Source organism: Vanacampus margaritifer, chromosome 2, assembly GCF_051991255.1.
Source record: "Vanacampus margaritifer isolate UIUO_Vmar chromosome 2, RoL_Vmar_1.0, whole genome shotgun sequence".
NCBI classification, from domain to species: Eukaryota; Metazoa; Chordata; class Actinopteri; order Syngnathiformes; family Syngnathidae; genus Vanacampus; species Vanacampus margaritifer.
Genome location: NC_135433.1, coordinates 55,443,689 through 55,504,636, shown reverse-complemented (window position 1 = coordinate 55,504,636; position 60,948 = coordinate 55,443,689). Strand labels below are relative to the sequence as shown.

The 60,948-nt window shown below is 40.1% G+C and overlaps 4 protein-coding genes across 6 annotated transcripts in view; 3 read left to right on the top strand and 1 right to left on the bottom strand.

Moving 5' to 3' along the window:
• Positions 1–6,726: 6,726 nt before the first annotated feature.
• Positions 6,727–29,132, top strand: wipi1 (WD repeat domain, phosphoinositide interacting 1). 2 transcript variants are annotated; one of them, XR_013291092.1, is made up of 14 exons: positions 6,727–7,109; positions 10,355–10,437; positions 11,370–11,536; positions 12,308–12,404; positions 13,309–13,406; positions 14,042–14,134; positions 16,125–16,195; positions 16,359–16,466; positions 20,552–20,713; positions 21,234–21,341; positions 22,673–22,776; positions 24,896–25,011; positions 26,125–26,225; positions 28,405–28,423. XR_013291092.1 is itself a non-coding variant. In XM_077556877.1 (13 exons), exons 1-13 carry the CDS (start codon positions 7,021–7,023, stop codon positions 28,453–28,455), a joined length of 1,332 nt encoding a protein of 443 aa, XP_077413003.1. In that variant the 5' UTR covers positions 6,728–7,020; the 3' UTR covers positions 28,456–29,132. The 2 variants fall into 2 exon arrangements, 1 of the variants encoding a protein (XP_077413003.1); XM_077556877.1 differs by lacking the exon at positions 24,896–25,011 and having other exon boundaries at positions 6,728–7,109; positions 28,405–29,132.
• A 4,163-nt stretch (positions 29,133–33,295) lies between these two features.
• Positions 33,296–45,485, top strand: slc16a6b (solute carrier family 16 member 6b). Of its 2 annotated transcripts, none has more exons than XM_077559051.1 (6): positions 33,296–33,440; positions 37,803–38,036; positions 39,029–39,172; positions 40,742–40,870; positions 42,839–43,720; positions 43,805–45,485. In XM_077559051.1, exons 1-6 carry the CDS (start codon positions 33,335–33,337, stop codon positions 44,074–44,076), a joined length of 1,767 nt encoding a protein of 588 aa, XP_077415177.1. In that variant the 5' UTR covers positions 33,296–33,334; the 3' UTR covers positions 44,077–45,485. The 2 variants fall into 2 exon arrangements, with proteins under 2 accessions (XP_077415177.1, XP_077415176.1); XM_077559050.1 differs by lacking the exon at positions 33,296–33,440 and adding an exon at positions 35,609–35,943.
• A 3,662-nt stretch (positions 45,486–49,147) lies between these two features.
• On the top strand, positions 49,148–53,386 carry LOC144044163 (uncharacterized protein C7orf57 homolog). Its single transcript, XM_077558396.1, has 7 exons — positions 49,148–49,453; positions 49,672–49,718; positions 49,927–50,091; positions 51,545–51,644; positions 51,754–51,874; positions 52,816–52,895; positions 53,091–53,386. Exons 1-7 carry the CDS (start codon positions 49,329–49,331, stop codon positions 53,197–53,199), a joined length of 747 nt encoding a protein of 248 aa, XP_077414522.1. The 5' UTR covers positions 49,148–49,328; the 3' UTR covers positions 53,200–53,386.
• Positions 53,387–58,964: 5,578 nt separating this feature from the next.
• gna13b (guanine nucleotide binding protein (G protein), alpha 13b) overlaps positions 58,965–60,948 on the bottom strand; it is an 18,772-nt gene continuing 16,788 nt past the window's right edge. Inside the window, exon 5 of the mRNA XM_077559677.1 lies at positions 58,965–60,948. This exon is cut by the window's right edge and continues 934 nt beyond it. The gene's annotated coding sequence lies outside the window, so the exon portion shown is untranslated.

The following is a 60,948-nucleotide window of genomic DNA, read 5'->3' as shown; positions in this document are numbered from 1 at the left end:
AATTCCGAATCTGACTCCGAATTGGACTTTTTCACCAGCTTAGTTCCCCACATGTTTTCTTCACAGTTTTCATTTAGGGATTATTTTGACACCGGGTCATGTCACCCCTCCTCACCTGGGTCTCCGCCGTGTTCACCACACCGGTCCCCATCGCGTGCACCTCATAGCCCACCGTTACCGCCACGTCATGACATAGTTTCCCCTTTACCTGGTTCCTTACCCACTCCCGTTAGTTTACGTCACGATCCTTCACTCTCGGTATCCTCGGGTTATAGTCTCCCTATTGCTCCTCACTCCCCATGGTGGCAGGCTGATGAGGCTCCGGCTCCGCAGCCTCAAGTCCCTATCGTGCCACGTCAGCCAATGTCCAAAGTCCCCGAACCACGTCAGCCGAAGTCCAAAGTCCCCGAACCACGTCAGCCGAAGTCCAAAGTCCCCGAACCACGTCAGCCGAAGTCCAAAGTCCCCGAGCCACGTCAGCCGAAGTCCAAAGTCCCCGAGCCACGTCAGCCGAAGTCCAAAGTCCCCGAGCCACGTCGGCCGTCGGAGCCCCAGGTCCCCGAGCCACGTCGGCCGTCGGAGCCCCAGTTCCCCGAGCCACGTCGGCCGTCGGAGCCCCAGGTCCCCGAGCCACGTCGGCCGTCGGAGCCCCAGGTCCCCGAGCCACGTCGGCCGTCGGAGCCCCAGGTCCCCGAGCCACGTCGGCCGTCGGAGCCCCAGGTCCCCGAGCCACGTCGGCCGTCGGAGCCCCAGGTCCCCGAGCCACGTCGGCCGTCGGAGCCCCAGGTCCCCGAGCCACGTCGGCCGTCGGAGCCCCAGGTCCCCGAGCCACGTCGGCCGTCGGAGCCCCAGGTCCCCGAGCCACGTCGGCCGTCGGAGCCCCAGGTCCCCGAGCCACGTCGGCCGTCGGAGCCCCAGGTCCCCGAGCCACGTCGGCCGTCGGAGCCCCAGGTCCCCGAGCCACGTCGGCCGTCGGAGCCCCAGGTCCCCGAGCCACGTCGGCCGTCGGAGCCCCAGGTCCCCGAGCCACGTCGGCCGTCGGAGCCCCAGGTCCCCGAGCCACGTCGGCCGTCGGAGCCCCAGGTCCCCGAGCCACGTCGGCCGTCGGAGCCCCAGGTCCCCGAGCCACGTCGGCCGTCGGAGCCCCAGGTCCCCGAGCCACGTCGGCCGTCGGAGCCCCAGGTCTCCGAGCCACGTCGGCCGTCGGAGCCCCAGGTCTCCGAGCCACGTCGGCCGACGCAGCCCCAGGTCTCCGAGCCACGACGGCCGACGCAGCCCCAGGTCCCCGTCCCGGCTCCGACGCAGCCCCAGGTCCCCGTCCCGGCTCCGACGCAGCCCCAGGTCCCCGTCCCGGCTCCGACGCAGCCCCAGGTTCCCGTCCCGGCTCCGACGCAGCCCCAGGTTCCCGTCCCGGCTCCGACGCAGCCCCAGGTTCCCGTCCCGGCTCCGACGCAGCCCCAGGTTCCCGTCCCGGCTCCGCCGGCTCCGCGGCAGCTCCCGGTCCCCGTGCCGGCTCCGCCGGCTCCGCGGCAGCTCCCGGTCCCCGTGCCGGTTCCGCGTCAGCCCCAGGATCCCGTGCCGGTTCCGCGTCAGCCCCAGGATCCCGTGCCGGTTCCGCGTCAGCCCCAGGATCCCGTGCCGGTTCCGCGTCAGCTCCAGGTTCCCGTGCCGTTTTCGCGTCAGCTCCAGGTTCCCGTGCCGTTTTCGCGTCAGCTCCAGGTTCCCGTGCCGTTTTCACGTCAGCCCCAAGATCCCGTATCAGCTCCGCGTCAGGCCCAGGTTTCCGTGTCGGGGTCTCTTCGCTTCTTCCATGGCGGCGTCAGGCCCATGGGGGTGGACAGGAGATGTTCATCCCACGGCCGTCCTATTCCGGTGTGGCGTCCGGGGCGCCCTCCACATCGGCGCCGCCGGGCTCCCCTCGTTTGGCGTCCGGGACGTCCCCCGGACTAGACTGGAGTGATGTGTCAGGTTCCCGCCTCCGCGCCCCCTCCGCCCGCCCTGTTTTTGAACTTTTTAAGGGACGTCTGGAAGCCGTCCCTCGACGGAGGGGTTCTGTCATGTTTATTTTCAGTCTTGTTTACTCCGTCATGTTTTCCCCTTGTCTTGTCATTTTCTGTTTTATTGTGAAAAGTCTGACTCCTCTCATTTCTGGTCACTTGCCCTTCCTCGTGTGGTGTCTGTGTCAACCCTGATTGTGTCCACCTTTCCCCATTACCCTCATGTGTCATCCAATCAGTGCCCTCAGCCAGGTGTGTCTTGTCATGTCATTAGTGTTGGTGTATTTAGTCGGTTGTCTCCCCCCTGTCTGTGTCAGTTCATTTTTGCTGTTGCAACTGTCGTAAGTCTTTCGCCACGTCACGCTGACCTCTTCGCCTGATCAGGATCCATGTCATGTTGTTGGTCTCGCCTTAGTTGTTTTGTCATGTTTAGCTTCATGTTTTGTTAGTTCAGTGTATTTTGAAGTTAGGTTTTTTTTGATTAGATATTAAAACGTCTTTTTGGACTGCACCTCTGCCTTCCCGCATCTGGGTCCTAAAGCCCCCACCTTACTGACAAGGACCCACACTACTCATTTCCTATAGGTAATTTAAAATACTTAGGCATAAAAATCTCACCTAAATTAACTGATTTAATTCATTTAAACTTTACTCCACTTCTGGATAGCATTTATAGTGACTTGGAGCGCTGGAATAATCTTCCTATTTCTCTAATAGGACGAATAGCCACCATTAAAATGAAAGTTTTACCCAAAATAAACTATTTTTTTCTCAATGATTCCATTTAAACCTACAGCTAACTGGTTCCAGTTGTTGGACTCGGCCGTTACAAAATTTTACTGGAATAAAAAAAAAGCAAAGATTAGTCTATATACTCTTCAGAAAAGTAAATCCAAAGGTGGTCTAGAGGCACCAAATTTTATGTACTACTATATAGCTAACCAGCTACAATATATCGTTCTATGGGCACAACCCAACAGAGACACTAACTGTTGGCTGGAACTAGAACAGAAGGATTGTAATAACCTCAGACTTAACGATTTACTCTTTATTACAACATCGATTAAGTGACATAATTGTTTTAAAAACCCAATGATTTCCGCCACCCTGACTGCCTGGTGGAAGGCACTAGAAATTACAAAAGCCCAAGTGGAGCCCTGTGGGCTTTCTCCCCTATGGCATAACCCCGACTTTCAACTTAACAACCAACCGTTTTATTTAGGTGTGTGGGAGCAGAAAGGAATTACACATCTCCACCATCTCTTCTCAGATAATATGTTTATATCATATACATCCTTGCTCCAAAAATACAAAATAAAAAACGGAAATTTTTTACATTATCTACAAGTTAAAAATATGATAAAGAAAAAAATTCCAACACTTCGGGGTACGCTCCAACCGCCTGTTTTAGCTAAAGAAATTACCAAGCTTTCTCCGACAACAACAAAAAAACTTTCAAAAATATATATAAGTTACTTTCATATACTGATAAAATGTCTTGTCTATAGCACCGGAATCTGACTTTTGGATTCAAGTTTGTGAAAACGCATTTAAAATGACAAAACACACAAATTTACAACTTATCCAATATAGAATTATTCACAGAACATACATTACTCAATATATGATGAAGAAAATGGGACTCTCAGACTCCGACATTTGTCTCCAATGTTTACAAAACACTACAGACACTTATGTTCATGGTTATGTACTCCGGTTATGTATTTCTGGACTAAAGTCTTAGAAAAACTTTCCGCTATTTTGGACTGTAGGATACCTTTATCTCCAAACTTGTGTATGCTAGGTGACCTAACAACAATTGACTTACCACATAAACAATTTCAATCTACACTTGTCGCCCTTACTATCGCAAAAAAAACAATTCTTGTTAACTGGAAAAATAAAAAAACTCTGAATATCGACCAATGGACTAACCTCCTCATAAATCACATTTTAATGGAAAAAATATCTGCCTCAAATAAAAACCAAATATCAAAATTTATAGAAACATGGTCTACGTATACAGAATTTTTTAACCTAATTCTGGTTACTTAATTCTGTCTGTTAGCGAGAGCCACCACATCGTGATAACTTACATTGATGTTTCTGCATTTGGCAATTTATTATTATATTATATTATTAGTATGGTATTTTTTTTTAATAGGCTCTAGGTGAACTGATGAATACACACACGCTCGCACGCACATACACATACTCACCCACATACAAAAAAATATATATATACTGTGTATATATATATATATATATATATATATATATATATATATATATATATATTTTTTTTTTAATAAAAAAAAAAAAAAAAGGATGACGATGTCAAATTGAATGAACAATACTGAGCTTTCAGAAAAAAAAAAAGAACTTTAAAGATCACTTGAATGAGGCCTATGCACGGTTCTATGTCTTCAGCACTCTCCCGAGCCAGAAAGAAGGCCTTAAATTTGATTGCTTTCTGTTCTTTAAAGTAAGCAATCAAATGTACAGTGTGCCAAAATTGCACCCAAAGGTTAGCCACTCAGAAAAGTCAGTGATGTCTTAAATAAAGGGGTGTTTGCAGTTTTTAGCTTCACCTCCATAACATGTCAGCACAGTGACATACAGCACTGCGGCTGTGTGTCAAACACCAAATCCTGCCCAAGAGTAAATTTTTTTTACATATTGTCGGCCACATCTTCTGTTGCTATGTTGATCATGAGGTATGGACCCTAGGGGGAGCAAATTTAAATTGTGGGAGTTAGCCTATACTGTCAAACAGTGCTGGACTGACACAAAAAAATTGGCCCTGGCATATTGCCTTAAGCCTGCTGACCTAACCCGGCCCAGCACGGCTCTTGCCTAACATGTAGTTCTGCCACTGGTGCTTATTGTTAATGTTTCAGTTTTCTATCTATGTTTAAAATTGATAAATGGACGGTTCCTTCTAAATTATGGACCAGTCTCTTGTGGTAAATAAGAAAATAATAAGTAAAAATAAATAAATACAGCATCGGCCCCTAAAGAGGCCGGCCCACCGGGCATTTGCCCGGTATACCAGATGGCCAGTCCAGCACTGCTGTCAAATGTAGCGCTCCAGAGACAGTCGTGTAGTAAGTGCAACATAACATCATATTGCATGTTTCGATTCAGTTAACTGCCCTGCGACATCTTGGTGACAGCTGACTTGAGCTGACGGCATCTAATGTGTCTCTACTGGACTATGCTAAGCATCAAAATATTGTATCATATTGATAAAGAATATTGGTAACAGCCGCCAGGGAACTTTTTTTAAATTATCTCTGGGAGCGCGAGGATCCACTTCATGCCAACAGATAATATGTGTGTGTATGTATATATATATATATATATATATATATATATATATATATATATATGAAATATGCATAACTCAAGAGTTGAGTTGGTTTCGGTCTGAAAAAAATGGTATCGAACAAGTTATTGTAATGGTATTAGATATTGAAACTTTTCTTTTTTTTATTGATGGACATCCAAACATGCATTCAGTCATAAGCACAGCATTTTGATAAAATTATTTTACTGGCTTCGTTTAATACAGATTAAAAAACACATGCTCTCTTTCAAAGTGCATAAGACAAAGCGGTGCACATCTCTCACTGACGACACATCCGCTACAGAAGGTATTCTCAAATTCAAAGTATGCTATAATTTCCGGTGACATTCTAAAGTCTCAGGAAAACTATATGCTCCCTGATTTACAGTCAGCCTCAGAATTCAGTGAGTCACGCCACTTTGGTGGCTGCACACAAATTTCCAGGTTACACATGGTTGGTGTGTCAGAAGTCTGGATGGAAGAATGGCATAGTTGAAAGGTATGCAAGCCCAGTGCATAAAAAACAACTACTTATACTCGAATGGGAGGATAAGACCAACTCACACCAGCCTATTTGTGTGTAAGTAAGAAATTGTTACAGTATATTCAGTGTTTTAAGTGGAAAACAAATAGGACCAAGTGTGCTCCCCTAGTTTGACTGTAGCGCATCAAACATATATGTATATACAATTTTATACAATACTAATGATACTTTTCCATATTAGACTCCAGTGCTGCACAAAAATATGTGGTCCTTCAGAATTTGTGACCCTATAGTGACACCATCAAGCGCCAATATTCTCTGCTAATAATTTATAAATAAATCACCCAAAAAAAGTCAAGTGATACAGTACATGTAACAGTTACAAAACAAGCAATGTGCACATATAAGAGCAATTCACATCTGAAAAATCTGGACATATTGTAATGCCCTCAAGTCACTTTTACACTTAAGTTGCTTTGTTGCAATAAGCCGTAACAGAATACACATTCAATCAACTGCTGCTATCGGCATTAATATATATATATATATATATATATATATATAAAGTTCCTTCCTTTAATCATGCATCTTTACTGACGTCACAAACACTAATCACAAAGCCCGCCCACACTCAACACTGCGACGAATGAGAAGGCGTGTGTACAAACTTTTGAAGGACACTGCATTTTTAATTGTATTCTAGTTAATTTCATTTGTTATTTGTTTTTACTCTAAGCTTGTGCTGGAGAAATGCAGCCGTATCTCATGAATGGGCAGACAAAAACCCTCATACTCCAACTAGCCAATGAAAAGACACCACTGCACGTCAGTCCAATCATAATCCAATGCAGTGACAACATGTTCCACTACATACCAATCCCATGAGGCTGGTGTGAGACGTCACAAGACGTCACGTTGTCAGCTGTTCTTGTTTTGCTTCTTTTCCTCCCTTCTTTTTTATCGAAGGTCCGAAAACCGTCCTCCCAAAATATCCGGACTGAAGCAGAATTTCAGCATTTTTCAAACGGAGAAACCCTCCGACTCTGCCACGAGGATTTACGCGTAGACCTCCTGGTCCACTTTTCTGCCACATTGGAGTCGTCTTCCGCCGACATCGAGCGACGAGGTGCTGCCGATCCCAGGCCTCCAATCCACGGCGGAGGGAGGGAAGGAGGTCGCTGGGATTCGGGATGGAGTCAGCGGTGGGTGTCAGTGGGCCCGGTGGACCGGACGGACCGGGAGTCCGGTTTGGATGCGCCTCGTTCAACCAAGACGCCACGTAAGGAATCAGACAGGAGTGGATGACTTTGTTCGGTTCTTCCCGTCTTAAATTTGTCCTCCATGTAGTCCAATGCTTACACAGTCGCTTTACGAAGTGTATTCAGAAATGCCAACATTCCACCTAATTAGGGGACTTGTATTTTTTGTTCTGTTTTTTTTTCTGCCTAAGGCAAACCTGCAGTGTCAGTGCATTCCTGTGTTTACATCATACGTACTGCGCAGCGGGCCGATCTTTATAAAACAGCTTCACGATGCTGGTCATGTAGGCCTATAAGAAAGTAACCGATGTCTTGTATTAGCCTACTGTTTGTCATTATGTTCTGCATGTATATTAAGCCAAGCCTATATTAGTCATCACAAAGGATACTTACTGTGCCACTTTCAAGTATGCTTAGTTTAAAGCTAAAAGCTAATAACTAGTAGCCTGTAATAATTTGTAGCTGAAATAGAATCACACACATACTGCATGTCTTATTTGCTTGCTCACTGGTGGCAGTCTACCCCGCTACTGGGTGTAACTTGTGTATCTATAACTGGTAATGGAGGGAAACAACTTAAGACATTTTAATTGTGTAAACAGTTGCCCTCATTGCATATTGTACAAGAGGACACACAATTGGTTTGTTCCCTCTTAAGTTCTGAGTAGGGATGAGAAACTAATATTTTCTCACAACTACCCTTGGTAAAAAGCCTTTTTTTATGTGTATCCTGACAACTTTACGACTAGCGGGATTTTGAAGTATTTGGTTTAGGTGAACGTTATGGGATTTTTAATAGGTTTTAGGTGAATTAATGAGTACACGCTCACACGCATGCACATATGCACACACACACACACACATCCACACACACGCACATCCGCACACGCAAATTTTCACGCACATACGAAGAAAAGAATAAAAAGAGAGAGCAATGATGATGACATGTCGAATCGGTAAGAATGAACAATACTTAGCTCTCTCTCTCAAAAAAAAAATACTTTTTATGATCCAAACGGAGTGGCATATTTTGCCATTAAATTAGCTCCCTGCCATTAAAAAGCTGTAAAGTGATATCGTCTGACCTCTTTGAAGCCAATATTAAATCTGTGATGTTGGTCTTCCTTTGTAATCAGATCCAATTTTAGAGTGGTATAGTCCAGTTTTGATACATTTTTAAAGTTTGATATACTGTAGCATGTTCCATGTTTGGCTTTGACTTGGTGCAAAATATTAGAATGCACAGACTGCAGCTGCCACTTCGTTCTCTCACAACCGAGCTAACAAGTTTGTTAAGCCTTCCATGACTGTTTCTGTCCCTATTTTGGAATTATCAGGTAATAAGGCCATTTTGACAAGACATGGGCAAAATATGCACTGCTTATTACAGAGGTCTAAAAAAAAAAAAAAAAAGGCAGTGAGCTTAAATTATATTGCCTGGACTTTGTGCATAGAAATGCTGTCCATCTGGTCAAGCATACTCATATTCAATTCGTATGGTCATAGACAAAAACAACAACCTGTTCTTAAACAGCACTCCAAAGGTGTTTGTTAAATTAGTTAAGGGCTCGGAATTGCCTCATAGTTACGTGTGAATGATTATAAGCAGTCAACAGCCATCTTCATATTTTATGAAGGCAGCTTTCATGAAACAAACAGCACTCTTTACATTATGCCTTCTACTTTCTGCCTACTCTTTTCTGCATTTCTGCTGAGTCTTGCTGTAAACAGGATGAGGCAGAGCAGGAATGTACAGATCTTGCACTGATCAGGAATGACACCACTAAGAAAATGCTTAAAAAGGAACGAATATCAAATACAGTATATTTATTTGTTCAGTCCATAGATTTTGTATGTACTAAACATGAATATGAGCAGCCAGGATTGGTAACATAAGGCTGGTCAACAAGGTGGTTTGGCAGAACACGGACTGTCGCTGAAGGCAGTGCTAATAAGAGCCTACAGTGGGTATCAAAAGTATATGTTCCAAGGTCAGGTTTCTGTAATATAGAAATAAGACTATGTAACGTAATTAATTATAGAATTTTCACCACCATTAATATGATTTTTAACCTGTGCAATTCAGCTGAACTAAAATCTTCTGTAGAGCGGAAGTCAAGGTAAACAACTGAAATAATGGGGTTGGATAAGTGTGCACACCCTCTTATAACTGGGGATGTGACTATGTTCAAAATAAACTTGCTCAGTGGGAATCAGCACATACCTGCCACCATTTAAAATGCCTCAGGTTTTTATTTATTTTTTGTTTTGTCGGAGAAGCCTGAATGTGTTGTGCTAACACTGACTGACTGGTATTGTGAATTGTTGGTAATTCACGCCACCTTATCTAAGGCCTCAGTCGCTGCTGCAGGAAAACATCCCCAAAGCATGATGCTTCCACCACCAAGTCTCACCCCAAGTATGGTGTTCTTTTAGTGATGTGTTTGTGCCAAACATATCTTTGGAATTATGCCTAAAAAAATTCAACAAAATCTCCCAAATACGTTGTGCTCCAATAAAACCCAGGTTGACCTTTTTCACCAATCTGTTCCCCCTGTATTCGGAGAGATACACAGACTAATGTCAAAACGTGTTAATTCCAGGACTGCCTTTTATTCATAGGGCAGTAACAGTTCTACACAGGAGTCATCATTACTCCACAATGAGCTTAATGATCAGTCATGACAATTTTTATTTCAGTCCCCACCCAACCTTGAAAATAAACAAGGTAGTCAGTAAACAGAATAATAACCTTCCTCAAAATTAGGGTTGGGGAATCCAGGTCCAGAGAGAACAAACCCTGAAACAGTTTGACTATAGACAAAGGTGCGTCTACTCAACAGGTGCTTCTATGAGTTTGTTTACCTACCATTTAAGTAGAAGCATCTGTGGCTAAAGCCAATCTTTTTACTTTCTGGACCTAGATTCCCCAACCCTGCTCACAATACAAACCAAAATGACAGCATAACACATAGCACATATAGCCCATTTGGACACCGGCGTACAGTCGAGTCACACCGGAAGGTATGTCACATGGCCACCATATTTCTTGTTTGGAGGATGCAGCCTGTTCATTTGTATACAGCTCTTAGGCTAACCATATTCGCAACAGTTTATGTGATCCACGGAGGCGACATGAGGAGGAGCCTTCAAAGGATTTGAAGAACTCTGCCTGCAAAATGGCCTTTGTTTGCACACAGCCACTGAGTGAGACATTTAAAGGGGTCTACAGTTTACTAATTGCTTGTGTGTACATGTTTTGCAGGTCATTGGCACTGGGAACAAAGACTGGGTACAAGCTGTTTTCTCTGACCACAGTGGATAAACTGGACTGCATTCATGAGAGTGGTTGGTATAGGTCTTATTAGACCTCCTTACTGTCGTGGCTTGACATGGATGACGATCCAAATAGAGAGAAGCTCGAGAAGCAAGGCTAGAGTGTACATAGGGTGTACTGAATAAAACTATTTATTACCAAAAACAAAAGTGCTAGCAAAGATACAGGTGAAAAATCTAAATACAAACACAACAAAGTCCTAAAAAAAGTCTCAACTCAAGTAACCAAGAAACAAAACACTCATCGCTACAAGTATCAATGGCAAGACAAGGGCATTCATTAGACTTGGGACAGTGACAATGATCCGGCGAAGGCTGGAAGGAAGCATGGAACTAGATACAAACAAACACCTGGACAAGACGCGGCATCTGACTGGTTACTGGGGGAGGGGGGCTTCCTCAAAAAGTGGAATTCCTACACTTCTATTCATTTAATGTATGCAGGTGATGTTACATCTAAAGGAAATTCCAATACACCAAACTTGTCTTTGAGTATTAAATACAACAAATAAGAAGTAAAAACACTATGGTTGAATACAAACATTAATGCACGGTCATGCCTCTGTTAAGGTATGCACTTTCATTGTTTTTTTTTTGCGGAAGATGTTGCTGATCTAAATGAGGAAGAGGAAGGCTCCGTCACAGAGCCCTGGGGCACACCTCTGGTGACTGGGGATTGCTGGATGGATTGAATGAACTGAATGTAGTAGAAGTAGGGGGGCTTTCACTTTGAATATGTAATGAAAGAAAAGTAACGAGTCCTGATGTCATCTGCACAAATAAACAGGATTGTGTAGCTCACTGAGCATTTCATTCTTATCCTAAGAGAGCGAGAGGTATTATTCTGGATATTATTTGCTTGTGTAGTTGTAGTAAGTAGTTCTGTGTAAAGTTGGGCATTGTCCTTACTGTTGCCGTATGTCTGCTCCCTTCTGTCCTACCAGATGCTTCCAATGTCTACATTGTGGAGCGTCTCTTCTCTAGCAGTCTGGTTGTTGTTGTAAGCACCACCACGCCGCAGCGCATGAATATCTACCACTTCAAGAAGGGCACGGAGATTTGCAACTATAGCTACCCCAACAACATCCTGGCTGTCAAGCTCAATAGACATGTAAGATGGTGGTGATCTCAAAATTTTGTTTGAAGCCATATGAAATGGGTTTGTCTTGCTGTGAGTTAGTTAAATCACATCCTGACGCCGTAATCTAGCATTTTTGTTTCCTGGCCATTCCACTCTTAGATTACATTGAATACTGGCAATTCAATTCCACAGACAGACAGCGGCATGTATTGTTCCACTCTACATAAGCAAGTGTGTGTCTTTAAGCATGTCGGTGACGCTTTGAGATATTTGCTTTGTCCTGTTTTAAATTTGAAAAGTTCTCCACTTCTTTTATCGTATTGTATGGATAGATGGATACTTTGTCGTCTAGAATTTATTTATTTATTTTTACTGAATAACTACTTAGTGTTACCATTACAGTATTTGGATAATGGGATGGGTGGATGGATAAACATGTATGGTTCAATTATTTATAATTAAGCTATTCTAGTCTAGAGTCATGTCCAGGTGTCACCTTTACGTATTTAAAAGAATGTGTTTAGTGCCTGTCTAGCGTCTAGAAGGTAGCTGCCTTGATTTCCAGTTCCCTCTTGATTCTGGGGGAGGAGACCTACTAACATTTCATTTAACAATGCTATCAGTGTGAATGAGCTAAACATGCTGCTTTACTCACCATCATTAATAGAGCCTACCAATACTAGTGTCAAAATACAAATTGTGTTTCTATAGCATAACCGCAGAGTGACAGCTATGGCTGTTTGAAAGCACTGTAAATAAAGATGACTTTTATCAGAGTATTGCCTTGTTTTTCTCATGCAGAGGCTTGTTGTGTGCCTTGAGGAATCCATTTATATCCACAACATCAAAGACATGAAGCTGCTTAAGACACTGCTCAACATTCCGTCCAACCCTTCAGGTAAGTCTTACCAAATGTCAAATTGTGAAAAGTTTTCTTTTCAGGTATCATTACTTAGGTTACCTCTGATCCCATTTTCCAAATTGTTATTTTAGTTTGGCGTTAAAACAACATCGGACAGTGAAGACTGCCATAAGTCAAATAGAGTAAAACCACATAGTGAATTTGGATTTCAGTTTTGCCCTCGCCTCACCATCCCCCCAACACACACACGCTTTATTTCGGATATCTATCAACTGTTGACCATTGAATGGCGGAACACTTACTAGTTTGACACTGTTAATTTGAAAGAATGACAACAGGAAGTAGTTGTTGCTGAATTTTACTAAATGTCATTCCACTTCCATCCTTCTTCTTAGGCCCACAATAAGTGACAGATGTAGGTTCTTTTTATAATGTACATCTTTCTTTGGCCACGATTATTGATGTTTATTGTGAAATTGTGTTATCATTGTTCTTTCTCTCCCTCAATATGTTTATCATGTTTAAATGTGTTGTTATTTTTTACAGGTTGACGTTTACAGTAAAAAAACTTAAGTGTCGTAAGTACTATTAAAGCATGCCTAGGGAAGATTTAAATGAGATAGTTCTACAGTTATTTAGGTATACCAGAAACATGTTCAACCCTGAACAGTGTTTTTATTTTTTTATTCAGAGGACATACAAAACATGGTGCGGTTGTTGTTTGCTACTCAGGAGAATACTTGTAAGTTCTCAATTTGCGATGACCACTGAAGACGCATTACTCCTGAAACTAAAAATAATGCATATGCAAATTAGGATTATTGTATGAACAATTGTTGTTTTGACAATGTTGTGTGAAATGCAAAGTTACAAGATACTATTTGATTGGTCTTATGTACCCTTATTTGTTCCCATTTGCACTAAAATCCCCTATTTTCAGGCCTCTGTGCTTTATCTACCAATCACTCCAACTCCTACCTGGCATACCCTGGCAGCACGACAGTGGGAGAGATAATAGTTTATGATGCTGAAAATATGGTAAGAAAAAAGTCTGAATGGGGAAAGCAAATATACTACCTCCTGAAAGCACATGAACAGGATGTGTGTGTGTGTGTGGAGGGGGGGGGGGGGTGTTGCAACATACTGTATCTATTGCTATAACGCCAGTGTTGGAATTTGTTCTGACTATTGGTTATGATGGTCTTGAGCAGATGATGAGAGTTCACGAAGGAAAGGTTGAGAAAAGTTTTTCATTTAGCCAAGTAGTAGTGTCATGGCAAAGTTGTCATCCTTTCACTATAGTTGGCATTTTATATACATTGGCCCACAATACCATTTCAGTGAATTTGATCCATTGGCCCCACAATGCCATATCAATCAGTCAATTGCGCACTCTGTATTGTCATTTTCATTCAAAACTTAGCTCAACGTGCTCTCTGGAAAGAAATTAAAGGCAAATAAATACACTTTTGTGCTACACTACACATTATACTTACAAACACGAACAAATGTATCTTTAAGTCATTTGCCATTTTTTTCCTCTTCCACAGTCAACTACTCTGTTTCTATCATGGTTGAAAATGCTTATTGATATAAATAAATACAAAATTAAATACACATGCCAATGTGATTTGTCATTTTTATCTGAAGTAAAATCTTTCTGGTCATTTCAGAGCACAGTTACAATGGTCCCGGCACATGACAGTCCTCTGGCAGCTCTTTGCTTCAATGCCTCAGCCACCAAACTTGCCAGCGCCTCCGAGCGGGTAATCCAGACCAAAAGATGCATCATCTTTACAAGTCAAATCTGGCATGTGTTGTTTTAATATTGATTTGTCTTAATTACTCTCTTTTTTAAAGAGGGGATTTTAAAGGTCTATATGCAAATGAGTGCAAACATACTACTAACCACAAAAAAGTAGACTTTTTTTATTTGAAATGTCATACACTGGACACACACGCACACACACATTTTATATATATATATATATATATATATATATATATTAGGGGTGTGAATTGCCTAGTACCTGGCAATTCGTATCACGATTCATAGGTCACGATTCGATTCGATACCGATTAATCCCGATATGAATCTGTAAATTGATTATTGCAATTTTTTATTTATTTTTACTCAAATTTAGAAAATACAAATCAGTAAACTTATACACTATAAGATTTGTAAGAAAATGTATTTATTTATCTGAAAATTCAGGCTTATAACTAATAAGCCACTGCATTTAACAAACAGGTTGCAGTCTGTTTCATGTTTGAACAGCACTGAAATAAAATATTATGGCTTAATGTTCCATTAATATAACATTCTTCCATGCTTAATGTGTGAATCCTAACCCTAAGTAAGACGTTTTGTTGAATATTCCCATAAAAAAAATTATGTTTAAAAATCAATTCGGCCACATATCGACTCGATTCGAGAATTGTGGCCTGTAATATCACGATATATTGCTGAATCGATTTTTTCTAACACCCCTAATATATATATATATATATATATATATATATATATATATATATATATATATATATATATATATTTATATATATATATATATATATATATATATACACACACATCCATCCATCCATCCATCCATCCATCCATTTTCTTAACCGCTTGTCCTTACAAGGGTCGCGGGGGGCGCTGGAGCCTATTCCACCTGGCTTAGGGGCAGTAGGCAAGGTACACCCTGAACTGGTTGCCAGCCAACCGCAGGGCATATATATATATATATAAAATGAGCTGATACAAAAACAAAACACAATATTGTGTTTTTGTACATAACAGCAATGCATTAAAACAACCTACAATCTCTCACAACACTTAATACTGAGGCGCTTACTTGCTAATGCACGCATACATCGAGTTCCTCCGCATATTGACTCGATTCACAAGCATATTACGTTCCCCTTCATCTTAACGATTAGCGTGGATTTTAAACATAGAAGGGGCAAAGCATACCTTGTGAAAATGAAACTGCACTAGAACTGCACAAATGAAAATCAACCTGACTTTTTGAACAGATGTGCTGCTTTTAATATCGTGACATGACGTAGAGGCTATTGTGGCAGTTTTAATATTGCGATATTTCTACTCATTAACTAATAATGATGGGAAAATGAAGGTTCATAAATCACTTGTGACCTTTTTTTACTACTCTAGATTAAAAAAAAGGTTAGTGCAATGGAAATTAATCACATTTCCACTGCATCTTTAAACCAAGAGCACTATTAGAGCAGTAAAAAAAAAAGTGGTTCATGAATCTTCATTTTCCCATAACTACTAACTATTCTCATACACACGTATCCATTTATGGATGAAGGAACCTCCGTGTTAACAGTGTGATTGGCGATCCCGCTTGCCACCACACATAACTCCATCACAAACATGGAGCTCTCTTAAATGGAGGTCCTCTTAGGCACCTGTATCGTATGTTTTGGATGTTTCCTCTTCCAGCACACCAAATTGATATTATCAACTCATCAGCAGGCTCTGCAGAAGCCTGATAACGATCCCGATCGTGTGAATCAGGTGCGTTGGAGGACGGAAACATCCAAAACATGCTGTTGCCCTCCAGGCCCATAGTTGGTGACCCATGGCACATACATAAATGCATACAGTACTGCTGTTGTAATATAAACCCTGACAGCACTCACTGTGTAGCTTTCCTCAGCATCTGTTAAACATCTGTATTGTTCTTGCTAAGGATGCTAAAGATCACCCTGACTGTCCCTTAGGGCACTGTAATCCGAGTGTTTTCCATTCCTGAGGGCTTCCGTCTATTTGAGTTCCGCCGTGGCATGAAGAGGTCAGATATCTATCAAATTATTATTATCTACATACTGCAAAATCATTTATAAAATCACTGCATGACCTGCATAAATGTTTGTGTTTTTTAATGCCATCACTCTGATTAAGACAGATATAAAGATTCAAATTACCGTTACCATGTGTTTATGTCTTGTCTGCAGGTACGTCAACATAAGCTCTTTGTCCTTCAGCCCAGACGCCCAGTTCCTCTGTGCTTCCAGCAACACCGAAACAGTACATATCTTTAAACTGGAGCAAGTGGGACCAAGGTACACACACACACACACACACGCACACGCACACACACACACACACACACACACTGAAATTAAAATGACAGGCAAACTGTAATTAAAATTAATCTAACCTCATCAAATCTGACTCCCTCATCAAATGTTGCGAACTATCGTGACATAACATTTGACGTAAGATGCTCGTGACATAACAGTGATAGGTGTGGTGAGGTACATGGATATTGAGGCATTAATATTACAGATTAAAAAAATTATAAAATAAAGAGAGTGGCATATTTGCCTTAAAATGAGCAGGCAGACATTTAAAAAAAAAAGTGCAGTCTTTGCACAGTATTTGGCAGCCATAAAGAAAAGTTACTTCCAGGGGTTTCGAGAGGGATTATTGGCCATTGCAATTTCTTACTAATCCTAAAAGGCTACTCATTAAATTAGATTTTTCATTTTATTTTTACCTTAACTCATTTGCTCCCAAAAACGTATAAAAATGTTCTATTTTTAAAGTTTTAAGTGTCCCAAGGACGTATTTATACGTGTTTTATGTGTTTTTTATGCTACAGCATACAGAAATTGTGGAATTTTCAGCAGTTTGGTGAGATGAATGAAACAGTCTGAAAAAAACAACTTGTCTTTTGGGTTTCTTTATATTTGAAGCTTCAAATGTACACAAGTCTTACAGTGCAGTCTACATAGTTGTGGTCTGTAAGAGAGTGCGGGAATATTCTTTATGCTGCCGAGTTAGGAATTTGGGAGGAAAAAGGGAGGCAGGAAGGCAAGCAGTCTGTTTTGAGCAAGCTTATCAGTTCAAGGTTACTTTGGTATTGCTTCCTGACCCAGGTACAAAAAGCCCTTTGTTAATGAAAATACAGGTGTCCACAATACAGTAGGTTATAAACTTATGTTAATATGTGCTGAATAATTATTTTCCATAACATTAGTTATTACAAAAACGGCCAGCAGGTGGCAGCAGAGCAAAAGAGATCAACCAGGGCCGTGTTGAATAAAGCTCATTTACCCACAGCTCTATACAGATTTGTGAATAATGATGAAACTTAGCTATACTCTAATGCTAATTTCTGCGAAACGGAAACAGATAGAAATATATATTTTTTTCCTGATGAAAGAAGAGACTCTAATCTTTCTTTTTGGTAGGTTCCATATTTTTATAGAAATGGAACACAATATTCTGTAGGCCTTGCAAAAACAGTCAAAATCCAGTAAAACAGTCGGGAGCAAAGGGGATTGCGTCTTTGAAAATGGCTCAGAGTGAATGAGTTAATCTGTTTCTTCTAAATTCCAGTAAATAAAGTCTTTCTTGATCAGTCCTATTCCGAATGAATGCTAATTAAATAACAAAATTAATATTAATTAATTGAAGTAGACCAGAGAACTAATATGGATTTTATGTAACCATTGCTTTTACTTTATGCATGTATGCATCCCTGCAACACACAGTAAATACATTGAATACTGAAAGAGAATAAAACTTGATATAATAATGTACTTACATATTCAATGCATTGATTTCTGCAATGATTCAGAGGGATTATTCCACACAGTTGTCAAATGTATGAATTAGGGCTTAATTTAAATTCATTAAAGTGGTTTAAAAAAATAAATAACTCAGTTAACTCCCATGTGCAGCCAAACTTGGAGTAGTCACTGGTGGGAAGATGAATAAACATGGACGATAGGTAGTTTTACTTTCTGATTTACTTGCTTAATGCTTGTTGGAGAAGTAATTTGTAGACTTTGCCGAGCCAAATTGAAATAGCATATTAGTTGTACGTAATGTAGGGGAGTTATACTAATGGTTCACTGATTCATGTGAACGAGCTATCTTCACACCGGTGTGTTGGCCAAACACCACTCAGAGCAAGGTTCCAAATGATACCCTAAACAAGAGTTTGCCTTTCTTTGCTTTACTCCAAGTTTCTTCATTCAATTCACTTCCATATCCGTACAACATTGATATAGGATCTCTTCCATCTTCATACAATATTTGTTCAGTATTTGTGGGCTATTGGTGTAAGGTGTGACTGTAGGTGTGTGTGGTTTGTGTGTCTGTATGTGGTTGTCTAAAGAAAGACAGAAACTAGACCAATAAGCAAATGTATGCAACTTAGGTAAAGGCACTCACATTAAACAAGCGCAGTTAAGCTAGCGACATTTAAACAGCACTTCAGGTATGCGCTCTTATTTTGAAACTGAAATGGTGACACTTCCGGTGTTAGATTAGCAGTGCAACATCGATTTAAAATTACTATGCGATAACGTGTGCATGAGGAACGTCGTCTAAACACTCTTAACAAGCAATTTGGGTGAACAAGCTATAGCTGGTTCTGACAACATGCTTACAGACAAGTAAATTAGAATAATATAATTTGACTAGTCATTGACGCACACTGCTGGACAAATCACAACACCGCGCACACTCTAGCGCCAGTCTTTCTACAGTCGCTGCTGGTGAAGACTGATTCTGTTTTAACGGCCACACGCACAAGCACGATGGTAAGTCATGTCAAGTGAACTCACTTTCCAATGAAAAGAGGATACAAATTATGCAAATTAGTAATTGTCTTAGTTACGTAAATAACCAAGTTGAACATATTAGACTTAGGAAATAAACAACTTAGTAGCCTTTTCTACAGCTGCCCCCAAATGTATGCATACATTTGCACATCAATAAAAGGCACAAAGTCTATGGTTGAACAGCGGCAGTAGCGTTGTCTTCCTCATTCTCTGAAGGAAGCGCAGAAAGGACCACCAGCCTAGCAACAGGCCGGGTATAAACTCTCCCGTCTCACATCAGCAGACCGGATATGTGTCAGGACAAGGATGAGTCTTAGTTACTGTTCCTTTTCTCCTCCCTTAAAATTCATCCCCTTATCAGACAACAGCTCTGCGGGTGTTCCCCGGCGGGCACTGAACCGACGAAGGGCCATCAAGTATGAGTCTGTTTGCATGGCAGTCAGCAGGTCCAGGTGGACTGCGCGGGTGGTGAGACATTTGAAGATGATTCCCCATCTTTTTTCTTGACGGCGGCCCACCTTTACTTCAAAGGGTCCAAAACAATCCATCCCTGTCCAATAGAATAAACGAAGACGAGCTGCAGGTAGATCTGCCATTTGTGGGACAACGGGTCTAGCTCTCAATCTTCTGCAATTAAAGCAACTATACTGGTGGTTCCTGACAGCTTCACGCCCACGAAGAACCCAGAAAGAGTGTCGCAGCTCAAATAAACTACTTTGTAGCCTTTTCTACCTTTCTTTGGCATACCATCTCGGAGCAAAATTCCCTGTTCAAGTTACAGACAAGGGGCCTCGCAAAATAATGCTGTTGGAGTGTTGTGCTGGAGAGATGTTTCTAAACCTGTAAGCGGGAAGTTTGAAGAAGTCTGTTTTGATCGTTTTGTTCAACAGTTGTATTTTACAGGAGAACAATTGTATTCAAGGACCAAAGAAAGCTATTAGAACATTCTTTCAATCTAAATATACTTTCTATTTAATGATTTTACATTAATTTTAAAATTTCACTCAAGCAAATATGTTACAAGCTTAGTAGAAAATGTGATTAATTGTGATTAATTACAGAATATTGGGCAATTAATTAGTTAAATTGTTTAGTCATTTGGCAGCACTTGTGAAATACAATGACAACCACCACAGATGTCTGGGTGAGGCAAATCTTTCGGCCTGCGCCACAATCAAATCCACCAAAATTGCTTGACACCACCTGCACCACTAGATAGACGTGCTTTTTGAGAGTCTAAAATCGAGTCTACTTTTGTCACCAAATTCCGAGATAAGCCTGAGGACGCAGCAGTCCGGCCCAGGAAGGCCCAACAAGTTCCCATGCACAGTAGATTAGACTGGGGCGACAGCACCAAAATGAAGATGCACCCGTGTTTACACAATGCGTACGAGCACCTGTGTATGTAAATAGAGCCCTTAATATAAGAACTGGTGCATTTTGCCAACTGTCACTCTGTGGTGAAAATATATTTGGTCTTTGTGGCACTGAGACACCCAGAATTCACATTAAGGCCAGTTCTAAACAGAGGCAAACTCCCTCAAACCAACTTTTTTGTTCCCTTGGTACAGTGGAGATGAGACGGCCACTTGGTCAGCCTATGTGGGGAAGATGTTCACAGCAGCCAGCAGCTACCTACCTGCTCAGGTATCTGGTATGATGAGCCAGGACCGCGCCTTTGCCACAGTTCATCTCGTCACGTCGGGCCAGAAGAACGTGTGTGCACTGGCCATGTAAGCTTCTTTTGTTGTTGTTGAAACTTAAGACATTCATACCGGCCTTTCGTAGTTCACATAACTTCATATTATTTGTCTGCAACTTTAAGGTGATGATAATGGAGTCTTTAAGCAAATGCTGCTAATTTGGTCTCCCCATGGGTGCGCTTATGTCACAAGGGATGCGCTGCTTACGCATATCTGCACGCATTGTGCATATTCCATCCCCTGCGCATTCCCCTCGTGCAAAATGTGGCTCCCCATGGAGGATGAGGCCCTTTGCACAATGTGTGTTCTGCATTTGGAGAGTGGTGGTGCTGTTCAAGCAAAGCCATGTTAGAAACATTTTAGTAGCATACAGCATGCTATTATGTCCATCCTAATGTGTGTGCTGCAAAGATGTATTATGTGGCAAGCTAATCGATTTCAAGCAATAATCACAAACGTGCGATGATAAAATGGAGGCGTTAAATAGTCGATGAATTGGTTGAACACCAAGTTGGCAAGAATTGTTTGAAATGACAATCCGATTTTTCAGGATCCAGAAGCATCCACGTTTGCTGGTGGCAACAGCTGATGGCCAGCTTTTCATCTACAATGTCAACCCACAGGATGGAGGCGAGTGCATGTTGGCACACAATCACAGGTCAGGCCACGGTGCTGGGTCCAGGGTTACAATAGTTTTGTATTAAAAAAATATATATATTTTTTATTTCCTTTTGACTTATTTTTTTTCAAGGTAGTTTTAGTTTTATAGTGAGTTTATTAGTGTTTATTAGTTTGTATTTTTTTCCAAAATAGTTTTAGTATTAGTGTTAGTTTTTTTCTTCCTTTTTTGTGTTCTTTTAATGCACTTTCATTAATGTTTTTTTCCCTCTCAAATTTAGTTTTACTTATTTTATGTATTTATTTATTTATTTATTTAACTATAGTAACCATGGCTGGTCATATGATAATATCCATCCATCCATTTTTTTTGTTTTGCTCATCCTCAATAGGGTCTGAGTATTCACTTTCACTCATCCATGATGATTATAATTATAGTAACTAATGGATTGGATGTAAATTTAAAATGTACAGTGGCCCAAATGACAATCACTTTGCAACAGTACGATCAAATATTTGTTGGAAGTTTGACGTTGTCTGTCATATACGACATCAGAATACTGTTATTATTTTTTTACATTTTGTTAGCTACTTAGCTAGCTATTTTTTCTGTCGTTTCCTTCTACTTATTGTGACACTTGTTCTGAAAGGATGGCAGTGGTATTGTATGTTATTGTGAAATGAGGCAGACTGACAGGCTAAGCAGAAAAGGCGCCATTTGGAGAGTATCGCCCATTAAACCATGTTTAGCGGTTCTGTTGCTACGTTGTTGTTGCATTACTGTAGCATGGTAAGCTCAGCTGGCTTACCAAGCAACTTTTTGTTAAGAAAGGACTTTGATTTCAAACTTCTTATGAGAGCCACTCGCTAATTAATGTACATGGCCGCCAACTGGTTGGCTGCCACATGCTTATTATTATTAGGTCACTCTACATGGTACACGCATATTACATTCTAAAGAGTGTAATACACGTGTGCAGTGTTTTAACGTTTGCATTACATTTGTAGTTAATCACATTTAATACTTAACAGTTGATGACAGATTAAGAACATTATCAACACAATGTTTATTACCCCACTCTACTTTTATTCTACAATGAGTCAAGTTGAAATTTTAGCTTAAACAATGCCAGAACAGCAAATAAAAACATGAAATTAATCTCAGTAGGAAATGTTGTTGTGAAAGAAGACCAAATTGAATTTTGACCAGCGTCGGAGAATGAATTGTGGTCACACTCTATATTTAAGAACATTCATTGTGACACCTTAAACTCATGTAAACAGGAAAAAAAACAGCACTTGATGGAAATACTCTTGTTCTACATCAAGAAAATGATAAGCTGTGCAAAAATAAATGTGCTCTTCTTTTAGGCTTTTTGGTGTTGATGATGATCTGATGCCAGCACAGGCGTGTCCCTCATATGCTGCAACTGTTGCCTTACCAGCTTCTAGTCCCATCACAGCGACTCTTACTGGTTAGTAGACATACGATGTCGATCAATTAGTTTGTCTATGAAACAAAGGGTTCACTTTTTCTGTCCAATGACATTATTTCTCTCTCATATGGCACCCATTACAATTACAGTATATGCCGATTGCCAGTTGTGTAAATGGGGTATATGCCACGGAGGAGGCGGGACTTCCGACTTCCTGGTTTTCACACATCAGCTTTGTTTTCATTTCCTGTTTGCGACGTGTGGGCCGCGTCCCAGTGCTTGCGCTTCCACCTTCGTTCCCCTCGGGTGCGAGTGTGTAGTGTTGTCTGTCTTGTCCGAAACATTATAGAGTGTTGAGACACCCTGGCAGTTGGGGGGCGCAGGGGTGGGGGTGTGAGTGTTGGCCGGAAACGACGCTGATGTGTGAAACCCGGATGTCCGTGGCATCTACCCCCATTAGGTGGTGACAGCCAATAGCTACTTTCCTTACTTGGGAGTTGGCAACACTTCTCTAATCTATTGTTTGAATGTGATATTTTACAATTGGCCACCAGATGTCGCTGTGGGGAGATGTTTCAAACGTCCCAAAAGATCTATTCTTTTTCTGAATCAATTTTTACAAATGATTCGATCGTTTCAATGTTCCATTTCTGTCATGGCAGGGTTGCACTCACCAAAAAATATTTTAATCTAAAAAATTTAATAATTTAAAGGAAACCGGAACATGGAATAAAAAATACAAAAATCAACAAAGTCCAAAAAACAAAATCAAAGTTACAAACACATGGTACAAGACTGACCTGGGAACGTGACAACTGATAGCAATACACAAGCAGACGCAAATGATCCAACAAAGACTGAACAGAAACAGGGAACTAAATACAAGCAAATTTACGAGACAATAATCACCTGGACAAGACACAAATGGCTGAGGGAGCTTATTGGTAGACACGAGGGACAGGGGGGGAGAACAGGTGGAAACTAAACCATAATGAGACAGACATTAACCACAAGACAATACACAACAGGAAACAAAACCAAATAGAAATCTAAAACTCGGATCTCGGATCTCCCATTGGAACTTATTCCAAGTACTTTGGTCTGCCAATTCTGCTTCTGGAATAAGGTCCATCCATCTATCATCTACTGCTTATCCGGGTGAGCGGGGAGCAGCAGCTTTAGCAGGGAGGCTTAGGCCCCGTCCACACGAAAGCCAGTTTCAATGTATCCTCACATGTTTCTTACCATTTAAGCCGTTCATCCACATGACAGCGCGGTTTCAGACCTTGAAACCGCTCACTTTTATAACCGGGCTCCATAGTGGAAAGATTTCAAACCGTGCCCCGTACGCAGCCGTCTGGACACCTTATGCAGGATACTCCTCCAGCGATGACGCATGGCCGCTGCTCGATGACGACGCATTGTCGCAGATTCATGACGTATGCGCCAATTCTCGCGTGTCTGCGCACAAATCGTCGTCTGTCAACAACAATGGCAGATAGCCATGTCGTAGTCTTTTTGCGCAGCCTCCTTATCTTATGCTTATGCTTATGCTTTTTCAGCAAAATATTTTGCTTCTTCATTCCCACGTTCAACAAGTGGTGTTGTACTTGAATCACCCGTCATTGTCACTTCTCCTGTGTTCGTCTTTTTCATGTTGTTTTGATACATGCAAAGCCATGTTTGTTCTCTAAATTACAAAAAAGTGTCCGTCGTCTTCGCTGATTCTTCTTCTACGCTTTCCGATAACTCCCTGTGGCTGCGCTACAGCGCCACTCCAGACTTGGCATATGCATTACAGCCGTTAAACGTCCTCAGCGTCTTCTTTTGGACACACGCAAATCTTGAAATGCGTCTGTGTGTAAAGATTTGTTTGAGGAACGAAGCCGGCTTTGCTTCCGTCTAAACGGGGCCTTAGGGTGCACTCACACTAAGGCCATTTCTTCCATACCGTACTAAAGCCCGGTTGCCCCCATGCCTTGTGAAAATTAAACTGCACTAAAAAACTAGCCACCAGAGGGTGCTAGAACTGCACAAATAGAAATCAACCCAACTTTTTAAACAGATGTGCTGCTTTTAATAATCGTGACATGACGATAAATTGTGGCAGTTTTAATATTGCAATATCACAATATTGCTGTTATCGTGACATCCCTAGATTACTCTAACCAAACCGTGCCTGGGCCCAGTTGCCTCCGAAATATACGTCATCACATTGATTCACGCAAGAAGAAGACGTCATCATGAGGGACTGCACTTCATCATCAAACCAACGTGAGCCCTTTGCTGCTGCCATCTCTTTGCTTTTGCTTTTTTTCTGAGAGAGCTCAGTATTGTTCTTTCAGTAATTTTACCGATTCGACATGTCATCATCATTGCTTTTTCTTTTTTCTTTTTATGTGCGTGAGTATGTGCATGTGCGAGTGTGTGTGTGCATGTGTGCGTGCGTGTGTACTCATTAATTCATCTCAAACCTATTCAAAATCCCATACCGTTCACCTAAACCGAATACTTTAAAATCCAGCTATCTCTTTGCTAGGGACGCTCAGGTCACCCGCTTTTTACGTCGCACGTACGTACTCGCCGCGGCTGTGCGAATGTGCGGCCAACCGTACCGTTCTCTGTCCCACCTTTCCTGATCGTGCTAAACTGGGGATGAACCATACTCAGGCGCGGATCGATTGCGCTCACACTACCGGACTTTAGCAGCAACAGTGCTTGGGCAAGGTACAATGGCCCTAGTGTGAGTGCGCCCTTTGACTTACCTCTCCCCAGCCACTTGGTCCAGCTCCATCGGGGGGATTCCAAGACGTAGACACATTCCCTGTGTCCAAATTCATAATGCTGAATTTGTCGGCTGCATGACGTCACTCCCGGCATGACTCGACCGCACACACGGACTTACACATGAATGGACTGTCGGTCAATGCACTACCAAAAAGCAGCATTGGCAGTTGAAAAAGTTTACTGAATTGTTTATCTGTTTCCTTTATTTCGTGGCGGCCGTTGCTCATGGTGTAGCGACGGTCGTTCAGTAATCGGAAGGTCGGCTGTTCGATCTCCGCTCTCCCCAAGTCATGTGTCATTGTGTCCTTGGGCATAGCACTTCACACACATTGCCTCCAGTGCTACTGACACTGGTGTATGGAAGGTGCAAATGTTTGGTGGTGGTCGGAGGGGCCGTAGGTGCACACTGTCAGCCACGCTTCGGTCAGCCTGCCCCAGGGCAGCTGTGGCTACTTAAGTAGCTTACCGCCACCACAGTGTGAATGTGTGAGTGCGTGAATAATGTATCCATTCCATTGTGAAGCGTCTTTGACTGTCTAGAAAAGCGCTATATAAATCTGATGCATTATTATTATTATTATTCATTTGTCCTCCACTCAGGCTACTCTGAAGATGGTGGGGCAAAGAACGGCGAAGTAATCCCAGAACACGAGTTTGCTGATGGGCCAGTGTGTCTGGATGATGAGAACGAGTTTCCGCCTGTGAGCATCCAGAAGTGCTAACTAAGCAAGCTCTTGTTGTAGTAAAACCCATAACATTCTCCTTTGTCAAACTGATCAGAACGTATCTATTTAGCATGTTTTCTACAACAGGTAGTTTTGACACTCGCAAACAGAAATGAAAACAGATGATTTAGGCAAATAGGCAAGAGCCCAATAATAATGGATTCAGGAAAAGCACACTTAAAATGTACGTGTGGTGCTCAGAAGGAGATACATGGTGTTTAACAAGAAAAACAGCCTCACTGCTTTTATTGAAGCAAGCTTATAATAGTTCCTATTTGTCGAGACACCATGTCACCTAGTGCTCACAGCCACACTTGCCTGCAAGGAGTGAAGCTGTGACATCACCACGTTGAAAGCCGTCTTGGCTCAATCGTCCCGCCCCCCAATTCAACGTGGCATTTTTTTGGGCCACAAATCTGAGTCATTCTTGCAACTCTCCAATACTGACAAAGGTTCCGTCAATCCGTCACTGACGACGCCTGTCTAGTCACGTTATGTCTTCTCTGTTTAAATAAATAATAATTAAATATCCAAGTCTCTGACTTACATCCATAGGGATGCAACCTGGTGTATCACTCAATAGTAACTATGGCTGAGAGTGAGTAACTGTCAACATGACATCACATTTGCCCCAACATGGCAACGAGCATTAAAATTAACCAGCGAAATTATTTTAGCAAATACAATGGGATCAACAGATAATTATCAAACTTTACAATATTGCTCTGTTTCCCTATTAATACAAACCCAATTCCCAAAAAGTTGTGACACTACAAATTGGGAATAAAAACTGAATGCAATTATGTGGAAGTGCCAAATTTCAACATTTTGTTCAAAATAGAACATAGATGACCGGTCAAAAGTTTAAACTGAGAAAATGTATCATATTAAGGGAAAAATATGTTGATTGTAAATTTCATGATGCCAACAAATCAGAAAAAAGTTGGGACATCATCACTTTCAAAGAAGATCTTGCATTTCTCAACACGATAATGCCAGACCACATGCAGCACCAATTACAACATCTTGGCTGCGTAGAAAAAGTATCCGGGTATTGAAATGACTAGCCTGCAGTCCACTTCTTTCACTTATAGAGCACATTTGGCGCATCATAAAGGGGAAGGTGCAACAAAGAAAGCCCCAGACAGTTGAACAGTTAAGAGAGACGCACGCGTGTTAGACAAGAATGGGACAGCATTCCTATTTCTAAACTTTAGACTCTTGTCTCCTCGATCTCCAGATGTTTGCAGACTGTTGTAAGAAGAAGAGGGGATGCGTCTCAGTGGTGAAAATGGCTTTGTCCCAACTTTTTTGAGATTTGTTGACACCATGGAGTTTAAGATCAACATAGTTTTCTCTTTAAAATGATACATTTTCTCAGTTAAAATTTTTGACCTGTTCTCTATTTTCTATTCTGAATAAAATAGTAAAATTGGGCACTTCCACATAATTGTATTCAGTTTTTATTCACTATTTGTATAGTCCCAACTTTTTTGGAATTGGGTTTGTACCTCGAAATGAGGTACACTTAAAGAAAGCAAAAAATAAAACGGCACAAATTCAATTGCATTTGTGCGTTGTTTGGACAAAAGCGGTATTGACATTCTGAAACTTCAATATATTTTTAATTTGTACAAAATACACTGAAAAAGCAGGTTGTTTGGAATAGTAATTATTATTATTTTTGTTATTTTCATTTCATTCATATTTGCATTGGGGAAAAAATAGCAAATGGTAACACTGTAACCCCATCTCGGGTCAAACTGTCACCATCATAAAGCCAATGTCAAATGTACAATTTAAGAATTGTTTTAAGATTCCCAACTGTCATACAAAGTCTAAAACTAGATGAAGTTTGTAGGCAGAAGAGAGAGAGTTGATTGGCTTCATGAGTCCGATTTTTTTTTTTTAAACATTCTCGTCACACAAATGTAAAATGGAGTCCAGTGAAGTCCCCAGTATTATGTCATGTAAGATTATATTTTTTATTTTTGGAAAATTATTGCGAAAACACAAACTCAAACCTAAAACTTTGTGCAACTTTAGAGGCATATTTTCCCAGAGAACAAAAATGTGATCTTAATCTATCACTCGAAACTTGCCTTTCATATACTGTTGAGACCAAACTAATCACTATGTTGATGTGTTTTGGTAGATTAATTGTTGCCGTGATGGGACCGACGTTGGCCAGGGGAGGCGCTCATGAGGTGGTTTGAGTTCACAAGCAAGCGAGATGAGCAGGAATACAAGATGTTTTTTCTTTCAGTGATGAAAAAATAGAAGACTTCAATTAATATTTATTTGAGAAACAAGGCACTAACAATTTAAAAGATTTCTTACACCGTAGTTTCATAAATGTGCCACTTTGGTAATACAGTATGTTCCAAAACGAACGGTATGAATCGATTTCTGTCAAAGTGGCCTCAAACCTTCGCCAAGCTTCCTCAAAATATCACCTGTGTGATTGATTGGAGGTTTCACTTTATTCAGTAATGATGGCAACTTGAAAGGAAATCAGGGAGTTTATGCTTAAGTATTTTGTGAATATTTGAGGTGCATGCTGGGACAGCAATATAACCATCAACCATTTTCAAAACTCTATTACTTGACAGATATTTTATTACAGTCTATTATTGTAGCAACATGTTTTGCCTAAAAAATATCGTTAGTTATATTCATAACATAACTCATTTTTATTCTGTATTTTAGTTTACTGTGTTGACGTGAGTCAAGTGTTGATGTCCTCAATACAGGTCAGGAAATTTGTATGTACTGTATGTATGTGGTTTGTGACTATTATCATTTATATGACAAAGCAAAGTATCTTGCTAATTGCACAAGACCAAAACAAATAAACAAGGAAAGTGGCATAAAACTGGTAAATGAGCTTTGTTTAATTGTTCTGGTTCATGTGACTTCTTTTTTTTGTTACGATATAAAAAAATATCTACAGTAAAGGTATATTTACATGTTATATGAGAACGGCTGTGGGTTTATTTAATTAAGTAAACAAGGTCAGTCCCAGGTCCAATTCCAAAAGATTTACTGCTTATGCAAAGGTGTTAACCATTATTGTGTTGCATAAGTATATTGAGCTGTCAGCAAATATTTATTCCAATTTACTGTCAGAGGTTCAGCATGAGTTGGTGCCATTATTTTTTCAACAGTGGTCACATACATATATATACCTGACATGAAAACTAGGTCATGTTATCAAAAACTGCGCAAATATTGTTTAAACCCAGATGCGAAGTTTGATCAATTCAGCTCATTCAGTCAATCTCGTCAACATATACTGAAACACCAAATGTTTTTCATCTGTTCAGGCTTTTCCTGTTTTGTTGGTTTTCTAGCAGATGCCTGAAGGTTTAGTGCTTAGAATTATTTTGAAGTGTTCTAATTCCTTAGGTCTTGTCAAACAAAACAAAAAAAGATCCAGAAGGTGGCAGGAGTTTGGAAGAGTTGTAAATAGCAGTGTTTTCCCAAGCCCGAGGTAAAAACTTGTCAGGAATGCGTCCGCAAGCTTGAGGAACTCGTACTTGTTAGCGGGGGCTTGAGGACGCTTCTGGCTCAGCAGTCACCCCATACCATATGGCTCGATTACTTGTTCAGAACAAGTTGTTCTTAAAACTGGATGGCCATATTCAGACTATGAAGCCAGAAGTGCCACATCATATCATCTATCCGCATTTATCAGCCAACCCTCTTTAACCATGCTTAAAACACCTGCATGCTATTCGGCAGTGGATTTGTAAGAGCTGCCCATTGAAATACAGATCTTATCCTTAATTTGGAAGCATAGAAAAAAGGTTGTGGGGAAAAAAGTAGTACGCAAGAGTGGCGTCCCTGATCGTGTAACGGTTTACTTGTGTGACGTCTGTGCAGGTATGTTGGTTCAAGTCCCGCTCAGCGATGTGTGAAAGGTGATGTATTGTATACTATATATGTCTGCCCTGCGACGGATTGGCAACGAGTCCTGCAGGGTAGAGTCTACCTCTTGCTCGGAGTCAGCTGAAATAGACAACTTGATCTTCACAGGATGAGCAATACAGGGAATGATTTCAATGACATGAACAAATTAGTTTTGCATTATGTGTCGGTTTACGTAAATGCATATATTAAGAGTTTGGACACTACACAACACTAACTAATTACAGCAACACACAAAAACAATATGCATAAAACACCATTAGCACTCTGCTCTTCCATCCTATATAATATCAGGTGTCTTCATGGGTGAGTAGTTTGACTTCATTGTTGTCATTATGAACTTCTCATACTCAGACTACTTAGAACAGGGGTCAGCAACCTTTTTGAAACTGAGAGCTATTTGTTGGGTATTGATTCGAGTAAAGGACATTTTGATCCACACTTCTGAAACAACACATTTGTTCAAATTACTTTTATTAAAATTGATTATTGTGTATTATTCATAATTAATAATTACTGTTAATCATATGAAGACAAACAGGGTGATAATTTCTCGCAACAGGAAACATGTCTATAAATTTGCAACACTATTTTATAAATCTTTGCTTGGAGACCATTGATGTGATGTGCAAGTAATACATGCAGGTGTTTGTAATTGGATGAGTGGATATTCTGAATATTCCCTGGTCCTTAGGGGCTACCCGGTATACATGGCCACCATGTTGGTGCATCCTAGTTTAGAATGTTAATGTTACTTAAAACATTAGTTTTAAATTACAGACATTACAGGTTCTATGACGGACTGAACTGATTTACATCATTACATTATTTCCTGTGGGCAAATTTATTTTGAAATTAGAATAACTAGGAAGTCACAAACAGGTACTGTTCAACTTTGCACTGTATCATTTTTAAAAGATGGTAAGCATGACATAACACTAAGTCATGTCTGTATCATTATTACTTATCACATTTCATCCACATTCAAGTCCAACAGTCAAGTCCAACTTTATGACTTGCATGCTCTCATTTTTACTTTTAAGTGTATAGATTACAGTTAAGGCCTCAACAGAAAGCATTTCCGTAATCAGCATGTGCTTGTTAATGCATTATGCAACAGAGAACATGAGACATACTGCTGGGAGGGTTTAAAAAACAAACAAACTTGCGGATGAAGAAAATATCAAAATGAATGACGAAAAACATACTGTCACCCTGTTACATTACTAACATATTTGAAAAGAACAAAAAACGCCTTGCAATGCATTTAAAAGAAATGACCACGTGGAAAGTGATGACATAACAAAGCACAGGAGTTATTATAGGACAGTCGCTTGCGTGCACTTTTCACTCGTTGAACTTGGACTACGTAACAGCAGTTACTTTTGACTGCTCTGAGATAGCAATACACCTGACCTTACTTATATTTAAAACCAAACACACCAATTGCCTCTTAGCTTGATGAGTTTTATTTGCAATTAAAATGATTTAAATGACGATGCATTGGTTGAAATTGTTTGCCATTCAAAAGTACCCCAGTTGTGGTCTAAAACAAATAAAAATAGAATGAAAGTGATTTGCAAGTCCTTTCCCACCTAGTTTCAACTGAATACACTACAAAGACAAAATATGTAAAGATACTCAATGGAGTAATTTGCCCCAAGTTATCTTTTCAATAGCCTTTTTAATTGACAATTTTTGACTCAAACATCTTCTAATGAACAGATTAACACCTTAGCTGCTCATAATGGGTACTTGTGCAAGCCTCTGGCCAATAATTTTTCAGACTGGAATCGGGTTAGAATTTCCCGCCCTCTGTCTGCGGCTGTGAGGTCATGCGCCCAGTGCGTACGTGAAGAAGGGAGTGTGCAATTTCATTTATCGACAACATGGGGCAGTACTGATACGAAATTCAATTTCCTGCATTGAGCAGCTTTAATGTTCAAATTGATGAACATCATTGAGATTTGATTATGCAAATATATATAATAAATATATTTGATGCCTGCAACAGGTTAAAAAAAAGCTAGGACAGGGACAACAAAAGACAGAGAGTTGAGGAATGCTCAAAAAACACCTGTTTGGTACATTCCACAGGTGAACAGGTAATTAGAAACAGGTGAGCATCTTGATGGGTACAAAATGAGCATCCATGGATGACAGTTGTTCACAAGCAGGTTGTACAATTGCAAGGAATTTAGTATGGATGTTCGGTACCATTTTTTTCAGCCATAATCAACTCATGAGTAGTCACCGATACTGATACCAAATACCGTTAACACTACTACATAGAATTCCCCAAAAATGACAATTTTAAAGAAAGACCTATATATTGCAATATAGTATATTTCCTTTAAAAAAATCATAGTAATTGAAATGAATGGCAATTTTCTATTCTTCTCATTTTTAATTTCTAATTCCTGATCGTAAAACGGTCAGAAGAGAGTGGCCGATACTGTCATGAGTTCCGATACCTCAAAATCCCCGATCTTGCCCATCCCTAGAATTTAGACCAAGCCAATTCACAAACAACAGTGCGGCTTCGTGGTAAAAGAGTGTCAATACTATGGTTGAAAAAGTATTTGACTATTTCGAGTAGTAGCTTAATTTTATTTATTTTTTTAATGCTCAAGGGTTTTATTTCTGGTCGGGTAATTTATTTGGTATGCGAAGTCGAGAAGACTGTCAAGACAGCCACAACCCCAATTGTATTTCTGCATGACATTAACACGATACACGCCAATTTTCTGCCATCTAATAGGTCATTTATTTGTTGTTACTATAAATCGCTGGCATAGATGAACAAAAATACATTATTACTACATAATTTTGGGACCAAATAAGTGAAATTTGATCATTTCCCACGGTATTAAGTACCTTAAAAGCTCTCATGTGCCTGGCCTGGATCACTGGTTGAGAATACTGCTGTTGTGTACAGTATTCAGTCAAACATATGTTGTAGACTATTTGACATTTTAATCTGATTTTCTAGACTCATGCACACCCATATGTCAGTCACACACCCCTCCCCCACCACCACCACCCTCCATTAGCACCCCACCAAAAACCCCAACCTAATTAGGCCATTTGTCAGTGGTTTTGAATGGGCATTTCGAAGTCCAATCAGATTTGAAGGCTGGCCAACATTTCAACACATGCCTGCATCTCATCTCTCTCTGCCTTTGACTGAGGTTGAAGCAGCCGTGTACTTTAGGGCACTTTTGAGTAACATACAGAAGTGTCAGCCTAAGCCAATAGCAGGTGAGTGATTATATTCTAAGTACATATACACTGTCATATGTAGGCTACTTGAGAGAATTATTTTAAAAAATCATTATATACAGAATATGGAAAATCTGCATTATACTGTTTTAAATTTTAATTTCACTCACAAAAATTTTAAATAGTTGTGTATTAAGTGTATTTTTTATGATCGTATACTGTATTTTAAAAATGCATTGTTGAGGGGGGAAAAAGGAAAGATTCCAGCAAATTAATCAGCTGTCAAAGTGAGTAAAAATATGTATTGTAGTTTATTCAAATTCTCCGGAAACTTGTCCAATTAAGCTTGGACCAGCTTTTGATGAAACATTTTGCCAAATGTGACAAAACACTCGCCGGGGTTTCCAACCGAGTGTGATTGTGTCCGAATGCTGTTGGTTTGTAAACTTCCTTTGTAAATGGACCGCGAATGTTGAAGCAACATCTGGTGCTGTTTTGTTCTTCATCCCGCACATCAGCTCACTGTTGAAGCACTGTGTCAGTGTCACTGTGTCATACTCTGACTCATGTTTGAGAGGAAATGAATTGAACTTCGGAGAAGGTAACGCTTTGTTCTAATTACTAGACTTTCCACATCGTGAATCATTATTTCTCAGATCCGGCTTCCTAGCGCACACGACGAAAGCCGGTGTGAGCCGGTTTATTGCTTCTCAACTGGAGCAAACCTGTTTAGCTCATAGACCTCAAATATACGTAGACCCAGCCTTGAATGAAATGGCCTATTTGCGGGGATGCGTAAGCGCTTCCGCCATATTGAATGTGTCAGCTCTGCCCATAATCTGCTCAAGTCAGTAAAATGAACTTCATAAAGCGACAGTGTACAAAGTTCATGCATCTCATTCATCCACACAGACACACGCTAACATACATGGGAAAATTACACTAAAATAATAGTCTAACTTTTATTATTTTAATATTTACCCTATCATCACAGTAACAGTAACAAACGTAGCTGTAAACATAAAATAATAAAATAATATGATGGAGTTTTTTTTTTTTTTGCAGTTAATAAAATGTTTAATCTGTATCTATAATAGCCATATCCTGAAATGTAGACAATGTGAATTTAAGAAAAAATTGCTTTAGTGATTTAAAATTGATTTAACTACCAATAATGGCAATTACTAGCGGGGGATCTGCAAAAAAAACAAACATTTTGATGGCTGTTTTGGTTTTCAACTACTGTCCCAGCCGTCTTCGTCTTTGGAATAACTTGGATGAGAAAAGTTAGCTAAGCATCTAATAACACTTTGAATAAGTGATTTGGAACAATTTCATTGCAAAAAAAACCTAGTTCTATTAGTAACTAGTGTGTCACAAAACCCATGCTATAGGGGCCCCGTCCGAAATATCTGTAACCTCAGTTTTTAAGCACCTCCAGCATTTTATTTAGATTTATTTTCTCAGCACTAGCCTGGGAGAAAAAAAATCTGGAGCCATGCCTGACCCTATAGTCGGTCTACTAGTGTGCTGAGTTGTCTTACTCGGGAAGACAACAAGCGTAGTAGTTTATGGATTAGACACACTTGCTAGGAAATCCAACAATGCCTAAACCGGCTTTCCATATACAATTATGCACCTAGTGACAATTCTGAAACTCCGCGAATTTCTGATATTTCTGCAATACAAATGCTTCTTTAACACAGTGAAAACAAACAGCGTATTGTATTGCTTTTGCCTGTGACTAGTATACAAACCAGGCAGATTGTTATAATAGTCAAACATTTCATCACATTTTGAAATCAAAATAATCCTCACAAATCAAATAACGATTCAGTCCAATGCTTTTCAATGAGCAGAGAGCTTCCTTTCTCCGAGTTGACTGCCATTTTGACTTGTGTCAAATGCGACAGGTTGCCTGCATAAGATGCCAACATATTCTGCACATAAGAATTATTTTTGGAAAAGAAATTCAGCAAGCCTACTTAAAAAGAAGAAGTTATAAGAGCCTACACACCGCATTCAATTGAAACCGTAATACCAAACAAAGTTTATTTTTGCTATTGAAGTAATTATGAAAAAGCCGGACCATACAAAGTGGTTTTCTACGTTGCATTCGTAGCTCTTGCGTGCTTTTCTGAGCTGCACGCAACCGCTTTCTGAGCTCTGCGCGTTCATGGCAGAGAAATTTGCGCGTCCGCGTTTGAATACCAGCTCGAGCCGGTAAAGAGCTGCCAAAACAGGCAAGACTCAGAGTACAGTGACTGCCTGAGCGGCGACTGGAGGTGTAGACGAGAAGATGCTGCTGTTGCTGCTCCCGCCTATGTAAATTAGACCAAATCGTTAATGCTGTTTCATGATTCACGTGGAGCGACAAGTCACCTCGTTTTATGGGCAGACTGGAGTTCGACTCCTCACTATCGAGTAGCACCGCAAAGCGATGGGGAAGAAAGAGGAGATAGAAATTCTGTGTTAGTTTCACCAGAAGGCTACATACAGTTCCTCTGTTCAACTGCTTTCTCCTCTGGTCGCCTCACTGCCGGTGAGTAATAAGTTATCGTCGCAACGGCAGTTATTGGATGCTGTCTATGGTCTCCGCGGGCTGCTTTGTTACTAGCGTTCGTGTGGATGTGCTTTGTGATAGGTACAACCAGCGTTTAAAACAGAGCACGTTTGAAACAGAGCACAGTAATACACTTGTGCCAGCGTCGAGGTTTATTACATTTAGGTGATTTTTGGGTGGAAAATGAAGGTACATATCCCAATATCTGTCATTACCCAATGCAAACGGCAGAGGACAGTAAAAGTGTGCTCAGGGCTGGTTCGAGTCATCCTGCAGCCTGCATTCAAGAAACCCCTGGGATGCCGCACACTTGCTCACCGCTCACCATCCCCCCTGCACTGCGGATGTCCTGACCACATGGTACACATTCCCTGAGTGGCCGCATTGGTGAAACATAACTACACAAAATAAAAAGTATTAAGCTCTGTGAAAGCGTAGTCTGCGTACAAATCCCAACACGACATGACACAGTGCATCTATCTCCAAAAGCCAGATTAGATAGATAGATAGATAGATAGATAGATAGATAGATAGATACTGCAATTAGACAGAAAAACACAATTTATTCATGTAAGGGTCATTCAACAGTACACAAAGTAAAGTCATTTGTTTTCTGCCCATCTATTTTCTGCCTATAGCTAAAGGGAAGTGTAGTCAGATATTTCCTTTACAATATGTTCCATAGTTTAAACACTACTCTGGTAAATACCGTGTTTTTGTCATTGTTAAAGAGAGGAACAACTGAAGATCATTTTTTAGCTACTGAAATAGACCGTTATGAGCCACACAGAGTTTTAATTAAAAAATAATTTGACAAATTCTTCAGTGGATCATCAACCCACATTTGATCAAATGTGTTGTATTTGGGTGAAGGTATCTTGTCTAGTAATCTGTGCCTCTCAATACTCTGTTTAGCTTCTCAAGGGCCCAATCATTATTAATAGGCATAACTTTCCATACTTTAGCAACTCTACTATCTTTTGGATAATACATAGATTAATGAAGTGTTGCGGAAGACATTTTCCTAATATTTTGAGCCAATTTTTCACACACAATGCTGTCTTGTGTTTTGCAAGTAAGCCACGTGATTGTTTTTTGTGCTAGATTTACAAAGTATTAATTAATATGTCAATATTCAAAGCTGATAACAATATTCAAAGCTGATAACATCTACTGGTGTGCATCAGAAGTTGCATTGGTTAGTCAAGGTTCACTTTTATCTTGTCCCATGATGATCTTAAGTGAAAGTAGAGAAATCAATTTCTCATTTCTAATTACACAGCTCGCTACCCTTTCCCCAGCTTTGGGCAGATTTGTGTTTCATTTTTTGCACAACACAATTTTCTTTACATTCTCTTACCTACCTAATCTGGGCATTCTTATGGAACACTTTGGGTGAGTCACTACTCAGAGATTTGAGGATGGAGGATTTGGGGGAGGGTTGTGACCTTTTTCACTATCATGTCACAGTACATTTGAATGAACATACCTTGCCCAAAATGGCACACCAACTGCATATGAAATGATATTCCATTTGCTATTAGAATAGAAAAGCATAGAAAGCTTTTATTGTCATTGTATGTAAAGATACATTCGAATCAGGGTGCAACTCTCAAGTTTGTGTTACAAGGGTAAACTATAAAATAGAAAAATGTAAAGATTGAAGATAGCAAGCACATGATTCAACTGTAGTGACATGGAACAATGACATTCTCCACCATAAAGAATTTAACAATTATATTTGACAGGTTTGTCTCATCCAAATCAATTGCACGGTCTTAAAATAAAATAAATGTATACCACATTTCAGTCAAGCACTATTTCACTTCTCGTTGCAGTCATCATGGCTTCCAGATCCCAAGGTTGCCTGGGTCCAAATGTCTACTCAGAAGTGCCCGAAGGTGGCTGGGGCTGGGCTGTAGCTGTCGCCTTCTTCATGGTAGAGCTCTGCACCTATGGGACCCTCAAGAGCCTGGGGATCTTTCTCCAGGATTTGATGAAGGAGTTTGATGAGAGTAACAGTAGGGTGTCATGGGCCATCTCCATTTGCATCTTCATTTTCACTTTTACTGGTGAGTTATTAATGGCTTATTTGATCTTGTATTAAACACTAACAGTATTAAAAAAATCGAAAATCTGTTTAGAGCGTGTATCGGGGTGAAATAGCAGATGGATAGTGTGTTTTATAAAAGCAAAGGTCTGTGGGTACTTAGGAATGTTTGCAATATATTAGTAACTTAATGCTGATTAGTTTGGCAAGAAATTAAGGCTGAACATTCCAAATCAAATAGACATCGCAATGTAGTGGAATGCAATTTTCAAATCACAAAGGTGGCAATTTGGGGGTAAATCTGCTTCATTTAATTTGGTCAGTAACCAACATCGTTTTATGAAACCAAAAGTTTCATGTGTTGAAGTGGTAAAGATTTGTTAGCATTATTGTTGTAATCTGATTTATGTTTACGCCACACTTTTGGTAGAATTTTGTCAAGTTGTAGAGAACGCAAAGAATGCAAGTCAAAGTGCTTAGCAACTTAAATGGAAATAGATAAACTGTCTTTCATATTAATTCATTTGCCTTTATTTTAGCATAAGCCTAGCCTAACCTATAAAACCAAAATATATATGTATAATGAAGCTGATAATGTTTATTATAATGCAGATTAATGTATTTCTTGTATTTGTTTAAAAAAAACACATGGCAATAGGGCCGCATGTTAAATTGCAAACATAATAGAAAGTTCAATAAGAAGTTCTTCGTGTCGTCTTCAAAGAAGTACGGTAGTCGTGGCAACTAGCTCTGAGTTTCTGAACGGTCGGAGTGAAGCAGTGCGCTCTTGTGTGTATTTCCACACCACGGGGAAGAAGAATTTTTGGTGTAAGTCTCAGCTCTAATTTTCATATACTGTGTACAAGTCGCAGGACCAGCATCTATGAAAATAAGTTATGGTCCAAAAACATGGTATATTATTTTTTACACTCATTCAACCCTTTATGAAATAGACTGTGTTGTGATCTCATTCTGTACGAAGGTAACTATCACCTGTCTGTTTCTGATCCACAGCCCCTCTGTCCACCATGTTGAGCAACCGCTTTGGCCATCGCCCCACCGTAATGATGGGGGGTTTCTTGGTCAGCTTGGGTACCATTACCTCCGCCTTCACCAACTCCATCAACGAGATGTATATTACCATTGGCATAGTCTCAGGTAATTGATCTGAAGCTCAGCTACCTCTGCATCCAGCTGTGTGTAGTCTACCAGCCTGTCTGTCTGTCCTGCCATGTGACATTTACAGTGATGGCTATACTGTTGCCGACATGCCTTGTCAGACACCTTGTTTATTTTGAACCAAAGAGACTTTTAGCAGTGTCAACAGCCAAATTGCTTTCTTCCAGAACTATCCAATGAAGGTGTACTTCACTGTCTATGATAGATGGACACAACTGCTGTAAATTGTGACACAAATCATTCTCAGACGTAATCCCATTGACTGCATGAAAGTAATAGATTCAAAATTCCTTTGCAGATGATGAGTTAATTTTAGTGATGCATTGAATATTCTGCTGCTGCAAATTTTCGGCCGAAAATGGTAAAAATTTGTATTGTCGGCATTCGGCCGGAATAAAATTAAAGCCGAAAGAGCATGTTGTGGTGACGCAAGCCCCCCCAAAAAAACAACAACATTGAATTAAACACCAAACACGGGAGTGAGTGTCCGCCTTGCTGCTCACTGGCGTTTGTGAGTACCGGCAGCTTCATTGTGCACACCGGAGACTGAGAAGGTCACTTGGTAAACTATGTCAAAAAAGAGAGCGCTGCTGAGTACTACACTACAGGTGAGCCACTCTTTCTCCTGCAGCGCCTTACTTTTTTTCTTTGATGAGAGCCCCTCGAGCTCTTCCACTTTTTTACTTGTTTTAAACAAGTAAACACTTACCACTATCTGCGGGTGACTACAAATCTGTTCAGGACGCCGTGTGTGACTTTGCAGTCCATTCCCAAAGCCGGCTGGTGCAAAGAAATGTATTTATTTTTAAACCTTGGTGAACATGTGAATGTGCCGATTTTAAGTGCGCCGCACCGTGTCCCATTCCTAATAGCCGACAAATGCGTCATCCGCACTGCATGCACCCGTGCGAAGTACTGTACATTGACTATAAAGTGCAATTGCACCGCCAGAAAATGCTCAGTTGCTCACCTCGCGTTTGATGTTTAATGTACCATTCGCCAACATGTTTCTGATGTCTGTGGTGTGGACGCATTTCAATTTATATTGTGCTTTGTTCAAATGCCCGTACTAAATAGGCCTAAATATGTTATAGTAATATTATAATTGTAATTAATTATAATAAATGCAATGATAATAAAAAAAATTGGCATAATTTTTTTTCGGCTTTTCGACCAAGCATTTCTCATTTTTGTCATTTTGGCCAAAAAATTCAATTTCGGTGCATCCCTAGACTTTTTATTTTCCTTTTGGACAGAAAGCACTGTTAGCTCTCCCACCCTGACTGCCATGTCTACCTTTTAACTGACTACAACTAACTCGACCATCCCTTTTCTCTTCTCTCCCCGTCTCTTTTTTTGTCTTTAAATGCCTTTGTCTTTTAGCTGCTGTTGTAGTAAAGCTGCACCCCCACAAGCAACCGGCCAGCACTGATACAGGAGTGACCTGACACCCTGACCTTAGACCCAACCCTCTAGCCATGCTGTGTTCCTACCATGCGGGCCAGTGGCTGTTATGCCCCCTTTTTCTTGTCTCCTCTTTGTTTACAGGCTTCGGCTACTGCCTTACCTTCCTCCCCACCGTCACAATACTTGCCCAGTACTTCTCCACGCGACGAGCCCTCGTCACCTCTGCTGCTTCTTCCGGAGAATCTTTCGCCATATTTGCATTTGCCCCAGGTGATGTTTTAATTAACCATTGCTTTCAGCTTTTAAGACAGAAAGACTAAATACACAGACACTAACGACACAACAAGACACACCTGGGCAAGACAAGTGGCTGAGGGCACTGATTGGATCACACGAGGAAGGGCAGGATCACACTTAACAAGACAAGGAAGACACACAAGGAAAACAGAATCTAAACATGACAGTGTTTCGGTGCATATATTTTAATGTTCCTTCCAACACACTGTATTAGACATTGTGGTCAAAGATAACCCTCTTTTTCATTATATAATAATATTAATAATAATAATAATACATTTTATTTATAATGCCCCTTACATTGCAAGATCTCAAAGGGGTACAAGTAGAAAAGAAAACATATACTGTATATATATATATATATATAAGAAAATGAAAAAAAAAAGTACAAGTTATAATTGCAATACTGTACGAGTTTTCACGCTTTGGATTTGCAAATGGGCCATAGACAAAGACATTATGCCATTCATATGTCATTTTAAGGGTTCATGTCATAATGGATCCACACAGCCGCACTGGTCCACGCATCCCCATTGATAAATGCGTTGCACGCATTTGAAATCCAAATGGCAACGCTGTATTTGCGAAACAAAAGAGAGCTCTGTGTTTATTGGAATGTTGGAATTCATCAACACTCCTCAAAGCAGGCGTCCATTATTGTTGTTTGTTGCTCAGGTGCATGTGTGGTCAGGCACTTAAATGCATTCAGTCCACACAGTCTGAAGACCAAGGTTATAAGAGATAACGAAAACAAATGCAATGACTACAACTAAAATTGAAAAAAAAAAAAACGTTTTCGTAACTATACTCAACAAAAATATAAACGCAGCACTTTTGTTTTTGCTCTCATTTTTTTATGAGATGAACTCAAAGATGTAAAACCTTTTCCACATACACAATATCACCATTTCTATCGAATATTGTTCACAAACCAGTGTAAATCTGTGATAGTGAGCACTTCTCCTTTGTCGAGATAATCCATCCCACCTCACAGGTGTGCAATACCAAGATGCTGATTAGACACCATGATTAGTGCACAGGTGTGCCTTAGACAGCCCACAATAAAAGCCACTCTGAAAGGTGCCGTTTTGTTCTGAGTCCCCACTGGATTTTTGAGTCCCCAGACCCCCACCCCAATAAAACAAAACGTCACCTTTCAGAGTGGCCTTTTATTGTGGCCAGTCTAAGGCGCACCTGTGCACTAATCATGGTGTCTAATCAGGATCTTGATCTTGGCAAACCTGTGATGTGGGATGGATTATCTCCGCAAAGGAGAGGTGCTCACTATCACACATTTAGATTGGTTTGTGAACAATATTTGAGAGAAATGGTCATATTGTGTATGTGAAAGAAGTTTTATATCTTCAAGTTCATCTCATAAAAATGGGAGCAAAAACAAAAGTGTTGTGTTTATATTTTTGTTGAGTAAATAATAGAATAAAAATTACTGACACTACAAAACTAACTGAAACTCACTAACCTTCATTTTATTCTTTGTCCATTCATTTCAGGCTAATTTTGTTGTATTTTTTTTTTTCGGTATTTAGGAACATCCAAAAGAAGTAAGCTCAAACTGTTTCTTTTTTGTCTTGCAATCGACAAATACTCCATATACTAAAAAAAAAAGGATGGGGCACAGGGGACTAATCAAAACTAAACTAAAATAAATTATTTTTGAAAAAATAAAACCTCCTTTTGTAAACACAAATTTAAACTTGCTGGATTTGAAAAACAAGTCAAACAAAATACAAAGCTAGCTATAATCAAAAATCTAGTCACCATGCGAAAGGACGGTGATAAAATCACCTCAATCATCTCCAAAAAGTGAGAGAATGTCTGTGCCTGCAGTATTGTGAATGAAAGATCTTTAAAACTACAAGTAAAAATGAGCTTGACTCAGTATTCACATACTAAACTCCAACATGTACTGTGTTTCCACAGCCTTCACGATACTGAAGGAGCACATTGGATGGCGGCACTGTTTCATTGTCATTGGGAGTTTTCAATCTTGCATTATTGGTTGTGGCCTTCTTCTTCGTCCAATCATCATCCGGCCAGAGCTTGAAAAGCAATACAATGAACTGGCTATGGAGCAACTGCAGGAGGTTTATGAGCTGGAGAATGAACAAACCAAAACCTCCATCAGCTCAGGAGTTTCCCAGAGTTCAGAGGACTCAGGGGTCACGTCCCTTTCTGCCTCAAATGGGGATTTGGGGATGGCGGGAGCGGAAATCAAAGTAGAGTGGGAGCTGCAGGACCAAGCGGGCCAGGAACTGTCATTGTCCACACCCTCGTCCCCTTTCAATGTGGATGCTGAACCAAAAGTATCAGAACCATCCAAATCCAAACTGCTGGACTTTTCCGTCCTGAAGGACGGTGCCTTCATTTGCTACTCACTCTTTGGCCTGTTTGCCACTCTGGGCTTTTTTGCCCCTCAGCTCTACATCATTGAACTTAGTAAAAGCCATGGCGTGGAGCCCAACATGGCGTCCTATATGCTCTCTGTGATGGCGGTGGCTGAGATCTTTGGCCGTCTGTCCATCGGGTTCTTGCTGAACAAAGTCACTTGCAGAAAGATCCTGGTGTTGTTGTGGTGTGTTGTTTTCTTGTGCCTGGTGCTGGTGGCCTTCACCATCGTGTGGAACTTCTGGGGTCTGGTGGTCTGCTGCGCCATCTACGGCTACTTCCTTGGCACGGTGGGATCCACGCACATCCCCATGCTGGCCGAGGAGGACGTGTTGGGCATCGACAAAATGGCGTCGTCTGTGGGAGTATACGTCTTCATTCAGAGCTTTGCTGGACTTGCTGGACCACCTCTAGGAGGTATAACATTTTTGGGGGGAAGATCTCAATTTGGTTGGCCGTCATTGCTCGGCTGTCCTAAAGTGTGCTTACCTTTCTCTCCAGGTGTGTTGGTGGATATCACAGATAACTACGGTGCTGCCTTCTACTCCTGTGCTGTCGGGATGGGGCTCAGTGCCATCTGTCTTGCTCTGGTTGGGCCAGTCAAGTCTGGCTTTTGCCAAAGACGGAAAAGTCAACTTGTGGAGAAACCTTCCCATGATAGCGACCTGCCCGACTTTTTGGAGGTGGACATGGCAGAGGATAGCCCTTCAAAACTTCTATGGCAGGAGACAACATATGAGCCTACAACAGCCTCCATTGATCAAATAAAATAAATCAATAAAACACAAATACAACTCCGACACACAGCAAGATGCCGCCTGATTTCCATCACCTAACCACAGATGCTGCTCGTTTCCAAACTCAGGTGTCGCTCACTCTGACAAGCTTGAAGCTCACTCCAAAAAGAGACCAAAGAGACAACCATGTTGAGCACATGGGTGCAAACTTTCGTGGACACATCTCCATGTCTGCTGATAAACCATTTTCACAAGCTTCTGGAACTCCGACCAGGACAATTCCATTGTATTTATATGGCGCCAAATTACAACAAAAGTTGTCTCAGGGCATGTTCCACATGGAGCAGGTCTCGAACCACACTCCACCATCTCAACCCCGCATGAGCAAGCACTAAGCAAGACTTGAATTGTAAAGTGCACGCACGATCCCTGCTCATGTAAAGGCATGCAACCAACCTATCCGCATGTCTGTCATCAAGGCGCAGAAATGACTGAAGAATAAAAGGACACCTCAAGTCTGAGTGCATATGATGCAACGAGAATATAAAAATGTCAACTGACTTGTGCGTATTAAATGTATTATACTTCAAGTCACAGCAATATTGCATAACTTAATGGTTGAATCAGGGAGCGTCCGCTCGTCTTGTCAATTTGTGTTAGATGATCAAGGCAGTGAGTGTTCTTTTCAAGATTTTGCAGGCCTTACAAAGTTCATTACCTTAATTCTTGTTGTTTTTGCGAAAGGCATTGATTTTATCTGTACAATCTTGTTCATCTGATCCTATTTCTATTCTTCATTCTATTAGAATGACCTTGTTACACAACAGCATACGTATTGGAAAAGTGATTATCTGAACTATCAGTGTTTAGAATACAGTGGAGCCCCGTATACTTGCAGTTTGGCACCAGTGGATTTACCCATTTGCAATTTATTTTCAATATTATGTTTTTTCTTGGTGCAGGAACCAACCCTTGTTTTTCTAGAAACCGCTTATTAGTGGTTTATCACCACTTACAGGAATTCTTTGGATTTGATTTTTTTTTTTGTCAATGTATTTATCATGGCTATCAATTACCGTATATGCAGATTTTCACTATTCACGGGCCACCAAGAGCAGGATCCACTGTAATATAGATCTAAATGCAATGGTACATATTGAAGGAGATGTGCGTGCATGTTCTATTATGCAAACATGTGAAAGAAGGGTCTGCCAGGAAGAAGACTTGGCAGTCTCATGTAGTCTTCACACCCTCACTTGAAGTTTAGTTCACAAACCCTTTTATAGTCACTGTTTACCTTTTATTTATATTGTTTTGAATGATCATTTGTTCATTTTTTTAGTGCCAGTCTTTTTTCTTTTTTTTTACGAACACTTGGCAGCCAGCTGCCTGTTGAGTTATGTATTGATTTCATTCAATGTTTTGTTAATAAAACAAGACAAGAATTCCGTGGTGATTTTTCTTTCTTCTTTTAAACAAATTATTTACTCCTTTAACAACATAACAATCCAGGGCTAGCAATATGTGCAGGGACAAAAAAGACGGCAAGCACTCTTAAAGAGATACTTGACTCATTGAGCCATTTTCAACAGTAAGAAGATAATATTTTGTCTATAATTAATGTGATAAGTTCTCTATTTTTCATGAACAATTAAAACTTAAAAAAAAAATTTGAGTACTTGCTGTCGACTGAAGATGACATCACCTGTGCTGAGGAAACAGGTAACGACCAATCAAGGCTCAATTTGCTGACCAAACCCAGAAAACAGGTGAGCCGTGATTGGCCGTTACCTATTTCCTCAGCACAGGTCAGGTTATGTCATCTTCAGTTAACAGCAAGTAGAAAAATGTGTTAAAGGTATTAATTGTACATGAAGAATAATAAAGTTATCAATTTAATTATAGACAAAATATAAACTTTTTATTGCTTAAATGGCTCAATGGGTCAAGTATCTATCCCTTTAAACAACTCAACACACCACAACAATCAGCAGTTTGGCCGATACAATTAGTGAACAATTATTCAGAAAAGACTTCAAGATGTTTAATGTCACTCCCAGTTGCAGTTAACAGTAACTAAATAAAATAACATCAAGGTGCGCAACCTTGTGTTCAAAGCAACCAGCTAATTTCGACTTTGAGTCCACTAGCTTAAAGCTAACACAGCATAGATGCTTTCTGTTACGGTGCCATAAACCTTTAACCCAGGGATAGGGAACCCTGGTCCTCGAGAGCCACTGTCCTGCCTGATTTCCATGTCGCTCTCCTCAAACACAGCTGGCTCAACTGATCAGCTAATCAGCAAGCTCTGTAGAAGCCTGATAACGATCTTGTTCATCAATCAGGTGTGTTGATGGAGGGAGACATGGAAAACAGGCAGGAATGTCACAGGGGTAAAGTTTGGTGGAGGACCCAAATGCAGGGAAGCAGAGGTGATGGACAAAAAAAGGAATTTAATTACTCAAAACAAAAGCGAACGCCAAATGGCAGTAAAACAAAACTTAGGGAGGACATCAAAGCAAAAAAAACTGGCAGCATGACAGGAGGAAAATGACAATGAACCGACGCAGACAGGGGAGACAGGAGACTAAAAACACAAACACTAATGACACAACAAGACACACCTGGGGCAAGACACAAGTGGCTGAGGGCACTGATTGGTTGACACGACGAAGGGCAGGATTACACTTAACAAGACCAAGGGAGACACACAAGGAAAAACAGAACCCAAACATGACACAGGACAGCGGCTCTCGAGGACCAAGGTTTCCTACCACTGCTTTAACTCATTCACTCCCAGCCATTTTCGCTGAAGCAAACCCCTTCGCTCCCGGCTTTTTTACTGGATTTTGACTGATTTTGCAAGGCCCACAGAATATTGTGTTCCATTGCTATAAAAACATGGAACCTGCCAAAAGAAAGATTAGAGTCTCTTCTTTCATCAGGAAAAAAAGTATTCTATCTATCTGGATTCGGGTTCGAGTTTCCCGAACTCTGTCTGCGGATGTGATGTCATGTGCGTACGTGTATGTGAAGAAGGGACTGTGCAGTTTCATTTTTCGACCACATGTGGCAGCAGCTATTTGAAACTCAATTTCCTGCATTGAGAAGCTTTAAGTAACATATTTAACACAAACAGTAGTAGGCCTATTTAGTATATAACAATACTCAGTACTCATTCATAATTTATTACATTTCTTCACTAAAAGACATATTACATTAATTGTTTTTTGGAGGAATGCTGGAACAGATTAATTTCCATTCATTTCAATGGGGAAAATATGTTTCCAGATGCAAATGTTTTGAGTTGACCTCTCAACTGTACTTACAACTGTAGTCAATATCAAAGTAAATTGGATCAGTTAATCCATTTTAAGATCCACTGATTCAAGACAAGGTTGAGTTGAGGATGTCGACTTGTAACAAACAACAAGCGACTGGAAGATGACGTGGCAAAGGCCAGGCACATTGTCACATAGTAACATTTTTGTTTGCTGGCCTTCATGGATTCCTAATTTAGGGCAGCGAATAATTCTTACATTCATAATTATTTGTCGCTCTATTCCCGTGACAAAATGAAATTGTGATTAAATGAGATTATTTAAAAAGCAGTGGAGGTTAGGTGGTATAACTCCCACATCCACCACATGAAACAAGCTCTAAACATGCTATCAGACTAATGATACAGTGTCGAAAACATTTTTTTATACACGTCCAAATGATTATCAGTCATGGTGGAACAGTGTTTGAACTTCACAAATATATTCATGTGGAAAATAGGTTGACTCATAATATGAGTACTTATTGTAAATACTGCAGTTTGGCAATGTTTTTACAATTCATTTTTAACAGTGATGGTCATCTCCAATGAAGTCCACTTTGGCTCCAACGATGACTGATGATGCAATCTGACACTGATAAACCTTGACCTTGAAGCTCACATTTAAGTTCTTTGGAGGTTATTCTGGGCATTTTTGCCCATTTCCATTTGTATCATCCATATTTTCAATTTATCATCAATTTTCCTCCTTTGGCTATGTCAAAAGAGGTTGAGTAATGGCTAAAGTCTTGTGGATCTCAAATTTCTGATACTATGTGCAACTGTAATCAAAGGAACATCATGTTGCTTGGAGATGGTTTTACAGACTTGACCTTTAACGTGATTGTAGTTTTCCTTCTAATCACATGGGACAACTCTCTCCTTGACATCTTCTGGTCCATGTTTAGTGTGGTACATATCGCCAAACAGTGACTACTTTATATTACTTTTTCACCTTATTAATAGACTGACTGACTGCTTACAAATTTGAAGATACCTGTGATGCTAATTAGAGGACACACCTTGGTTGACTATGTCTCTATGGTCAAATTATTTTCAATCTTTTCTAAGGGTAACAATTTAAACACAATACCTGATTGGCATTGGTTAATTTTCTTTAATTTTGTATCTATTACTCAAAATTTAAGTTATTTCTGTGACCACTGTAGGTTTTTCTTTCATTCAGAGACACACCAACAATTTTGTCCACGTGTAACTGTAGTTCTTGACAGCTGGAGGGCTTTTTTTTAAAAAGAACAAATCCAGTTTGGCTTTATAGTCTTGGAAGGACTTCTTTTGCTTAACGATGAATTGACATACCCGGAATGATGCTTCAGGGTCCGCTGTGACTAAACAGCAATCCGTTCCACATTTATTTATTCGGAACAGCAGATGTAGCTTTCGCACTCAACTGAGTTATTTTTCATAGTTTTTAGTTGCATTTAGTTATTTAGTTAGTTTAGTAGATGCATTTGATTGTTTGGAGTGTGTGAGTGTGTGTGTGTGGGGGGGGGGGGGGGGGAGATTGTAGTAGCCTATGTGTGGGAGCGTTTCACAAGTGTGCATGAGAGCATTTAGAGGTCATCCTGAATGTCTCGCTTGACCGTTGAAGACAGCATCCATACGCCCAAAAACACGATTATTTTCAGAAACCTGCAAAATGACCAAATAATTAAGAACAAGGTATATGTCAGTGATTACGGCCGTGAAGTCACGTAACGGATACCTCGCCCGTGAACGTGCATGCACGTGTGCCGACGTTAGGATACGAAGCGGAAATCAAGGCACTAAACCTGAAGACGCTTCTTTAATGTTGTCTCTTCGCGGTTATTTGTGTGCTGCATGTGTCCTTGAGCGAGAACAATTAAAGTAAACGATCGCGCAGCAGTCACATGCAGCGGCGACCCCGTCAGAACGATGCCCTTCATAACTATCAGTGGGAACGCTGCATTGTTTGTCACAAACATATATGTTTGAGTTTATGCCGAGACAAGTGAGCAGGCGCAAGAAGACCACGTTTCCACGGCAACGGGACGCTAACCGATTCAGCGCATCAGTGCTAGGGACTTTTCCTGTGTCCAAAATGAATTCTAAGTAAGAAAACTAACTCGACCAACAGCTTGGCGTGGATTCTGTCCTGGTTATTTGCATGTTTGTTTGGTTGTTTTTGAGACTATTTGTTTTTTCCCCTGCACTACTGTTGGGATTAAAAAGAGCCATTTAACATCATTATTCCAATTGATGCTAAATGAGCTCACGCTAGCTCACGTCGGAAAAGGTGATGTGCTGGGTTTTGTTTCCGTCTCTGCTAGAAATACCAAAGATCTCAAGAGTACCGAGATTCAACCGGCAAAATCTGGCAAGTACAATAGTTTCTACGAATATTGTGCACGTCAGGGCCGAACAGCTCCTTAGAATGTTGCCTTCAGGGACACCCTTCATCCAGTGGGAAAATGCATTTCATTTTCCACCTGACATTCTTTGATAGGTAGCAATGTTTTAAATAAACTGTCGTAGTACGGTAAATTTGCATGTGCATATGTGTGTGTTTTGTTTTAACATTTCAGGTGGGAAAAAAGGATACCATGGACTAAAAGGCCAGATATCCCAAATCCCTGGACTGTCCCCAGTTATCACCACAGTCAGTAATGAGATGAAGATTGGTAAAAGAATGGGAGTTCTTGACAGTGATTCTGACTACATCAAGCTTGCCAAACAAGGGGGCCATAAAGGTATTGCCATCATTTAAAAATATATATATATTACACACTTCTAGTCCAAATACTTGTGTGCTCTTTGTCCTCACGATACAGACAATTCAGAGCACTAGTAGAATGTATGTGTCCTAGTAACGTTTTCTCTACTAGTGGCACTTTTAACCTATTAGTACACAATAAAATCCTAGTAAATTATTGGGCTGCACGACAACTACTCCATAGTAGTCACGCACTGGCCTCCTATCAGGATATGGAATGAACATTGAGGCGGCTTTCCATAAAGCCATTTAGCCTAAGCATTTTTCCCAATATCCTTGATTTCCATTTTAGGCAAGGCAATGTTAGGCCGTTTCATTTCTACAGTAGGCTACATTTCATACACAAAGGCAACTCAATGTGCTTTACACAAGCAAAGACAACATCAAGCATCAACAAACCCAACAGTTAACGACATTCAGAAGCAAAGCAGAGAAAACAAAAGTAAAATTGCTAAAAGAACGTGCATTGACAATGTGAAAACACTAACAGAAAACTTTCAAAACATTTAAAGCTGCTGAATGCAGAAAATATTTCAAATTGCTGCTGCCACCTGTGGCCGAAAAATTAAACTGCACACTCCCTTCTTCACGTAGCCTATACAATGCACATGACATCACATTCGCAGACAAGGGGTGGGAAATTCAACATAAATGCAGGCTCCAGGTGGCGGAGTAGAGCTGTCACTTGCCTACGATGCAGGTTGGCATAGGTTCGCTTCCCCGCCTGGGAGACCATGTTTGCATGAGTGAGTGCAAAAAGAAAGAAAAAATCAACCCAAATCCAGCCTGCAAACTATTGGAGGCTTGCAGGAGCAAACATTTTGAACAGCTAATTAGAAGATGAGTGATATATGGTCTACATTGATCTGCTTTAAGAGTAAAGACTAGTTTTCAAAAATAATTGAAAGGGGAAAAAACATTTAAAACTGTTTAGAAGACCTTAATCAAAGGTATAGGAAAAAGTTTTCAACCTGAATTTCAAAATATTTACACTCGGGGCTGACTTCACTTTTGTTGGCATCTTATTCCGTTTGTGTGCAGCATAACAGATAAATGCAGCATCACCATGGTTACTTTGAACTCTGGTTTCCACTAATTGATTTATTAAAGTCTGCAGATTTTACATCAATGTTTAATTTTAAGGCCCATGTAGTACACTCCTTGTCTTCACAAGTTGGACTGCTTTGGCTTATTAGGAAAACTACAGAACTTCACTAGAACTTGTGCACAATAAGTACCATTGGTGACGCGCTAGATGTTAACTAGTATAATTTTAATAATGTCACTGGTATTATTAGCATGCATTTGTGAACTAGCGCACAGTTTTGCCTAATACATTTTTACATAAATATCCAAATATAGTGATATAATCTCTCCTACAGCGAACTGGCTTTTTATACACATGCTTTTGCCATCCCTTCCTTCTACAGGGCTTCTGTCCTATGAAGAGGCGCATCCACCCAAGCCCAACTCATTCGACTCTGCAGATGTGCTGTTGGACGGTCCAATAGAAGCTTTTAATAACCTAAGGTGCGTCTTGACACTTTTACTTTCAATCACCAGTAATGACCCAGTTCATTTAAGGTCTTAGACTTTGAAAGGAGGTTCCATTCAATACCATGCCATGTTTTACCATCAGTGTCATATGCACAAAAGAGAGGAAAACCCCAAGCACTTCCTCACAGAGGCCACTACCTCCTTTTTGGACAGACAATATGTCCGCATGGGAGAGGGATGATGGCAGCCCACGCACAGAGAAGGTAAATATCCATTGCACATGCCCTTAAGTGACTAATATAGAATAGCAATCAAGTGAATATGCTGCACAGTGCAGTCTTGTCTCATCTCATCTCATCTCATCTGAACTCAGCTTTATAAAGATAGCGTACAGACAGCATACAAAGTAGAGTAAAAATGGAGTAAAAATCAGTCATGCAATAAAGACAGGTAAAGAAGTACTGTAAGTTAATAAGTAAATAAAATTAATAATAATAATAAATTAATAACACAAGAAGTAGGTAATTAAATAAGTAACTAAGTAAATAAAAAATATCAATAAATTAACAGCACAAAATACAGCAAGCATCATAAAACAATGAAACAATGCAGAGTCTCATGCTGAGTCAAAGGCCAAAGAATAAAAATGTGTAATGAGAAGGTCATGACTCATGAGGTAAAGTGACATTTTGCAAGAGGCATTTAAATAAGTCAAGATGACATAAGATGGCTTTATTAAATGAATACATTTGCAATTGCCAGGATCGCCAGAAGCAAATCTACTTCAGATTTCAAGCACATTAGATAAATAATAATTTTACAATTATTCGAATAACATCATAAGCGGGTTCTACTAATAGCTCTAAAATTGTGCATGCTTATATAATCACATCATCCCTTCTTTGTCCTTTGTCCTCCTAAAAACTCATGAAGGAACATGTTCTCGATGTATATATTGAAATTGTTTAGTGTTTACACCACAGAAACCAATCAACAGGGGGGTGTACACTTTGTGTCTTTCTCCATCTATGTAGTTGTCAAAGTAGAACAATAATCTCCTGAATGAGAGAGAGAGAGGGAGACGGAGGGGGAGTGAGGCAGGGAGAGAGAGAGGGGGGAGGGGGAGGGAGGGATGGATGGACGATCATAACCACATACGATAAATTGTCCTTACAATAAACCATGAAGACTTCATGTTTGGCAGAAAAACAAAGTCCCTGGCAAACCGTTGGTGCACTGGCAGTCGACCAATCCAGACGAGGTGGGAGGCAAATTCAGGAGGACGTAAGTTTTTTTTCTCACAAGAGGGCGCCGTTGGATTGTCACATTGAACTGGCTGCTCATAGAATTCCCAGTACAGCCCATTAATTAAACAGTCAGTTTTCAAGTCATTTTAAATGTAATAATGATTTATTGCAATTAAACTTTTAGTTTTCTTTGTGGATGTGAATTTTGTGAACAATTCATTTGTTCCCACAGTGTATCTTCCAAGAAAAGCTCTCCAATCAACATGTCAAAGCTGTTGAGTTTTGGTTACGTAGATGAGGACAAACCATCGACAAGTGAGACCGAGTCAAGTGCGACTTAATTGTGCGGATCACTCACTATTTAATTTTTAATAATTATAATGTGAAGCCATTTGTCATGTTGTTGTTTTAAAAAAAAATGCATCTAACTCACAGATAATAAAAGGACTTGAAACCAAACTGTAATTTTTAAAGGGACAGCAACGTGAAAAATCAACTTTTTTGCGCTTTTAGCCATGTTAAATGCTAATTCCTCACCAAAAACATAATCTTCGTGTTTTTTTCCTAACCTTGCTCTCGCAAGATGTATTCTCGCGGTATTTGTGAGTTCACAAACTCCCGAGAATCCTTGTAACGCTCCCATTGATTTCTACCGATACGAACCACTGCTGTTTCGGACCAATCACGGAGCGACATTTTATATGGGGGCAGGATATGCAGCTGTGACGAAAACAAGAAGCGCCAAAGGGGTGGGAAGAAACAAACCGAAACATAGCGACAACGGTGGACAAATGCGTGGACGCTGCAATTAATTCTGTTCTCGCTGAATTAGTCTCTTGTATCCGCATATCAACATTGCAAAACCGACGACATAAACTCAAAGCCCTGATATCAGCTAGTCACAACAGCCGCATGTCGGTGACGACTTTTTCATCCTTTGTCGTGATTGGTCGAAATAAAAGTTAGGTAGACGTGCACACAATTCTGCTTCGTCCAATTAGCTCGAAGTGTTGTACAGCATGCCCCGCCTTTCCCGAGCAAATCAATGTGGAGCTGATATTGTGGAGAACTCCCTCGAGTGAAGCACAAATCAATCTGGCTATTGCCAGGCTAGTTCTTTCCTCCATTGGCCCCTCAATGAGAAATTCTAGGTCATTCTGCTCTCCAAGCACCAGCCCCTCCCAACCTGAGAAAACGAGCTGTTGGAACTTTTTGACGTCATTAGGTGCGGCCTCACTCTGCACCGCCTCTGCGGACTAAACGTACGATCACTTTTTCTGAGACCGACCTCCATGGGGTAGTGACAAAAGTAGCCTTTATCAGTAAACATCCTTTCAAATGAATTCAAAGCAATCAATTATCCTTCATATTTGCAATGCCAAAGTGCAATGACAATTGGCCGTCTTAAAATCCTTAAAAAAAAAAGGGTTCTGGCTGTGTTAACTACAAGTAAAACCTTTTGCGCTGTTGAACCTAACAACAAATGGTGCAGTGTTTAGTGCGCTCGCCCTGTAAGCAGCAGGTCTCCGGTTTGCGACCCACTCACTTATTTTTCTTCCCTCTTCTCCCTTCCTCCACTAAGATTTCTTGTGGCAAGGAGCCGCTTTGTTTCAAATGTGTATTGAAGAATTGAACATCCATCCAATTTCCACATGTAGAGAAGACACGGTTGTACTACAACGGCTGGCCGGTCATGCGTGGCCACACATCCGACTCGGACGAGCCACACAGGTAGAGGCGGGGTTTTACTGAACCGGACATTTTACTTCCACATTAGAAAACTAGGCAGCAAAATACCAAATATTTCATAAAAAAAATTACATCGCCGTGGTGTCAAAAGTAAGATTGAATCATTATATGCCTATAGTTAACTGCGGAAAGGCCTACAATTCTGTGATGTAATCCCCTTAACCACAGTAAAAGCAGACACCGCTGAATGTGAAATTGGTACATTAGAGGAGCAGAAAAAACAGACCACTACTTGGTTCAGGATGTTGAGGCTCGCTTCATTTAAATTAGTGGAGGAGAAGAGTAAGCCCAGGCCAACTAAACGGTATTCAATGTTTAGCAGTAATTTGGTCATCTGCATATTAGGGGGTGTCACAGACACAGTAGAGGGTTCCAACCTTTTCGGATCACCCAGAATGCACTGCCGGTTGCCATACTGGTTGGGAAAGTCCCACTACCAGTCATTTGTAATTTTTTGGCAGAGCAGAAGAATGACTGTTATGCCTTCTTCATGTGTAATCAATCGGTGGCTGTAATAGTCGCAGACAAAAAGGTGGAAAATGTTTTTTTCCAACTCCGGGAAATTACAAATCAGGGATTAGCCCAAAAGAAAAGCGAACAACGAAGACGACTTTGGATCAAATGCAAATAACTTCAGTGGTTCACCTCGTTTAGACTACCTCACCTCACTCTACTACAAAAAAATAAAACAACATGAAGCAAGCGAATGTCGTCACTTGTCATTGGATCTACACACTGACAAATCTTTACAGTCCCTAAATAGTTAATGGTTAGATCCAGGATCTCTTTCTTTAAAGTCAATTTTTTACTTTTAATTGAATGTATTCATGCGCTAAAGCAATTTACGTCACAATCACGATCGAGGACGTTCAACGCTCCTGTATACATGCTAGCACATCCGGTCACCAAGAGTGACAATATAGCGAGTCAGGAGTTAGTGGGAAAATTGTAAAATGCCTGCTCATATGTAAACAATGTAGTGCTTTGATTGAGCAGCCATGCAGTCTCTCTGGTGTAATTTAGATTATCCAAATCACCGATCAAACGCAATATGTCGGCATATATATATATATATATATATATATATATATATAATTAAAATTAAAACATTTAAAAAAGTTTTTTTTTTTTTTTACATAATCATTAAGCACAGCTTACATGTTCAAAAGGGAGTAGGAAGAAGTAAAAAACTTATCAAGTCCTACCCCATTACAAAAGAAAGACAAACACACAAATTTATACATAAACGGCTTCACTATACGTGCCAACAGTATTTGTACACTTAGTTGATAAACATTTTTAGAGATATATAAATCAGCACAAAGGCTTACGCATGAATTTGAATCGCACTCTATTTTCTACATTTGTACTGACTCATATCTGATTTAAATATTGTTGTACTTCATTTTTATACATCCTTTTAAACACAACCAGCGATTCACACCTTTTCAGGTTAATTCCAAAAGTATTCCACAAATTTACACCTATAATTGTGACACGCTCAATATTTTTTTGTTTTTATTTCTATTTATATTTTTGGGGAATTTTCGAATTATATATTTTTTATATCTGTTTTTATTTTCACTTTTAGTCATGAATTTATTTTAGTCATTTATTTATTTTGAATTTTGGCAGTTTTTGGTCCTCCATAACAAAGCTTTTTCACCCCAAAAATTATCATTTGAAATAGAAAGTACATGGCCAAGGTTACTGAAAACAGAATTACTGTTGAATAATATAAGATTAATTCCACCAAATTTTAATGAAAAATTCGAAGGTATGTGGATTTCATAGGCGATTGTCAGGCCATAACTAGTGTTCCGATACCGATACTGGTGTCGGCAGAGGCCCCGATACTGCATTAAAACAGTGGTATCGGTATCGGAGAGTACTAACAAGTAACATGCCGATACCATTAATTCTGATGCTAATATAGGACTTTGGATGCAGCATCTTGTGTCTTGCTAATGCACGGCATCCACTGATGTGTGACATGTTCATGCAAGATATCCTCTTGGACCTTGAATGCTCTGAACCAATGGCAGGACAGCTTTTTCATGTTTAGAAAAAAATAACTTAGGAATAGGTATGGGTTCGGCATTGACCCGATACTGCAAAGCTGGGTATTGGAATCGGCCGATACTGCAAAGCTGGGTATCGGAATAGGTATCTGCATCGGCCGTTGCTCAGGCAGAGCGTATTTTAAATATTTTTTAAATGTTATACTTCACTAAACCCACATATTTGAAAATTTCACTCAAGTTTGGAGGAATAAATCATATATTGTTCAACATTAAGCCTGTTTAGTTTTATTAACCTTGACCACGTAGTTTCTGTCATATTCACATCTCAAATGATATCAAATTTGATAAAAACACCCTCTACCTTAAAGCTTCATTGTATTGTTAAATACACTTTCGTTGTGCATCATTAATTTCTTTTAATTTCAATTCAGTTGTTTCCCATGTTTGCCACACAAATTCCAACTCAAATTCAAGAATTGACGCGATATTTAGGGGTCACTTTCAATTCAGTTCTGAAATTTGTAAAGCCATGTCATATACACTAATAAAATGCGCTTCTGAAAAGGATTTCTCTGTGTGTGAAAGGATTTATTGCATGCGAGTGGGAGCGTTTCAGTAGAGCCTTCCACCAATGTAAACACATCTATTTCTGATTTGAAAATCTGATCAAGGCAAAAGTGGGCACTTAGGCCTGCAGTAAAACAAGTCTTACACACCTGAAACCTGTTTTTATGTGTCCTCGGGCTTTCCTCATGAACACGTGCGGTTCAATCGGCGTCCATCCAGTAGATGTAACCAGCAGTGTCTACTGGTAAACTGCAGTTGAGAACTTCCTCTTTACACTCCATTTTATTTTTTATAGACTTCATTTAATATTTGTATGACATTGATTAACACTCACTCGGGTGACCTGGGCAGTCCCACTTTATATTAACAGTAGCAATAGCAGCAATGCGTGGTGAGATTAGAAATGAGGACACAGTTTACAAAAACAAAAACTGGGTTTATTAAGGATCAAATTGGTGGGACAGCATAAGTTAGACTGTACAATGGAAGCCTATCTATTTGAAAATGTTCAGCCAGAAGGAGAAATGCATTACAATTATTTGATATATGAGGACATCAAACTGAGGTGTCAGATTTTTAGAAAAAGTACAAAACCTTTGAGATAGCCAAAATTAGCAAAAAAAGAGGCACTAAACGTGAGTATTCGGGTAGGTTACGTTTCTTTGTCGACACAGGCATTAGGAGCCTAATCACATTTTACACTTGCTCTCACTATAGCTGAAAACCAAAACAGATGAGTTGAATCTAGAATTACATGCACATATTGAATTCATAATGTTACAGTCGCCAGACAGATTTGGCAAGTCTTCAAGACAAAATGTTGCGAGCAAGGCCACTTGTCTGGCATTAAGCAAGTCTTTGGCGAGATGCTGGACCTGGAGGACTCAATGTGCTTCAAGAAATGATCGCAAAGGGAAAACAGAAGGCCGCCATGACAGATGTCATGTTAAACAGGAAAATTTGGTCCAAAAGTTCAAGTTGTAAGCCAGTGCGAGGCATCATCATGAAACCAAAAAAATGGAAATACAATTAGGTTGACAAAAATTCTGCAATCATAATTTTTGGAATGCATTAAAGAGGATGTTGAATGAATGAATGATTTTCCGATTGCGTCAATTACCACCATTGAGCTGCAGCCAGAAGCACTGTTGATTCAGGCTCAGACTGCCATTTAACCAACACCGCTACAGGCTCCACAACTCCAAGCAGCATTTATTTCACACTGGCATTAAAACTGGAGTTAAGAACATTCGGAGATTTTTTTTCTCCAATCCCTTAAAACTATGTTTTTAAAATAATCATTACTCATTGATCATTAGTTTTTCCACAGTCAAATGCCCAGCCCTAAAAATAACAAAGTTCTGCATTACTGAGCAGTTCCATTTCATTTTTTTGCAATCCCCCCAATTTTGAAGTTCCTGAACATTCCAGCACACATTCGCCCACATCTTTTTATTTACTCATGGAAGCTAAACTGTCTGGTTGAAAACATATTTTTGAACGTCAGCTAACATGCTAGTAATAAAGAGAACTAATGGAATGGACAAAAGTGGATCCCTGAATCGTAAATAAATTCATTCATTCACATGAAACACACACACAATTTGGAGTTGACATCGCGCAAGTACATTTTCTTATTTGTAGATGCAAAAAAGTGTTACTAATGGTGTGACATGGTGACTTTGTGCTGGCAAGTATGTTAATTAGCTGTTGCCTGTAAAAATGACTGTTTGCACGAGAAAATTATGACCACACAGACACTGACGCAAGATGACACGTTTCATTTCAAATTGTAACATTGCTGTTAATGACTCATCATTAAGTGGAACCTATAAACTCAACTTCACGTCATAAGAAATGACAGAACATATTTACAATTTGGATGGTTGTATGGCCTTATAGCAAAGTTAATTGTGAGAGAAGAAAAAAGATTGATTGATGATCAGACTGGTAAGATGCTGACTTGTAACGCACATCCTGGCTGTAAGCCCTTTGTTTGCAACTTTAGATGCATGGAAGGGAAGAAAGACGTTCAGGCTACACTGTAGAAAATTAAACATGACCAGAACAAATTGCCAACCCCTCAATTTGACCCCATTTTGAAATTATTCATTGTTTTAAACAAGATTACTGCACCTTAATTCTTAGTACCAATACAACACAATGTCCCCAAGCTGCATCTTGGGCATTGCATTTTCACAATCATCTTTTGATTCATGCAGGGAGATCTTAATTACGTTTCATTCTGGAGCACAGTATTGACTGGTTTAACCAATAACACATAGTATATTCTCTTGATCACATCAATAGTTTAGATCACAGTCTTAACTAGTCACAATGCAACCTTCAAATTTCAAACATGCATGAAGTCACATAAAAACATTATCGGGTGGTGGTAGTTTCACTGGGGCCGGATCCGGATTGGATATCAAGTTTCATTGATAAATATATTTCAAAACCAGAGGTGGCAAATCCAGGTCCAGAAAAAAAAAACCCTGCCACAGTTTGGCTTTAGCCCCAGGTGCTAGTTAACTCCCTAGCTAGCTAGCTCCCATGGTGCTCGTTTACCTGCTAGGGAGCTAGCTAGCTAGCTACCTGGATTTGCCACCTCTGAACTCATTGGAATGCATGTTGGAGGTTCAAAATAACCTAAGATGCATAATTTAGGTTTGGGTGCTCACATCTGATGTGGATATTTTAGGGATCCATTGACAGAACACACAGGACTTTATTTAATCCCACATATGGCATTCCTTTCCTCTTCACATGTTTAATTAAGGCCATAGAAGAAAAAAGCCAAGGCCAACATTTTGAAAAGCCAACAATGAACTCAGCATCCATTCAAGTACCAGTGTGTAGAATTTGTTGCCATCTAGTGCTGAACTAATAGAGTGCAACGAGCAAAATTGCAAGCGCGTGCATTTTGAAGCACGGGCACAACGGTGCCTTAAGAGAGCACATTTGGCAAGCCTACCATCAATGACTACGTTTGCAAAGTTCTTCTCCTTTGCAGCAGAAAGATGGCGGCAAAACATGTCAGCCTCCTGTAAGGTGCGGCACGATCTATGTAATATAATTAGCAATTACTAGATCTATGACTATACTTAAAAAAATGTACATCGATGTGACAGAATCTGTGTTTTGCATATTATTAAAGTTAATAGTGTGTTTTTAAAATAAACTAACATCGAAAAATTTTAAAATTCTACACACGGTCGCTTTAAGGAACACGAACCCACGTGACACAAGAGATGCAAGTGAACCAAAGCCACATCTAGCAAGCTTTTTCTCATGTCATGTTTACCTTCGTATAGTTTAGACAACCCAGAAAAGCGGGTCTTGGTCCTCAAGCACCATTTCAGTGGTCCCTAAAGATAAATTGATCAGCATCTCACTGCATGACATGAGACATGCTTGATTCCACGACTTGTGAAATGGAGGCATAAGAGACGGTTGGCAAGTGGTGCACTAAGTGCCCTGAGAAACAGCGGGGGGGGGAGGGGTCTGCACTGGACAGTTTGACAAGTGGTTGTGTCTGTGCTGTTACAAAAGCCCCCCCCCACCTTGCCGCACACAACACACACATGGATTTAACACAGTCCAACAGCAGTAACAAATCAAAAGTGTAAACCCTGGCAAATATAAGTTAAGGGCAATGCATAGGTACATATATTAATATGGTGTTAAGGAAAATACCTAAATGATTAGAAACTACGCTACAGATGACAATGTGTGTGTATAGGCCCTCTT

Excerpts from the sequence above, each read along its gene's own strand:
- wipi1 (XM_077556877.1), top strand. The coding sequence starts at position 7,021 with ATGGAGTCAGCGGTGGGTGTCAGTGGGCCCGGTGGACCGGACGGACCG. Across the intron at positions 7,110-10,354 it reads TCGTTCAACCAAGACGCCAC|GTCATTGGCACTGGGAACAA; the intron begins GTAAGGAATCAG and ends CATGTTTTGCAG. Across the intron at positions 10,438-11,369 it reads GGACTGCATTCATGAGAGTG|ATGCTTCCAATGTCTACATT; the intron begins GTTGGTATAGGT and ends CTGTCCTACCAG.
- slc16a6b (XM_077559050.1), top strand. The coding sequence starts at position 35,748 with ATGCTGTTTCATGATTCACGTGGAGCGACAAGTCACCTCGTTTTATGG. Across the intron at positions 39,173-40,741 it reads TACCATTGGCATAGTCTCAG|GCTTCGGCTACTGCCTTACC; the intron begins GTAATTGATCTG and ends CTTTGTTTACAG. Across the intron at positions 40,871-42,838 it reads CATATTTGCATTTGCCCCAG|CCTTCACGATACTGAAGGAG; the intron begins GTGATGTTTTAA and ends GTGTTTCCACAG.
- LOC144044163 (XM_077558396.1), top strand. The coding sequence starts at position 49,329 with ATGTTTGAGTTTATGCCGAGACAAGTGAGCAGGCGCAAGAAGACCACG. Across the intron at positions 49,719-49,926 it reads GATTCAACCGGCAAAATCTG|GTGGGAAAAAAGGATACCAT; the intron begins GCAAGTACAATA and ends TTAACATTTCAG. Across the intron at positions 51,875-52,815 it reads GCAGCCCACGCACAGAGAAG|AAAAACAAAGTCCCTGGCAA; the intron begins GTAAATATCCAT and ends CATGTTTGGCAG.